Here is a 60,948-nt window from a genome sequence, read left to right as displayed (position 1 = left end):
CTGCAGGACAGCTGCCCTCCAGGACCGAGTGTGGAGACCCCTGTGCCTGTATGATGGGTCCCAATGAAGTAGTGTAGATGGAGAAGAGGAGAGGTCCAAGCACTGAGCCCTGAGGCACCCCAGTGGTCAGTTGATGTGCTTTGGATTCGTCTCCTCTCCAGGCAACCTTGAAAGACCTACCTGTGATATAGGACTCAAACCAGTGGAGTGGAGTCCCTGTGATTAAGCTTTATAAAGCTTGGATTAGCCAGGACATTTTTTCATACAACTCCGATTGCATTCGTCTGAAAGAAGAATGTCATATACACCTATGGCTTGAGGGTGAGTAAATCATGGGGTATTTTAATTTTTGGATGAATTATCCCTTTAACCTGTATGCTGTTTTTTTTTCTTCTTATGGGGAACATTAAAAGAGAACTTTGAAGAATTTTCCTCATGGCTCTTTTCTATACTACGACACTTCATAGTGAATTCAAAGTGAACTCTCAAAATTAAACAAAAAAATGATCCATAGTTATCCTGCCCTATATATTCCATGAAGCCGTTATTCAGAGGAAATCTTCCTCTCCAATGAGCCGTCAACCCGAGAACTGCTGAATCAGTGAACCCGAGATGTGATTGAATTTTTCTTTTCAATTCATTTGTTCATGGATCAACTCACTGACTTCATGACCCACTCCGAATAGAGCTAAAGTATCAGTGAATAACGGCTTCAATTTTGGTCTGTTCTTCACACAAAGGTATCGAACGACATTTATCTTCGAACAAGTCTTTTTATCACTTAAATCACAACATCAACTGCAAACTAAAATCTGCATTAAAAACTGCTTAAATATACACAGAATTTTCATTTTTGGGTCATCTGTTCCTTCTGTTGGTATATGCACCTTTGGAGTCTTAAAAAAGTTGGGTCACAATTCAATTTAAAACAAAATCAGAAGAAAATCAAACGCTCTTGGAAGGCACTGCAACTACAACAGACACCTAAGGCAAGTTAGGACCCAGTATTCAAGCATCATAGGCAAACCCAGGACCGATTAAGCTCCTTCTTCACCATCATATACCTCCACTGTGTTTCTCTAAAAACAGAGAACATGTAAGAGTGACAAAGCGCTCAAAATAAGCTCATCTATACAACTTAACAAGCAAAACTTTTTCTGTACAAACTTATCAACAGCATAGAATTACAACTGTGAGAAATCCACCGACTAGGTTCTCAATATGTGGCTTGAGAACTCTTAACAGTCTATGATTGCAAATAAAAAAATCTCCAGTTATTATTTCTTATATTATAATGTATTAAAATAGCTCTAGTTAAAAGCAGCTTTGTCCCGTCATTGAGCAAATGATCCTGGCAAGAATTATATAGCTTCATTTGATGGCAAGTCTTTGTGTAATAAAACAAGACCAAAAATTGGCACTTCTTTCCCAGCTATTCCATAATGTAACTCCCATTGTAAATGCTCGTATACATTTATAGTGTCTTCATCGATATAAAACTGCTACATGTACAAAGGTAAAATATAAGAAAACCTGCCATTCGGTTTGCATTGCACAGCAAAGACTCCACAAGCACTTCATTTTTGACATTTCCCCTGGGTACATTAATACAAATAAAGACGAGTTAATTTCTCGCTCTTTGAACAAGGCAAAGTAACAGCTTGTTCAGTGGGCTAACATCACTACAAACACTTGTCTCGACATTTTCTAGCAATGATCGCAAATATTACAGTCATATATAGTGATGCTAAAATACACATCTGCACCACAACCCCATTTTTTAGTGTTTTGGCAATTTCTAGGGTCAAATGTGCAGGATGGATGCAGCGCACAAAATGGCTCCGATAAATTTGGGGAAGCAGGTTCCCCTAACAAGAGAAAAAAATACTGAGACACGTTCGTCCACAAAACGTTTCAGGTACGGTGATATGATGCAAAGAAATAGTTTCAAGATTCTATATACGAACAAATGTGGGTTGATGGATGGTTGAATGTGGGTTGATAAAGCGATACGTCTGTTATCTGTGTGTAAACAATTTTGTATAAAGATATGTTCTAATTGATCTTATCAGATATATTTCATCCCAATGCCACTGAAGCTGTACACCTGTAACTTTGTAATAATATAGACACATTTTCAAAATGGTTCTCTGACACAGCAAGCGAGCATATTTCTGTAGTGATTTTTCTTTTTTGCATGTAACCAGCCGACGTTTCTGATTGAAAATCAATAACGCATTATGACTCTCTCAGCGAGCTTTTCTATCACTACTGCAACAGCTGATAGAAAAGAAATATTTCCGCTTTGTCCATTTTGTAGCGTACAGCAGCGAAAATCCATGTGCGGAATTCCCAAACAAAATGGAATATCCGTCCCGTGTTGTTCTTGCAACTTTGGTTTCCAGCAGTGAGAGGGTACAAAAAGACCATCAACTTTGCAAATTACATTTCCCTTTCATGGAGTCAAGTTTCCCAGAAGGTCTGGGGTGAGGTACCCCATTGGCATGGTTGGCAACGCAGGGAGGTGTTTGTTTGGGCTGTGTGAGCAGGCCGCGGGCTGCAAGGAAGGAGGATTTAGGAGAAGGCTGTGCTGGGCATCCACTTCCTGCACTACAGTATAGTCTGACACTGGCAGTATAGGGACTGGAGGAGCTTCAGGAAGCAGGTACGGTGTTTGGGAATCGCTGGCAGACACCAGGTACTCCCCATTCCAGAGGTTCCCCTCAACAGCCTGGGTTGGGAATGATTGGTACCCCTGCTCAGGGCCAGGGCTGGACGGCACGTCGGCGGAAAGCTGCCTGGCCGTGTTCTCTGAGGTGTAGGCTCCGTCAGAAAGCAGCTGGAAATGTATCTTCTTCTTCTCGTTCTCGTTCTCTTCCTCTTTCTTTTTCTCTGGAGAGCTGTTCAACTGCCCAGGTGAGAGCACCACTCCTCCCGCTGGTGTGAAATCACTTACTTGGGCATAAAAGTCCATGTTAGCCCAGCTGGGCACAGCAGGTTGTGTTTGAATGGGTGTCTCCGCCACTTCTGATGTCTGCTGGACGCCAAGGTCAGAGATGGACGAGCTGCTTCTGGAAACCAGAGCCTGTTGCTCTCCCCGTCCTGAATGGCCAGGCAGAAGGGAAGCCAAGTCCTCAGGATCTGGGATTTCTGGGTCGTAGCAGCTAGCGCGACCCGAATCGTCGTCGCTTTTGAAATTAAGGACGCGAGAGCCAGAGTGGGACAGGCCCAGCAGGTGTTGTGTATCAGAACCGTCGTTCTTCTCTGCGGGGTCATCAAGGTCCAGCTGGATGAACTCCACCCATGGGTCCTCATGATAGAAGTCCGGCTTGTACATATCTTGACTGCTTAGCAAAGAATTGAGCTGGTCAAGTTTTCCATTCTGTTGGGGAAGGAGAGAATGTAAAGTATTATTAGATAGGACCTACAAAAGTCCTATATGCAAAAAATAAATAAAATATTAGGGAAAAAAAGTAATCATTTGTATTTTTGGATGCATCAACAGTGTTTCCAAGTGGGCATACGTGTGTTTGTTCTGAATTGCTCTTAGGGTTTAATTGTTTAATGCTTACACAACACTCAAAAAATGAAGTATGAGGGTTGTTTAACTAACAAGTCCCAATGCTTTCAGGTGGTACAAAATTACAGGAGAATGGCCACAACATGTCAACAATTATGACCTTTTCAAAACAATCATGCTCTCCAGCGATTCCTGACATTTTGGCTAACTCATGCCAGATTCGTACACAGGCTCAATTCTATAATGCCGCAATTTGAATAATTCTAATGCAAGGCTCTGCGTAATGTACTTATTCATGTATCACCTCTCATCGTTTTGATGGCAATTGCTGTAATGCATTTTATAATGTGCAACACTCAAGGCTTAATGCCTTTGTCATTCACAAAAAACAAAAACAATAATACTTAAAGGGATAGTTCACCCAAAACTGAAAATTCTGTCATCATTTACTCATCAACTGACATTCTTCAAAATATCTTCTTTTGTGTTCAGCAGAAGAAAGAAAGGAATACAGGTTTGGAACAACTTAATAATGAGTAAATGATGACAGAATTTTCATTTTGGGGTGAACTATCCCTTTAAATCTTTCTTCCCATCATATTTATAAAGAGAAAAGCACTAGGCATTACATTTTCCATGCTATGCATACTGTATAACACATGATTATGATTAATTGCAGGTGCAATAACAAAACAAATCTAACTTGTATGAATAAGATGACAAAATGATGGACATACGTGTTGATGGACATACATGAAGTTTTATGCAAAATTACCTTTAACAGCTCAGGGTCGATGCCTTTAATTTTAGGTGCAGGAATAGGCGGTAAAAAGATTACCATCAACCTGTGGAAACAAATTAGCAAAATGTTGCAATTGGATTTGTAATAATGTATAGTTTCTGAGGTTCTGTAGTCAGAGCAACAGACAGCTTAACATGAAACAAATTACATTAATGTCATATTTCACCCCAAAATAAATGCTATAAAAATCTGATGAAAAACAAATAATATATATCTACTTTATTTAAAACAATAATGTATTATATTAAATAAATATTATACAAAACAATTAGCAAAAAAACGAAATTAAAGATGCAAAATTGTATATCACAGTGGTATTTGTTTTACTGAATTTAATTTATGCCGTTTTTGTTTTTTACCTTTTTGTAATATTTGTGTTAGATTTTTTGTTATTTTTCACATTGAGACTGTGGGGGTAAAAATGTGTTTAATTGTCATCTTAATGGTTTAAAAAAAAGAGGCTTCCTTTTTATTGTTGTAGAATCAAATGTTTAATTCAAAAAAAATATTTTGATTTTGGGATGAAATATAACTAATATGACTATATGAATATTTTTTTTGTGAGATTCACCTCTGCTGCTTGGAGAAGATGAGGAGGATAAGAAGAATCAGCACTCCAATCACTCCAAAAATCAACACCAACGTCGTCGGGAACATTGATTCTGCGTAAAGAAAAAATGGTCTTTCCTTACCCTGAAGCAATTTGCTTAACTGATTCATGATGGTTCAGCCGCACAGCTGGATTCACTTTGTGCAAAAAAAACAAGCTAAGCTCTTGTTGTTGACTAACCCTTGCTTGGTATCTGTGCCACATGCACAACGATGCTGTCACTGAATTCGCCAAAGTTGACAAAGGCTGACATCTTGCAGCGCACCTGGACTTCATACTCTTTGTCAGTGTGCAGACCGTAGATGGACTGCTGTGTGCCACTCTCCAGGTTCAGCTGCAAAAATAGAGGATGAAAAAGCAAATAAGAAAAGGACAAACCAAGGGATTGAGCAATAAACTTAACCGAAATCTAAACGCACCCTAGCGGCAGCGAATTTAATTTGCAGCCAGGGTCGTCTAGCAACTCTCCGTTGGCTTGCGAGCTTGAAAAACCGAACTCTAGTCAGGCCAATCACATCGTGTATAGAGTCGGTGGGCGGTCTTAACATATTGACAGCAGAGTTGCGACGGTTCCATGTGAATTCCCTGCCAAATAAGAATGGCACTGTTTTGCCGACCGGATACGGCAAAAGTTTAATCTATCAACAAGCTCCACTGGTGGGAAAACGCATGGGACTCCCACTTGTGATTTTTGTCTCGCTACTAATAGCGCTCTGGTTGTAGCGCTATCCTATTGCATGCAGAGTGAATTTAAAAGACAACCGTTGATCCCGCCCCTCGGATTGAGCCCTGCCAATGTTGTGTTCCCAGACCCAACATCTTGATGTGGGTCTTGGCTTGTAAGGCTACAATAAACTGGCAATTGTGAGCAATTAGATATGTGACAAATGGATATGTGAAAACAACGTTTTCTCCAGGGCTGTCAATTGAACGTCTGTCTGTCTATCTATCTAGCCTAGATTTGCAACATTACATTGTTGCACTAATCTAACTTTAGCACTGTGTTTTAACCCACAAAGAGAATAACCGTCAAGAACCTCACTAAAATACTCTAAGTTTATAACTGTGAAACTCCCTTGGGGACACCAAAATCGAATGTACCCGTGTGTGTGACCTCAGCAGAAGACCTACAGAAATAACTAAGAGTGAATCATTCTCCTCTGATCTATTCAGGCCTGCCAGCATACGGCAGTGATTTAACACATGGCTGAATGTGGTTTTTTCGTGCGTCTGCTCAGTCTGGGCAGGACCGCTGGGCAGGCTGGGGGAACGTGGCTGTCAGGGAGTGTAAACCGAGAGAACGCTCCTAAAGATCCTGCCAGACGCAAAAATCTCCCAGCACTATGCCTGAATTACAGAGCACATAGGACTGTTCTGGATGACCCTTTCTGGTGACCCTTTTAGAAATAGTAGATGAATACTGGCTTATAATGCGTCTTCAACACCAAATTGTATTTCTCAGAATACAATAAATAGGATGGTACAACCAATTACCTCCACCGCAATGCCTGAGAGTCCACCAAGAGAGAGGAAGATCCAAACAGCTACAGCAGAATGTTCTGTGATGGTCTGATGAACTCAACAGCCTTACTTTGCTAAATGGATTCTCTAGGTTTATATTATTTCATGCCACAGCACTGCTGAATGCTTGATTCTGACTGACTGAATAACTGCACTTACACAACCTGTGACAATACAAAGTCTTTTTTGCTGTTGTTTTAATAGAAAAAAACATTAAAGTAATGAGGAATTTCACTGTTTTAAATCTTTAGAGAAGTTTGCTTATTTTTCCATTAGGCCTATATGATAAATAGCCTATAATAAATAATTAAACTAGGCTGCGTTCACACAGCAGGCTGAAACGACCCAATTCCGATTTTTTTGCCCTTATGCGACCTGTATCTGATCTTTTCATGACAGTCTGAACGACACAGATCCGATCTTTTCAAATGCGACCCAGGCCACTTGGGTATGTGGTCCAAATCCGATACATATCCAATCTTTTCAAATGCGTCTTCAGTCTGAAATGCCAGGTCACATGTATCCGACCCGCACGTCGTTGATACGCGACAAACGTCATCATTGTAACTCCCGTTCCTTACTCCAGTCCAGTGGTGGCGGTAATGCACAAGAAAGAGTTGCTAACCGCCAATAAAAGAAGAAGTACGCACCTGTTGCTAGCCAATACACTCCAACTCCAACGAGTTTCTGCACTGTTATGGGCCGCCGCAGACGTGTCTCTTCCCGTGACAAAGTTAGTTGAAGGCGCTCGCAAACATAATTGAAGGTGGATCTGGTCATTCTGAAGTTACTGACGAATTCGGTATCAGTAAAGCCACTCACATCAGTATCCCACCACTCCTGGCGACTCCGCACACACACGTTTCTCTGTACCGACGTTGCTACCACTGCTCCACAAAACACCATGGCCAAAAACCTTGCTCTCCTCCTCTTTTTTAATTTTCTTCTTAACATGAGAAGGTTGTAATGGTGCTGGCTCTGTTGCGAAAATAACTTTAATAAAGCTAAACGAACTCCAATGCTGACACCCATATTTGGCTACTTCCGTAAACAACAAGTGACGTCGTTGACATTATTATTCATGACCCTTCCAAATAAGGTAATAACGGCCCATTTCATTCTAGGGACAAATCCTAGGGTTGTAAATGGACATGTAAAACCATATCTGGAGTATTTTTGCCCTTACCTAAGCCACATACCTTCTAAGTAGATATCAGAGAACAATTTAAAATATTGTACCAACGCATTCTATGGCACCTTTAAAATGTAATCATTACTCCAGTGTCACATGATCCTTCAGAAATCACTCTAATATGCTGATTTGGTGATGAATTATTATCAATTATTACTGGTATTCAATTATTAATAATGGTTATGTTTTTTTCTGCTTAACATTTTTGGAGGCACCATGATTTTCAGGATTCTTTGATGGATAAAAAGTTCAAAGTTTTGTAACATTAAAAATATCTTTACTGTCACTTTTGATCAATTTAACCCCTAGGAGTCTGAGCTGTTTTGGGGCCCTTTAGAAGTTTTGATATGCTCTGACATTTGTGTTTTTTTCAGTTGCTTATAAACACATTAATGGCAAAAGTGTAATTACACTGTATTCCGCACAAACTGGGCTACCATAATATGAGAGCAACATGTATGTACATGCTTGTATTTTTGAGAGAAAAATGTTAATGCATGGTTTTTAAGAAAACAAAAAAATTTGTTTTAAAATTAAGGCCAAAACACACAATAGATATGTTTCCACAAGACTTTTGACTCATGTGTGTATTTCCCAAGAGTTTTTGCTTCAAAATGATGAGAGAATTATTGAGCCTACTCATTTACATAAAACAATACACTGATTTAAAATTTGTAAGACAGTTTTTCTTCACAAAGCCCGTATGCGAGGAGGCATGATATCTAATGAATAATGATGGAGATCACCTGAGAGAACAAAATAACATAATAGCCCGCATAATGAGCTGCATAATGAATGAGCTTAATTCAGGTGTGACTGAGAGCAACAGGACATCTTTAAGAATGTTTAAATATTTAGACTAGAAACAAGACAAAAATTACTAAGAGCATTTTTTCTACATTTTTTGTACTGTTTTTTTGTTTTTGAAAGTAGTCTCATGCTAAAACTTTTTATAATAAATATTAAAAATTAAGATACAATTTATACAAAACGAAATCCATTTAAAAAAAAGCAATTCACTTTCAAAAAATAACTTTCTACAAAACAAAACTCCAGAATCATTTATTTAGAATGTAGTCAACAAAGGCCTATTATATTTTAAATTATCAAAAGATTTGACTACACTGAAAAAAATGCTCTTCTTATTTAGTTGAAAATTGTACTTATCTAGTAAATTCATCTTGATTTAAGAATGTTTAAATATTTAGACTAGAAACAAGACAAAAATTACTAAGAGCATTTTTTCTACATTTGTTTTTTATGTTTTTGAAAGTAGTCTCATGCTACATTTTTTTATAATAAATCATTAAAATTAAGATACAATTTATACAAAACGAAATTCACTTTAAAGAAAGCAATTCGCTTTCTACAAAACAAAAAAATTCACTTTCTACAAAACAAAACTCAATATTAACTCGATAAAAAAAACTTTTATATTAAATTAAAAAAATAACATTAGGCTATAATATTTAAACATCAATATGAAAAAAAATACATTTGACTGGTACTATATTTATAGCATCTGAGCAGACATTTGCGAATAAAAGCTTTATTGATGTGACACTAGGCTCTTTTACAAAAAACACGTTATAATCTGTCCAAAACAGGCCATATAAATCTTGTCTAAACAGTCTTGCGTGTATGACATGCAGCAGGATTCATATTGAAACGGTCTTTGTGCGTTTAATATTCACAGATGCTAACAGAATAAACTTAATAGAATAAAGCCTCCCTTACAATCAGCCCTGAAACCGTTGCTTTCAGAAATGAACAGCTTTTCATGAGGAGAATAAATCCATGATTACTGCTCAACGCGTCCCAAAACGATGTAGCTGAAGTTACGTTACAGCGCTTCACTAGATGTGTTTGTATGAGTTGATGTGTGGGCGTTGATGCGGGGATCGTCAGTATTTGAATCTGAAAGAGCGCGTGATCCGTGGTGAATGAAGTGGCTCGTGAAAGACTGACATCTATCACTTTTCAACCAGATTACATAAACACAGCATATTTGTTTTCGATTTGGTTTACAATGTTTAAAACCTGACATTTCAACATTTCTTTAGACATATGTCTCATGTTTGTGAGACAAGTATTCACTAAGCTAGAGTTCCTTTTCTGAAGACTATCTGAAGGAACGTCTTTGACAGAGAGGCTGCAGATCGCGCATCATCTTTATTTTCTTTATTTTGCAAAAAGCAAAACATTTTGTTTTTATTGTGACTGTACACAAAAAAAAAAATAGAAACTTAACATCTTATAATGATGTAAAACACTTGCCTGAATGATGATAAACAAGTTATTTGAGTCTCTTTGGCACTGATAAGAAAAAAAGAGAGCCGATCGCGACTCGAGAGGATTAATGTGGCATCACATATATATTATTATTTTTGTAAATCTTATTTATCCCAAAACTTTTTTGAAGCCAAAAAATGCTATTAAAATTTTACTTTTCTTTCTCATTAATAATTTTTAATATCTATGGAATGCATGGCAATTTCAGCATCTGGCTGTAAGCAGAAAATAAATAATGTATGTGACTATAAGTCGTGTTTATAGCTGAGAATCAAACAAGAGTCTCTCCCACACACAATATTGTTACTTCCTTAAGAAATAATTCCCTAGAAACTATTTTAGCAATGAAAATCTAACAAATACCTTAAACACATGTTCATGTGGTAAATAAGATGTGGTATAAGTAGAGTAATTGATTCATGACTGCTGAATTATTAACAATTAATGTACACCAGGGGTGTAACTCTGCTTCGTGATGTGGCTGCACTACTACAATTAACGGGTGCACAATCATCAATTATTCCTGACTTAAACATACACTGTTGATAATGAAGGATCATTGTAAACGGCAATCTTTAATTTTTCTGGTGCTAGACACATACCATCTCCCACTGGGAGGCGTTCCTGACCCGGTAGTGAACCTGGTACATCAGATTCATCCAGCCCATCTGCACATCTGCTGACGGAGGGGGAGCCCAGCGCACAAGGATGTCAAAGTGCAACCCTGAGTGACTCACGTTCAGTAGAGTCCAGTTCAGCCCAATTGGTGGGTCAGGGTGCACTAGCAAGTCACAAAACATTTAAATCAGGCCACCAACATAGATTTTCTGTTACTGTGTCTAAACCTTGATGAAGCACTTTCACAGATATTAACTTACCAATGTTCTCCACTGTAAAGCAATTCTCATCATAGGTTATGTTCTGAGGAACTGAGCGCAGCTGGACGCAGTAGGAGGTCCAGATGTGTGTGAAGGTCTTGTTGAAGTAGCACTCGTTTTCCACATTACGTGTGTAGTCTGGACACTCCTGCCACTCCTGGACACCAGAGAGGGCACTAAATGCCAAACAACAATGAAAACCATAATATTCGATGTATAAGAATATTAAGACACCTCAGTAAATTGCACTGCATGGATTTATCAGTTAATGTATAAGCAGTTGACTTGAAATGTTTACAAAGGACAATGAAAACAGCATTTGATGATTATTTTATAATTAATATGCATCTATTATAAGCTCATATTAATTCAAACATATTTTATTTGCACTTTTAATCATTCCTTTTTTAAAATGGAGCGTCTATTTACACTAAGTGCAAATAGCCCGCCTTGTTGGCAATTTTGGCAAATGCTATTTACATCAACTCCGCCCACTGAAAATTATGGAAGACATGGGATTGTTTACAGTAGCAATGGTGTAGGGGTAAGGGTTGTGGTATGACGTTTTGACGCAAATCGATCCGAGGTTGAATTCACCTTTAGCCGAACTCGCTCTACTCCATTTTCCTATCACATATCAGATCGGAAAGGCATTTTTTTTCAATAAAAATGAAGAAAATATTCAAAAACTGGATATAAAGTGTCTAACGTGTTTCGTAATAAAGTGTTTATTGGTTAGGGGTACGTTTAGGGAGGGCTTTATTGTCCCAATAAGGTGTCATCCATTTAATAATTTTAATAAATATAATAATTTAAACTCTAGGTTATTATTGCATACTGTTTAATGTACAACACTACTGAGGTGCAAATAGTATCTGCCACTATTTAGAAGTATACATATAATCTATTATTACACTTTAACACTTATTGCAAAGAAAATACTGCTCTTTTTACACAATTTAAATAGAATACATCACTATTTTCACAGTGTAAATAGCAGGTCGCTAAGAAATGCTGCTATTTTCACTTTCACTTATTTTCACAATGGAATCTATTGCTATTTAAACTTAGTGTAAATAGTATATTTTCTTAGCTATAGATGCTATTTTCACTTTGTGTAAATACAATCTATCGCCCTATGCCTTTTTAAAACTGCATGTCAAGTAAAAAAGGGTACTAAAAATTGTGAAAAACCAAAGCAACAGCACCTAAAATATTCACTTTTGGTTATACAGGGTTCCCACTCTTTTTCAGCAACCATTTTCCAGTACTTTTCCAGGAAATTTTCAATTTTACTACGGCGGGAATAAAAGACAAGGATCATGCCAAATATTGTTTTAAAAGCCGTCCAGTTTATTGCCATTACTTAACAATCCAGCATTTTTCAATATGAGCTCTTAATCATACATTATGACTATGGAAGCTTGTTTACACCACACAATAGAAAGAAAAGGTAATTGTGACTTTTTATCTCGCTATTCTGACTCTCTCGCAATTGCGAGTTTACATATTTGTGATATAAACGCGAAAATTGTCGCAATTCTTTTTTCCTCAGAATTGGACTTTATAACTTGCAATTGCAGTTTAGATCTCACAATTCTGAGAAAAGAAGTCAGAATTGCAAGATATAAACTCGCAACTGCGCAAAAAAGTCAATTGTGAAGAAAAGGTCAGAATTGCAATTCTGACTTTATAACACACAAATGTGACTTTATATCAAAATGATGTGATTAGTTAGCAGCTTACGAGTTAACATTCACTGCATACATTTGAGCAGTTATAGCATTAGCTATTAAACATCATTATTCAAAATACTACTCACACGTATCAAACTCTTTTTCCTGAACTTGTGCTTTCTGCAACTAGCGCTAATTGTTTGGGCCAGCGATAAAACTCTTTATACTCGGCTAAAGAAATAACTTTTTTTTAAAAGAATTTTCCCAGACAACAACAAGATTTTCCAGGACATTTTACTTTTTCTCTAATTTTCCATGTGTTTTCCAGGACTGGAAAATTTGTTATCAATTTTCCAGGTTTTCCAGGACGAGTGGGAACCCTGTTATAGTCATATAAATTTTAACCTAAAATGTTGATTGTCTGCCAAACAACACACAATGATATATATATATATATATACATACACACACACAAAATGGAAGATGTAGTACGCCCAAATTAAATTCAAACTACCCATATTCATGCTCAATTCCGGATTCCGGACGCAGGATTTTACATCAGGATCGTTTTTACATCATTATTTCTTGTTTCCTTTCTGTATTCTTGGTGGTCATGTTTTCATTTGTTGTCATAGTTACTCATTGTTGGAATGATTACATCCACCCGCTCCTTATTTAGATTGTTGGTTTTGCTGTGTCCGCTATTCTTTGTTTGGTGTTGCTTGTGTTTAGTTCACACTTTTATGTGTTCATTGTGCTCTACAGATTATTGACTGAAGAAAGAAACTCATACAGGTTTAAAACAACTTGGAGGTGAGTAAATGATGAGAACATTTTCATTTTTGCGTCAACTATCCCTTTAATGTTAAATTCAACCTTTACTAATACATTATTAAAATAAATAGTTTTTGTTATAATTATTTAATGGAGTGTGATCTCATGCTCTTTTCATCTCTCCTTTGATTCAGCTTTCATCTCTTCATTTGCATGACACCATAAGGTCTGCATCTTGGAAGGAGCAATGGCTTTTGTTCAAACCCAAAGGTAGTTGGTGTCTTTGGATTTTTGTCTCTTACTTGTTGGTCTGGTAGAAGACCCTGAGTGCTCCAGGCTCAGTGAGGTTCTGGAAGGTCCCACCGCTCCACCAGCAACGAAAGGTCTCCTGCTCTCTGGAGAGGCAGCCCGTAAGATGAGGACCTCTGTTGGGTTCTGATGCAGGAAGGGAAGAAAAAAATTGGTATAAAATGAAGGTATAAATTATTATTTTATTTAATACCAAAATGTTCTTCTTATTATATATATATATATGTACTGTATATGCATATTCTGGCACATTGTGAACTCTGTCCTCTGCAGTTGAGCTCTTCTGGTGCCAAGTTTACCAGCAGTCCTCTCCATCCTCTGCTTTTGCGCAGCCATAAATAAGACTTGGAGGATGCAATTGATTTTTCACCCTCTATTTGGCCCTCTAACTGCAGTATAAATCAGCAGAGCTAGCATATGGAACCAAATCCGCTAGGTATCAAGATTTTCTTTGACACCGTGTTTTTATTTGATCCCTTTCTAAATTGTACCTGTAAGAGTAAATCTATCTTAAATTCATAGTGGCATTGGGAATGGAGAGGGCCGTTAAAATATCTAATTTACTCTGAAGAAACGTTTCTGCTGAGGATCCCCAGTACACCCATTTTTCCCTTTCTCCTTTGTCCAGCCCACTTCTAGTGACAACAAGATATATTTCCCCCTTCCCACAGCTGCTGAGTGCAACAAAACAGCACCCACAGCGACGCTGGTTGGGACTGATCGTGTGGGGAAAGGATTTTCAGTGGCTTAAGTGAGTTCACAAACACGTATTCACATACACATAAATGTAAACCCACCCAAACCTTGCTTGTGACGGTTTGCTGAATTACTAAAATGAGATGGCAAAATGCTGGCAAAATTAGTCAGAATGCACAAGGACCAGTTACGAGCTACAGGCAAAACAAATGAAAAATTGGAGATTTTCACAAAAATGAGTTCATTAGGCCTTATCTAGCGATCTAAAACATCTAAAAGTACAAATCTTTATTTGTACATTTTGCTTGCTTCTCGACGACTGGATCTTCCCCTCAGCACAAGTTTGGAATCGTTTTAAAGCACAGCATTCCAACTTTGTGAATATTAGCATAGCGAATTCTTGATTGCATGAGTCTGAACCAATGACATTTCAAACTCATGCTGATGTAAACAAAACGATCTCACTCGTATGATATATACATATACACAAAATTACAGCATTTCAAAATATCTGTCTTGGCAAGTATTCACGCAAATATTTTCTGTTTTTTCATGGGATTTGGTGTGTGCCAAATGTGGTGTTATGACCAGGGTTTTTAAGGTATGGTTGCTAGGTGGTTTTGTTTTGGAACCTTCGGAAAACTTTAACTCGATTTCTCTCAAAATTGACTTTGCTGACTCAAAATTGACTTAACGACTTCAAAAAGGTGTAGCTCATTCATTATTTGTCTGATTCCATAAATCATTGGATTAAATTATACATTTGAAATTAATACCCGGCAACTGCGGGTAAAAATCAACTGTGGCGGGTATATGGAAGAAAAATAATGCCAAATGTTTTTGAAAAAAAAAAGCTTGTTGAAAAAAATATGCATTGCACTAACCATGATTGCATTTTAATGCATTGTATTTTTAGGGCTTGCATTTTTATGGGCTGAAATTCAACATTGTTTTATATTTAAGATGTGAAAATTTCAATTCAAAACATTTCACACACATTTTCATTATTAAAACTTCAATAATCCATATTCACCTCTCAGATTTCACTTCCAAAATATTCGTCCTGTTTAAAAATACAACCTATAATATTCGACAGGCATTTTTTGGTCCATTTTATTTCGCTTTACAAATTCGCTTCCACAAATTCAGTGGTTCAAATTCGACAGAAAATTCAACAGTTCACATCCGGGAACTGCAGGAATAACAGTAGATTACCGAGCATAATCTCAATCTGCTGTTAGTCGACCTCACCGGCAGGTGGTGCAAGCGGCTGTTGACGAAAGACCAAAGCAACGTGTAGAGAGAGTCATTCGTTCATTAAATGGATTTACAGGAATGGAGCGATACGTATTTGTGATGATTATCAGGGCCAATATATATATGGAAAAGCTGAAGTATTAGTAAATGTTGAAATTGACATTAACAAAGATAAATTAATGCTTTATAAGTGCAGTTCATGTTAACTAATGTTAACTAATGAACCTTGTAAAGTGTTACCAAGCTAATTTCAGAAAATGTGATAATTGTGACACATTTTGCCAGCACAGGTCACATATACTTATGTGATTTTACAGTAAAAACAGAGATATTTTAAAATCACTTTAGAATGCTGAATATGAATACAACAACTTGGGTATAATTTTTAAAACACATGGTCCAAAAGGTATAAAAACAGGGATGCATAATATATTGGTACCATTCTGGTTATCAATATTTGATATTGTAATTTAAAAAAAGAAAACCTCACAATGAAAACCCTTTATAATAATCCTTAAATGCACTTACAATTACTTAGTTTTTAGTGTTTTATTTTTTAATTTATTTAGATTTCATTTATAGTATAGAATAATATATGAATATCCATTTAGATGCATTGTGTGATGAGCAGACCGAAATTTAAATCATCATATATTAAAAATCTGGTAACACTTTACAATAAGGTTCATTAGTTAACACTAGTTAACTACATTAGATAACATGAACTAATAATGAACTGCACTTATAAAGCATTTATTTATCTTTGTTAAATGTTCATTTTAACATTTACTAATGCATTATTACAATCTTGGTAACATTAGTTAATGCACTGTGGACTTACATAAACAAACCATGAACAGCTGTATTTTTATTAACTAACGTTAACAAAGATTAACTAATGCTGAACAGAGGTCTTGTTCATGGTTAGTTCATGTTAACTAATACATCCTTATTGTAAAGTGTTACCAAAAAATCCTTATCTCCGTTCCTTTTCTAAAACTGTCATTGTATGGAAATAAAAATGTTTCATGTTCCTTTTGTGTACCACAGATAAAAAACAACAACGCTGCAGCGTAAATAATCATTAATTAAGACTAAAGCTTGGATCTTCTCAGTATGTAGAACCCACCATCTTCCCCTTTCTGACTCCCAAAACTCTGTTATTACTGCTCCCTCCCTATCGAAATTCCGGCATGTGCAATAAAAGAGCCTGCTATGGAGGCGATTAGGTCTGAGATGAACAGATGATTTGTGGGCCACTGCGGAAAGGATGGGGACAGAACAGATAGGGACATTATCACCACTAAATTGTTCCTGGTCAATATTTGGTTTGGTGCTGCAAAGGGGGCAAAAAAAAAAAAAAAAAAAAAAAAAAAGCCCCGCGGTCTTCGAGCGCACACACAATTTGCTCTCAGAAAAACATTGCAAAAGCAGGCCAAATTTTAACTTTGGGGCCAGTTTCAACTGTGTTAGATGTCAGTGTGTTAGACTTTTTTAATTCACTGACAAATCAGAAGTGGTACAAGAGGAGAGGACAAATAAAAAAAATGTGCTTTAGCTATACACTTTTGATGAGGTTAACTATATAAAGTATAAAATCAGCTGCTCGCATGCAAAAACAGAATATTTCAAATGAAAGTCATCTTGCTACAATACAATCTCTCATCATATTCACTATAAGCAGACAGCGCAAATGGTTTCTGGGACGTTTCACCACAATCTCTTTTCTGACAATTATACAAACAGTGAGTTACGCAGTTTTTGAGTATGCTGTTAGAACTGTGATCTCCAAGTCAGAGCTTTTGAGCCAAAGTACTTGCGCAAAAAGAGCTCATCTATCATTCTGATGTGTTGGCAGAGTTGTGGAATACTAATCTGTGTATGTGGTTGTGCAGGCGCGAATATTTCGTACTGACCAATAATTCCTCCACCAGAGACATTACAAATCATTAAATGACATGCAATACTGAACTATACACTTGTTCCAGTATGAAATGTACCAACTAAATAAAAAAATTGTTTTACAGTTAGAACTTTGATACTTATTTTGAAAGACACGAAGCCAAAATAATTTGTGCGTTAATTTTTTCCACTCCATTTCAGATTCTTGTGAATGATAAAATGAACGTGTTGCTTATGCACACACCTATTTGCTTGGAAACTTAAATAAAGCTACAGCTTGTGTGGGTGAAGATTCCCCACAAATGAAAAACATGATGTTTACTCAGCTCCCCGCAAAGACAGACCACCGGTAACTAGGATACCGGTTCAGACAGAAAGCCAGGGCAAATGTTTTCCACTTCGGCTAACTGCAAACTTCTGAATAAATATAGGCCGCATTTTGCCAATTAAACCGTCTTGATGGATTGCGATCACTTGAAAAAGCACCTTTATCACTGGCTGTCCAGCAAAAGTCTTGATTGGCTCAGGGTTATGAGCTGCTGAGCAGATGCTCCATCTTTTCCACCTCATTTACTGCAAAGACGACAGTTTAATGGCAGAATCAGAAAAAGGTGCGTACTTCAATGAAGCTAGTAGATAGAAGCTAATAGCATGCGTCCACTCACAGAGTGTCTGTGTTACACAGGTGTACTTATCACAGCACTTACATAACGTCCTGTGAGCTTCTGTGTGTGTGTGCGTACAGCTGTGCGTCATTCAGAAACCATGTAAAATCCATTTGAGGCAAGGCAAGGCAAGTTTATTTATATAGCACATTTCATACACTATGGTAATTCAAAGTGCTTTTCACTGAAAAGGGAATTACAATAATCACAAAATAAAAGTAAGGAAAATTAAAACAGTTATAAAAGGAATTAACCGAGATACAAAGATTACACAGTTATAAAAGGAATTAAAAGAGTAAAAAGATAATGCATAGATAGAATTTATGAGTAATTTATGTTTGTCTCTTATATTAAATTAATTTCCCCACTTGCTCTGGGATTTCCACATACTGGTTGTCTTTATTCTCGGTTTATTTCTTTCGGCGCTGAAATAATCTGTCAGACATCTCCAGCAGATCCGATCTTTTACCTAAAATCGGACAGGCAGAGCTAGGACTATTTCAGTCCACGCTCCGATTTATCGCCCTCGCAGGTTCAATTTAACTTTAACAGCTATATATATATATATATATATATATATATATATATATATATATATATATATATATATATATATATATATATATATATATATATATATATATATATATATATATATATATATATTAGAGGTGTAACGGTTCATAAAATTGACGGTTCGTTTTTTTGGCACAAATAAAGTCTATGCTTTGTCTATGTGTCTATGTGTGTGTGTGTGTGTGTGTGTGTGTGTCGCTTCGGCTGGGAAACCTTGGGTCCTACATACCGATCAGGCATACTATTATGACCACCTTCCTAATATTGTGTTGGTGCCCACCGTTGGTGCTTTCTGTGGTGGACTGGGGTCAGCATAGGCACCCTGACTGAACTGCAGCTATGCAGCTTCATGCGCAACAAACTGCGAAGCACTGTGTATTCTGACACCTTTCTATCAGAACCAGTGTTAACTTCTTGAGGAATTTGAGCTACAGTAGCTCGTCTGTTTGATAGGACCACACGGGCCAGCCTTCGCTCCGCCCCGTGCATCAACGAGCCTTGGCCGCCCATGACCCTGTCGCCGGTTCACCACTGTTCCTTCCTTGGACCACTTTTGATAGATACTGACCACTGCAGACTGGGAACACCCCACAAGAGCTGCAGTTTTAGAGATGCTCTGAACCAGACGTCAATCACAATTTGGCCCTTGTCAAACTCGCTCAAATCCTTACATATATATATATATATATATATATATATATAAAAAAGAATTCACAAATTACTACATAAAGACTATGTATGTATGTATGTGTGTGTAAAAAATATATAGTCTTATGGTTATATATTACGGTACATTACTGTATATACTATAGTGTATACTATATTAAACATGTTTTGGTGTTTTCCCAGAATAGAACTGTAAGACTGCTTGAACACACATACACACACAAACACACACACACACACACACACACACACACACACACACACACACACACACACACACACACACACACACACACACACACACACACACACACACACACACACACACACACACGTTTGAACAAACCGTACAAACCGTATTTTCTATCCCCTTACACTGCCCCAACCCCTAAACCTAACCCTCACAGGAGACTGTGCAGTTCACTTTCTGTGAAAAAAAAAACTTGTTCTGTGTGATTTATAAGCATTTTGAAAAGTGAGGACATGGGGAACGTCCTCATATTTCACACTCTTTTTGTAATAACTATGTCATACCCATGTCATTATACACATTTGTGTCCTGATATTTCACGAAAACATGCCCACACAAACACACACACACACACACACACACACACACACACACACACACACACACACACACACACACACACACACACACACACACACACACACACACACACACACACACACACACACACACACACACACACACACACACACACACACACACACACACACACACACACACATGTTGGGTTTTCATGTTTTATGGGGACTTTCCATAGGCGTAATGGTTTTTATACTGTACATACCGTATATTCTATCCCCCTACACTGCCCCTGCCCCTAAACCTAACCCTCACAGGAGACATTCTGCAATTTTACATTTTCAAAAAACATCACTTAGTCTGATTTATAAGATGTTTTCCTCATGGGGACCTAAAAATGTCCCCACAAGGATGAGGATTTCGGATATTGCTATCTTTGTGGGGACATTTTGTCCCCATAACGTGATGATTACCAGTCCACACACACACACACACACACACACACACGCACACACACACACACACACACACACTGACTAATGAGCACACATTTGAAAGGCCTGTGACCCACGGCATAACCACATCTGAAGTGGTTTAATATTTAAAATAAACACAATTAAAATAAATCAATTGCATTTCAAGAGAGCAAGAACAGCAGCAGCAACAACTCCAAGTAAATAACCTTTATGCAAATTTGCTAGCATTAAAAATGCAAAATGATAAGCCACCCAACATGTAGAAATTGGAATAAAAAGTGAGTTTATGTCCAGTCTTATATCTTGTAAGAGAGTCATGACTTCCCTGTGTCTGTACAATTCGATGGGGCCAGACTTTTCCTCGGAAACCATGCAAAGGAAGTGCTTTCCAAATTATGCCTGATTAAAGTCCCAAGGGAAGAAAGTCTCTCAGAAAGATCTATTATATCTAGTCAACTGGGTTGACCATTTCAATGCTTTAAATCTACAGACACATACAGTGTTTCTTTCAGGTCAATCATAATACACCAAATACATGTGAGACTTGAAAATCCATTCATCATGTTCATCTGTGGTGACTACTGAAAAGAAAGAAACTCACTTATTACTATACTTTTCTGTTCATAACAGACTGGAAAACTACAAGCATACATGTATTTTCAGTTTGTTTTGCGCTGGCAGATATATACAAATCAATTTAAAGGAGAATCAGATATTAGTTCATACCCTCAAATATCAATTAAAGGATCTCAGCTGTGGAACCCCTCAAATTCCACCTATATACATAAGAAAACAAGGGACAGTCAGACATTATGAAAACACATTTGTGTTCACAAGCCAAATGTGCAGTGGGTTCTTCCAGCACTGTGCTGAGCATAAGAATTTGTGTCAGCGGCTGGGTCAGACTGCCATCGGTCTTACAGACCAGAACATAAAAATACTCACTGACAGCCCAGCACGTGTTGCCCCTGCTGCTCTTTGTCCTTTAAAAAAGGCATTATACTGAATGGGGGGCAAGGAGGACAGGCAGCGGTGGTAAAGAAGAGAGATAGATAATCCTGTGTTAGAGACACACACTTCTGATAAAGCAATAGTTCACCCAAAATTCTATCCATCTATCGTTATTCTTCCTTTATTTAGCTATTGTTGTGTGGTCATGGTAAAGCATTCTTGAGGATGAACAAAAAGGTCAAAGGCAGCAGACTGCAACAGAACGTAAACTGGTGTTAAAAATAACTGCAAATAACACACACACACACACACACACACACACACACACACACACACACACACACACACACACACACACACACACACACACACACACACACACACACACACACACACACACACACACACACACACACACACACACACACACACACACACACACACACACACACACACACACACACACACACACACCATGTACAGAAAGGGGGATGAGAAACTCAATATGTTACAAGTGTTCACTTAAAGGGTTAGTTCACCCAAAAATGAAAATTCTGTCATTAATTACTCACCCTCATGTCGTTGGACACCCGTAAGACCTCCGTTCATATTCGGAACACAAATGAAGATATTTTAGTTGAAAGCTGATGGCTGAGAAAGGCTTCACACAGGCCTCCATTGGCATTCAGTACATTGACACTTCCAAGATCCATGAAAGGCACTTAAAACGTCGTTACAAAGTCTATCTCACCACAGTGGCTCTACAATAATCATACAATGCGACGACAATAGTTTTTGTGCGCAAAAAAAAATCAAAATAACACCTTTATCCAACTTGTTCTCGACTTCCGTGTATGCCTCCACGACGCATGCGCGAGAATATGACGCAGATCCGGCGTTCGGACATATGACCCAGAAGCGATTTGTTTACGAGCAGAGGAAGACGCGCGTGTCTAAGCTGTTGGATTCTACATTGATCGTGCTTTAGGTCTCGGCGTAGTGCTCAAAATGGAGCTTAAGTGTGTATTTCATCGATTCCCGAACACCGGCGCTACGTCATATTCTCGCGCATGCGTCGTGGAGGCGCACACGGAAGACAAGAACAAGTTGGATAAAGGTGTTATTTTGATTTTTTTTTGCGCACAAAAACTATTGTCGTCGCATTGTATGATTATTGTAGAGCCACTGTGGTGAGATAGACTTTGTAACGACGTTTTAAGTGCCTTTCATGGATCTTGGAAGTGTCAATGTACTGAATGCCAATGGAGGCCTGTGTGAAGCCTTTCTCAGCCATCAGCTTTCAACTAAAATATCTTCATTTGTGTTCCGAATATGAACGGAGGTCTTACGGGTGTCCAACGACATGAGGGTGAGTAATTAATGACAGAATTTTCATTTTTGGGTGAACTAACCCTTTAACACAAACTCCAGTGCCCAGATGTATAGTGGGAAGTACCAGTAGAAACCACATTATATAGAATATAATGGAGTATTTGGGGGATGAAATCCACCACGGACAAAGGCATCAATGTCCGATAATGACAGACAAGTCTTTTCGTCATCTGCTAATATGCAAATGATTTTTATTCCAAATGTAGTGCAAAGCTCCATAAACAAATGCCGGCCTCCAGTTGCCCTGTGCAAGTCCATCATTAGCACACGCTCTCTTTGATGATCGATGAACACAAATTCAGACCCGCAAGGTGAATTACAGCAGATTTATGTCAAGTGGATCCGTGACAATGACCGTAATCCTCCCTAATACTATAATAATGAGGACATTACTTGAGTTAATCTACTGAATCATTTCTTTATTGGGAATTTTGCTACTCTAATAAATAAATAAAGTACAGCATCACACAATAACATACTTTGACCGAAAAAGCTCTCGTTAAATTGAAATAGTCAAATTGCTTACTGTTTTTACTTACATTTGTTCTATCCCACAAATTATCTATCAACCAAACATTTAACATTTTTCTCTCAAATTTCTGCAAACCAATAAGCTGAATCTGCAGGCGAGTTTACCACAGGCTTAAATATGCCTTCAGATGAAGAGAAGTTGTTTTATGGCCACGCTCCTTGTGGAAAATGTTTCATGTGAACGGCCCTGTGGTCCTGCTGTCCATCTGCCAACTGGACTGTTTTCTGCCCAACAAGAGCCAACTACTGCCTTATGTAATGGCAAACTTTGCGTTCCTCTGCTGTTCTACTTTCTCCTCATGTCTCAAAGTGAGCAAACCCAGCTCTCTCCCTGACTTCACCCTGCTGCCTAGCGTAAATAAACTACAGCCCAAAAGGGGCTCCGCCTGCATCTGAAACTCCCTGAGTCACAGCAGTACACTCTCATGTTGCTCAGCGCTCACAGCGGACTCTGTGCCATGCAAGGGTTATGGCAGACATCACGGCGCAGGGAGAATTAAAGAATCATCACAGCAATATAATCACTAGGCCTTTAAACGCAAAACCGCATGCTCAACAGAAAACATTGCTTCAGTGGTACAGTGGCTTGCTTCCTTAGTGAACATATTGTTAGTGGAGGAAAAATAGACAGACTTCCAAGAATGTGCTTGTGCTTCTGGATGTTTCCTGTGTACGCACAGATCGCTCTGAAGTCTTCGGCACTTCTGGTTGTTTAATTATTTATTTATTTAGAGGACAATCCCCTGGTCTTGGTCAAGGACACAATGGTTATATATCAGGTTTGTGCTAAGATCCAAGTTTCTTGGGACTGCTGTTGCAGTAGTTTTACCATCATACCTCTGATGGGGTCATTAGTTCTTCAATATTAGGTCTACAGATAAATGGCATAAATAGATTATGGTTCTCAAATTTGTTTGGTTGTGCCGCTTTATAATGGCAGAGTGCCAACCGCTATTCACATACTTGAACGCCATTGCAACGGCTGTTTTCCGTTTTGTTTTTTCCTTGCAGCACCAGAATTACAGAATTAATATCAGTCAATTATTTAACAACCTTCATTATATACACTTTGAAACATTTTGGTGGGTACAGCCCTGATTGGGAGGTATCAATTCTACTGGCAGTTGTCTAATTATTCAAGTTATTATTCAATTAAACAAATATGCATGTTGTTAACAGTTGAAATTAGCAGTATATATAATTTCTGTATATGGAAATGAGTACTATCATGAACGCCCCCCTCCGCTTGGTGCAGAGCATTTGATCCAAGCACATCTGATTTATTAGAGACACATTAGCATACACGCATGACTTTGACAGCAGAGGCCTGCAGCGGTGCCAAATTCACTCTCTCCTCCAGAAGACATGCTCACGTCTTTGAATTTCCAGCCAAAACTCAAGAGTCATGCTTGCCAGACCTCCCTCACAAAAAAAAAAAATCCACAAATATGGCCCCTGTCCGAAGTTATAACTCAAGACGATTACTGCTGTTCTCAATCAAACCACAGCCTGTCCTCAGAACACCTCTGAAAAGACCTTAGTCAGGGCAGACAGCATGGAAATGGACACATGTACAGTGCATTTAATAGGTTTTCCAATTTTTTGTCCCCAGGATTGTTTTTGTTTTTTTGCAAAAGCATATTTTAAATGTTGTGTCATTTGAATGATCAACACCCAGATACACAATGGCACCACCAATTGAACAGACTCACTTGTGAAAAAAACCCTGGACAACAGATATAAGAAGTTTAACTAGAACGTTTGACATAATATGCAATGCTGTAGATTGACATAATATGCAATGCTGTAGATTGAGTAGTAGGCACATTATGATTTCATATGGTGTTAAAAACTCCAGTCATCAGCTCAGATAACACAGAGAAGACACAATTCCTAACTATTTTATGTTGTGGCGAACTGCTGCTGAATTCATATGAATTTATTCAATCTTATTTTTGTACAATTATTTTCATATAATCTGCGTATGCCCCACTGACGGTTAAGTTTAGGGGTGGACCTTCATGCTTGTTTTTTTCACTAAAAACCTTATGAATTCACAGAAAATATATATACTTTTAACGTTTTTGTCATGAGACCAGGTTGGCTCAGACTGGCCAGATTTCAGAAGGCAACATGATGGAAAAATGTATTTTTTTGTACATAGTCTGATGAAAATAGATGTATTTTATATCATAATTAGTTCTAGTACATCTTAGAAAATCTTGGCATTTGGAACCGGAATGACGCTAAATGCTAATGCTTTTCACAAGGTTGGAATAAATAAAAACAGTTATTTGCACATAGTCAAGATGAAAATAAATCATACTAATAAGTCATACTTATTTTATATACTTAACATCGTCTAATCCATTAATAGCCCTTTCATTAGAAAAAAATGAAATAAATGATACTTGGACTTGCTCCTCATCACACCTTCCCAATGAACACGCGCTCCAAAGCTCAGATGATAAGGCAATATTTTTGTACATAGTAGTTAAATTATAACTTAATAAACATTAAAAGTGAATATTCTCAAACATAAAAAACCACCGAACTTTAATCAAAGTGCTAAAGTCTGTGCTCCAACTTGTGTCCAGCTACTGGGTCATTAACCCAGTCATTCACTGCAAATGTGAAAGCCTATTACTCAAATATTATTCACCATAACATATCGCTGTCTCTGTCTCTGTCTCAATGATAAGCTACATGCAGTGTTGACATCCCAATTGGTTCATCATCCCATAAGCGCCACTGTATCCTGTCCCTGGACTTTGGATGACCACAGTCAATGTGTTTACTTTCAAACAAAACCTATTTATTGAAGGATTGTTTGACTAGACCAAAGTAAAATGTTCTGTGTGCTCAAAGGTGAATAATCTTGACACAAGCCCAATGATTTTCCAATAATGATCTGGCACAGACATCTACAGTTTAAAGGCCCACTGAAGTGCCTTGAAACTCACACAGTGTGACGTAATTTCCACTGAAACATGAAGACAGGGCGGGACATATCGAGCATTCTGTGTAGAATTCAAATGGGTCCGATATGCTTTGTGGTCTGCACCGACTCGTGCATATGATCCGCTCTGTGCTACTGTGTCTGTGGACCGGAGCAGACGTCATCCACCCCAATGGAAAACATATTTACACTGTCTGAATTGTTCCCTATGTGCTATTCACCATAGGGGTGGGCGATATAGCCTCAAAATTATATCACGACATTTCAAGAATATTTGCAATAACGATATTTATGACGATATAGAAAAAAATATATGGAATAAAGTTGAATTGGTTATTGCAGCTAAATTGCGTTTATATGGAGCACTGTAATCGGTTTAAAAGTCCAAAACGAATGAAAATGCTCCATATAAACACCTCAATCGGAATAAAAATATAATGTTATAATGTTGACTAGAGGAAAGTTAATTTTTCTGAAGTGTTAAACTTTTTATTTCGTAGCAAGTTATGGAGATAATGTTGGAATAATGACACAGACATCTCTTCTGACAGCGTTTGTCCCAGGCACTTTCTACTTCAACTGCGTAGAATTTATTTTTAGTTTCTTACAGCAACACCAGATCGGTTTAGATAACGTCTCATGTAAACTGTCCACAGAATCGTTCAATGTGAATGATTTGAATCAGAATGACATAAAAGTGTGCATGTATTGAAGCACACACGCACACACACGCAGGCGTCACTCGCATACAGAGAGAGAGCAGAGATTGCGCTGCTCATTCATGAGCACAGAAACTTGTTATTAACGCCCCGCGACTTTTAGCAATAAAATAGCCAAATTACTGGATCACTACATTATATTTCTCAGCAACGATGGGGTTACATCGCTATTTTTAAGTAATAAACACACATCTTCGCTGTTAAGAGAGACGCTGAACAGACGCAGTCAAGCAGGTACGAATCTCTCTTATTTGGATAATAATCAAAATAAATGCTATAATCCATTCATTCAAATAAATGTAATCTTACGCTCTACTTTATCTCTGTGTCTGATTCAAAGCAGGCAGAATACTAGATCTAACGAGCTGCAACTGACGAAAATAACCGCCAATGTTACCCTTCCGGTCAAATATTGCACTGCAAACATCAATAACAGCTTTAAGTTGTCAGTGTTTTGTCAGTTGTCAAGAGGGCTGACCTCTTGTAATCAAGTAGCTCCCTTTTTAGGTACTAAATCGTCATCGGAGGCTGACATGCTGCTCTTACTCTCAGACAGGTGTTGTTGTTGTGCGCGCTAGGGAACGTAAATGCGCCATACGTCATCGCACCGCTATATTATTGATATCGTGATATGACATTTTTTATCATGAAAAAATGTATACCGGTATTAACGTGGACGGTATGATATGGCACACCCCTAATTCACCTTATAGCAAAAAAATAGTAAAGATGTGAACAAGTGAACGATTTCAGCCACAGCTTCAGTGTCAATTTATAGTGTAGGGAACGGGACGCTTCAGATTCCAGGGAGCATTTGATTGGACAGAAAAATATAAAATTTTGATTTCATGGGGACTTTTAATTCTGTGATCGTGACATTTTAACATGTTACATGTACATTTACTACAATTATTTATAAATAAATAATATTAAATAAATAAATATTATATTATTAAAAAATGTTTTAGTATTTATTAATTTTAGTCATTTACTTTTTAAATTACTAAATAAATAATAAAATAATACATAATTATTATTATTAAGTATTATTAGTATTATTAATTAATATTAATTATTTGTTGTTAATTAGTATAATTTATAGACTTGGTCGGCGTTGTGTCATAGCTGGGGGGCGTGACGTGGGGGCGGAGTCAGCGTGGGGGAAAACAGTCCATTCCCCCACAATGTAAATGCATGGGTTAACCCAGTTTAGCCTGTGTAAAATCACTTTTGCCGCTCGACAGAGCAAGATATAAAGAAAAACTGAGCCATATTGGGTCAGATTGTCCGTACAGTATCCGTGACTGATAAACGACCCGACAGAATCAATGGCCAGAGGTGTCATTTTCTCATCAAAATACTCCGGGCTGCTCCGCCGACCCCATATAGGTATGACATGCCAACTTCATAACTCACCCATTCTTTTGATGAAGATGTTAATTCAGTGTTCCTGAATTTAATGGATTAAAAGTATGTATTACATACATTTAATGTCTTAAAATGATCATAAAACGTGTCTTGTGCTATGAAATTGATATTTGGAGTTGACAATTTTTTTGACAAAGTTTTTTTAATTAACTTTTTAATAGCAACCGTCTTCATCAAAAGACTGGGTGATTTATGAAGTAGCCTAGCTATTATGTTGTGTAATATTTGTGGGAGCAGCATGAATTTTGACAAGAAAATGTACAAGTGTCATACATATAATGTGACAATCAGCTTTAATAATTTCTTAAATTATTATTTTACAACAAAATAAAGCAAAAACCATGAAGTTTCACCTAAATGCAAAGCACATTTTTGCAAATGCTGCAGTGAGCAGTAAGCACAACTGACAAAGCAGCCAAAGACATCCATCTGATGCAAATTTACATAAGCCAACATTTTAAAAAATAGCGTAAACTGATGCATTCAAGAACTCATTGTTTGTGAATATCATTCTACCTTGTGTAGACTGACAAACTTGATTGCAAATCAGACTTCTGTGGTAAAGTGAAATGACACATGTTTTTGACTGTAGGTGCAGTACCTGGAGCGAACAGCTTGGATCCTCGTCCGGACACCAGTCCGTTTTCACACAGCAAGCCCAGGTAGAGCAGACTGAGAGAGAGAGAGTAAGCCATAGCTTCTGCTGTCTCCCTGTGCGGTAAAATAAGAAAAGAAAAATCATTATTAGTGGTGCTCCCGGATGACACCCCTCTGACAAATACTGAGCTCAAACCCCTAGAGAGCCCCAGGGACATCTCCTCAGCATCTCCAATTCATTTCCCTACTCCTTCACGCCACTGGCTGTTACTGCCATTAATTCTTAGCTGGTCTGTGTGAAACCCTATACGAGGAAACCAGACAATTAACAACCAGACACAACCTCTGCGACACTCAGCACTTCCAGCCATACGTGGGTTTGTCATTATCTGTGGGTTACCAGGGGTCTTTTAAGCATGCAGGCTGTGCGGGGGATGCATCACAATGTTTCCACATTTACCGTGTTAAACTAGAATTTCCATTATAAAATTATGCTAGGGCGACAGAAAACCTTTCAAAATGTCAACCGTTCATGCTATCTCAGCTAAAGGTCCTGGTGAAACATCATCTCTTATGGAATGAAGCATAAAGAAAACCGGCTTCGACTTATATTAGTGCTAGATGTGTGGCAGAAATACCGCTGACAAGTTGCCATTATTCATTTTGTGCTTTATGTATGTGTATGTGGATTTGCAGTTTGTGCTCAGTTGATTCTGTCAATGTTTCTTCGCCCTCACCACTTTTGGGCCTTTTTGCAATATTATTCCATAAAAGAGATAATGGTTTGTCTGAAATGGTGATGACAATGTGACATAGTGAGAAATTACTGACATAAGCATACAGACAGAACAGGTTCTATCCAGCTAGCCCATGGGTTAGGCTAAAAATAAGTACACTATATTTGTTTGGCCACCACCACAAATCATAGAGAGGTCAGTGGCACTTTGGCACTGATGAGTTTGATCTTAAAAGTCTAATAAAAAAAGAGACAAACAGAGATGGATTAAAAGAGTCAAATAAATTACATGAAATAAAATCAAGTGGCAATTAGTAAATACAATGGGCCAATAAATGTTGTTTAGACTTGCCGCATCCTGATGCGTTTCTGAATATGATTCGATTAATGATTTTAGGCCTTAAAAACTTGGCTTCAGAGCTATTTTTCTTCTGCACTTGGCAGTGGATGGTTAAAAACAGCACCAGGCTATAATTTCCAAATGTGGGAAAATACACAGTCAGCAAATAACTGGCTTTGTTGCATTTGACCTGTAGCTTCACCCCATCTCAACATCTAACAATGCTAGAATAACAACATGCAGGTTTCAGAACCCTGTCTCATTTTATTTTGATACTTAAATTGAGTACTTCTGTATTTTGTATTCACATTCACAAAGCTGACTCAAATAGAAGCTAGTTAAACTCCTTGAAAAGGCATATGATGATTATATTTAAGCCAAATATTATACAAAATGATGTGATTTTGTCTCATGTCTTGAGCATACAGAGTCAACAAACTCGCCTGAAAACCACTTGATCCTCTCTATCCTTCTTACAGAGACGGCCCTTCTCCGTCAGGTAGTAAAGAGGCCCCATTCCTCACAGGAATGCTGCTATCACACAGTGAAATTGTGTAAAATGCCCTATACACCCAGACTGACAGCCAGTCCGATGCTTATTAGCTGGTCTATGTGACTATATTGCATTTAGCAAACTATTATTATGTACCATTATTGATAGACTAAAATAGAGTAAATTAATCCAACAATCCAACGCTCTCCATTTACTTTGCATTGCGGGAGGCTGCCTCCTTGTCATTTCGGACTTATACCAAAAAACAGAACAATGTCTAAAAGCTGCTATGTGACAAGCTGTACAGCAAACAAGCTAAAAAAAAACACAGAAATATGTTTTTATAAGCTGTCGACCAAAAAAAACGAGCGTTTAAGGAGATAAAAGTGGATAGGCAATAAGACGTGAAGCTTCAGCAGGAAGAATGGGTACATTTTGGGATCCTGACACTCAGTATACCTCAATATGCCTATGTGTGCAGTAAACATTTTGTCGTTAAGTCAAATATCTGGCATCCAGGGTATCAAATATCCAAATGTCAGTTTTATATATTATATTTCCTGTCTCTGATTACGTTCCCCTCCAGTGGGTGTAGTTCTCAGTGTAATATAGCAATGTCTCAATGGCTTGAATCCACTTTTTTGTCCTTAAACGCTCGTTTTTTGGGTCAACACAACAGCTTATAAAAACTTCTGGGTTTTGTTTAGCTTGTTTGCTGTACACCTTGTCACATATCAGCTTTTATACATTGTTCTGTTTTTTTTATTATAAGTCCGAAATGACAAGGAGGCAGCCTCACGCAATACAAAGTCAATGGATACGGTTTGATTGTTTTCGCCCCCGGTGGGCATGGTCTTCAGATTATGACGCGTGTCGCTCTGTCTCTATGCTGCATGTATTTGATCAAAAATTCCGTTTAACAAGTAATATTGTGTTACTAAATATTATTACAATTTAAAATGACATGTAAAATAATAATGTGATGGAAAAGCTGAATTTTCAGCATAATTACTCCAAGTCTTCAGTGTCACATGATCCTTCTGAAATCATTCTAATATGATGATTTGGTGCTCAAGAAACATTTCTTATTATTATGAATGTTGCAAACAGTTGTGCTACTTAATATTTATGAGGAAACAGTGATACGTTTTTTTTTCAGGAATCTTTCAGGAAGGTCAAAAGAACAGCATTTTTAAAATCTTTAATAACATCATAAATGTCTTTATTATTGTCAATGTACACTCTAAAAATGCTGGGTTAAAAACAACCCAAGTTGGGTTGAAAATGGACTAACCCAGCAAATGGGTTGTTTTAACCCAGTGAATGGGTCGTTTTAACCCAGCAGCTGGGTTAAATGTTTGCTTAAAGCAACCGAATCGCTGGGTTAAAACAACCCAATTGCTGGGTTAGTCCATTTTCACCCCAACTTGGGTTGTTTTTAACCTAGCATTTTTTAGAGTGTAATCTAACAGTATTAGGGCCAGATTTACTAAACAGGGCAAATTAGCATGAGAGCGCAATTCCAAAAAAGAGCGATGGTACTGGAAATTTCTACGTGTGATCTACTGAATACGAGCAAACACAGACACAGCCGGATCATTTCCATAATGACCAACACAATCTATCAGTTAGAGTCTGGTTTAAGACATGCTTTTTTGGGTGGTAAATAATGGCGCAAACACCAGTAAACTGACGAGCGTAAACCTTAGTAAATCACCTTGCATGATTCATTTAAATACTCTCATCCCATACATTTTGCGTCTGACAGGGAATCTTCTACAAATGCATATGCAATAAGGTCTAAGGCAAAAATAACCCTGTCCACGCCTTTTCAAAGCTATTTTTTCACTGCGTGTATTTAGTAAATATTGACAGTAGTTTTTTTTTAATGCAAAAAAAAGGTTTTGCGCTGGCGCAAGCTGTTAGTAAATCTAGCCTTTAGTTTCTTAAAAATTCTTACTGAACCCTATATATTATAATAATGGCAATTATATGAGGCATATCCAAACACTCTCTGTTTGAGTTTGCAGTCGCATTTCCGCCATGTGGAGTGTTTGGATATACTGGGAGGGCCATTAGGGTCCGACCCCATGAGGGAGTTAAAGGGGCATGGCAGTATGCACAGAGGGCCTGATTGTCCAGATAGCCCCGAGAGGGAGGAGGGTGGAACCTCCCTTAAATCGGATTGGCTGAAAGAATTTCCCGCTTCTTGAGTGCTTCACAGATTGCTCCAGCACTGCATGCATATTAGGCAATGCTTCTCACCCTTTAACCTCCAAAATATGTCTGCTGTTGATAACACGGCCCATCTTGGACACCATTTACATTTTTGTCATTTGAGGACCATGTCTTTGAAACAAATGTTACTGTAATGTTTCTCTTTTAAATCCCTCATAGTCAGCCGTAGTGCAGACAAACAAACCCATATATATCTGAGCAGCGCTGCAGTGGGTTGTGCAAGTAAACAGGTCTGATTTGCGTCAGTCGCAATGTGCGCTTTAGTGAATGACAACCCAGTTTTTTTCCCGATTTATTTGCAGCTTGAAGTATTCAGAGCAAAACTTGATGTAAAGAAATTATTGCTATCACTGTGGGTTTCAACCAGTCCTTAACATTCCACACACAAACCACAAAGATGCACCATTACCACTCTCTAGATGTCAATGCAAGACACATAACTCAAATAAATATAATGCCCAAATAATGTAGTAAAAAAAAGTATATTATGTAATATAATTGTCTTTTAAAAATGTATTCAAAATTACACTTCCGTCGATCCCTGATCTGCACCTTAAGAAATTCCATATTATGGTTTGTAAAGTAGGTTTACACTATATATTTAAATAATATAATATAATATAATGACAGTTCACCGTCTGTCAGAATTGTAATGATTACAACCCTAATAAATGGATCTGGTGCTGGGTTGAATTTCTGCTTAAATGGATGACCTTTTGAGTGGAATAAAGGTCAGAAATCACCATTTTCACATCTTCACAATTCTGGGCGCATTTGCAAACACAAAACTTCTGAACACTGACTGTTATAGGCAAGGCTTAACTAAATGAACTACTACACTGAAAAACAGTTGGTGCAGAAATAATTTCCACTCAGAAATTGCTAGTACATTTTAAAACAATTAAAAAAGAAACAGCAAGTGACACACTGAATTATACATTTTGAAAATGTGATACCAAAAAAATCCTTTTTTACAGTGTAAGGTAACAAGTCTAGAGCTCAGTTTAACAAGCAATAGAGTATCATTACTGTTTGGCCAAAATCCAAGACTGAATTAATAACCTCCAAAATTAGCAGTGACTATAAATACATGTAATGTTAACCGTTTCAAACCTGTTGATCTCTGTACTATATAATAAAATGTCACTGAGTCATACATTAAGTAATACTAAATCTGTGAGCGGTGATGTGCTCGGTCGTTAAACTGCGCTAAATGGCACCTATTTAGCAACTTTATAACAGCACTCAGACAATCAATCAGAGATTAATTCTGAATGACTGAATCTATGTGCATTGAGACCTATTTCCAGTTCTTCTGAGCTCATGATGTTAAGCAAACATGTGGACATCACCTTTAGCAAACTGTGCTGAAACTACAGATGAATCAATCCATTACTATGAGTGATGGGGTAACATGTTACACAATCATATGTATTTTTATCAAATAACATTATGCGCCCTATTTTAACGATCTGAAACGCAAGTGTCAAAGCGCGAAGCGCAAGTAACTTTGTGGGCGGGTCTCGGCGCTGTTGCTATTTTCCCGGCGGGATAAATATGGAGTCAAAATAGGGCCACATATATCTGCAAAATAACACCATGTTTTGCAAAAAAAAAAAAAATTTTTGCAAAAAAAATAGAATATTGAGAAAAAAATGCTTTTTTGCAAGTAAAAAAATAGTAATTGCAAAAGAAAAGTTACCACTGAGAGAAAAAATCAAGTTTAGCAAAGTAAAACTTGCAGCATTGACTTTGCAACACCTTTGCGCCGCTCCTTTAAATCCGCGTTTCCGTCATCCGTGCCTCTGCGGCGCAAGCTTTCCTTTGCGCTTCATTTTTCTTTGCGCCTCGCTTTGTGTGCCTGATTTGACGTGGGGGAAGGGTCAAGAGGTTGGGGTGTGTACATGGGTGTGTACAAGGGACGAAGGCGCGTCCTTTTAAATGGCTAAATGGCTCTTGCGCCCGGCGCAAATCGAAAATGGGTTGGTCTGAAGTAGCTTCATTATTCATAGGTGTGGTTTGGGCGTAACGTGAATAAACCAATCAGAGCGTCATCCAACATTCCCTGTAAAAGCAGGTGCGCAAGTTCCATTATGGATTGCTGTTATTATGGCGTATTTACCAGGCGCACGCCAGGAGCGGTTCACAGCCGAGGAGACTGATGTGCTTGTAAGAGCAGTGAAAGACAGAGAAGTTGTGTTGTATGGGGATGGGAGAAACCCACCCAAAATAGCGTCGGTTAAACAGGCGTGGCAGGAAATAGCCACAATTGTTTCATCAGCTGGCATCCCCAGGACGTCGCACCAGTGCCGCAAACGCTACAATGACATCAGAAGACGGGGAAAGTCCAAGCTTGCCAGCATCAATCGGGCACGCCGTGTAACGGGAGGTGGATCTGCCTCTACTCAGGACCTGACGCCAGCAGAGGACATCGCTGCGTCCACCCTCACCGATTTTTTTTCCTGGTTCTTGACGGACAAACCAATTTGTTAGATGTCCTTATATACATATATGTCTTGCCAGAAGTTGCCACTATTGGGCAAACAGGTCTCCTTAATTATTAGACTACAATTAGCCTGAATAATTTGTAAGCTAGATTTATGCCTATTTTTTCACATCTTCGTGGCACACCACAATGATTTCCGTCATCTCATGTGTTAATATTTTTTTAGTGTAACAATTTATGATTTGCAAAAATAACTGTTGCATCTGTGTAGATTACATGAGCAAAGTGTATGCGCGTTGTGCACGCTATACATTATGGTCAAGCATGCGCCCTTAAAATAGCATAATGAACAACGCGCAACGCGCCACTGACTTTAGACTAGGTTTTTTTCTGGTCAGTGGCGCAATTGTTTAATGGAACAGCAAAATAGCACCAGGGATTGTTTGCGCCGGAACACGCCTCCTTTTTTGCGCTGAACCGCCCAGGTAGCGCAAGTTCATTCACTAGTTTAGCGACGTGCTTCTGTGGAGGGAAAAGCGCGCTTTGCGCGGGTGCAAAATAGGAATGACACATGCGTCGGTGTACAAAGTCAATTGCGCTGGGTGCAAGATAGGGCCCTATATGTTACATAATATTATAGTTGTCAAATTTACACCATATTATCCAAGTCAGTTTTTCAAATAAAAACTGCACACATTACTTTTCCATTTATGTACTTTATTTAATGCCAAATAAAACTAGGAAAAACTCTTCGTTCCAATGTTGGGAGAAATCTGGTCTGTTCATAAAAACAAACAAACAAAAATATCTCCTTCTCAAGCACTTAACTGTATCCTGCTTGGGGGAAAACATTTATTCTTCATCTATGCTTTCACTATTTCTTTGTCTATGCTTTCAATATTCCTTAATCCCTCCCTGTTCTAGCTTGTACTATTCTAACTGATGTCTGAAACTTTGTATTACTAGCACAGCCTCTTTAAGATGAATAGCTTGTTATATTCCTCATTGGCAAGTCGTTTTGGATAAAAGAGTCTGTTAAATGAATGAAAACATTTAAATTGAAATGCAAATGACATTTCTAATGTCAAATCAAAACCCCAAAATGCTTCCGCTCCAGAAGAGTCTCAATCAGCTGATAATGTAAAATTATTAATTACTGTTTATGAGTAATGCAATATTGTAATGTATTTCTGTCTCCTACAACAGGTTTACATGCATCAAAGGTCAAAAAAACAGTTATTTTTTTTCATAATATACATTGCACATCAACACATTTTTCAATGATTCTCAAACGACTTATTGGATGAATTAGTCTCTCTAAATCCTTCCTTTTCCTGAGCCCACTCTGCTCTGATTGGCCAGATGGCCCAGTCTGTTGTGATTGGTCTACCGCTTACAGCACGGTCAGAAGCTAAACGGCCATTACCATAACTGAACTTCAGCTCTGGAGGCTTCCTCAGTCCTCAGCGATTGTACACAATGTAAAGACAGTAATGATACCAATATCAATCCGAGCGCGAGTCCGATGATGAAACATTGGAAGAACTAGTAAGGACGGCTTGAGCAGGACGTTTCTCAGTGATAAGCTACTCAGTTTGAGGTACATATGAGATGTTGCAACTGTAATTCCTCACCATCAGCATTAACAAGAGTATGACCATCAACAAACCCATGTGTATATTTCTAATTTATTACATGCGGGAACTGTATCAATAACAGCGCATATGTAAGCCGAGCACTAACGTGAATGACTTATGTAACATTAAAGCTTGTAAAACAAATCTTGCTCCATCTTTTATGTTTGAATGACGCACAATCTGCATTAATAGACACAGTTTTAGGTAATAGTGGCCCACAGCTGATTAGCAGAAGGATTTTAGTAAGACATTAATAACGTGAGTTAGCCGAAAACTTTGTTAAACACAAAACAACATATTTTGAACACTCGTTCAATATATAATATATAAATCAATAATTATTCATACATACAGGTTGTGATTCTGAGGAGCAAGCTGGTCCAAATAAACTGGGTACTGACCCCTCTTTCAAGAGCAAGCGTTTTGTGGTCGTCAGTAAAATGACGTTTGAGGGCTGGTCAAGTTGTTCGGCTCAATAAGTGACATCGCTAGACTGGGTAAACCTCAAGAGCAAGCGTTTTGTGGTCGTCAGTAAAATGACGTTTGAGGGCTGGTCAAGTTGTTCGGCTCAATAAGTGACATCGCTAGACTGGGTAAACCTCAAGAGCAAGCGTTTTGTGGTCGTCAGTAAAATGACGTTTGAGGGCTGGTCAAGTTGTTCGGCTCAATAAGTGACATCGCTAGACTGGGTAAACCCAGCCTGATCTGCCGGCGATTTCATTTCGCCCTGCAACTCAATCTGGAAACCTGTACATTCATTTCTACTGCTTCTGTTACACTTTTGTGGGAAACAATCACAGACTGGCTTATCCACCTGGTGCGCTATTGGCGGGTTTAACACAATGACGGATAGAGAAGCGATGGCTCTAGAGCTGCAACTAACGATTATTTTTTCTGTCGACTAATCTAACGATTATTTTTTCGATTAGTCGACTAATCTAACGATTATTTTTTCGATTAGTCGACTAATCTAACGATTATTTTTCCAGATTAGTCTTATTATTCTTTTTTTACTGATTATTGTATTTCAATAGGGTAGTGAATTTGTATATTATTTTAACATGAAATCAATGAATGATGACAATATTAATTATAATGAAATATATGAACACAAGAAGCTTTTTAAACATAATATATAATGATACTATTCATCATAAAATGTATACAGAGTAGGCCTAATTAGGAAAAGTTGTTTACTATAGTAGTTGAGTATGATTTACTTATTGATTTGTGTCAATAGTAAACGAAAATGCACTTGTATTTATCTGCAAAAGGTTCACATACAGGAGCTTTCAGCATAGTTTTAATGTATAACTAGTCATCTATTTTGAAGATACATGTGCATAAAAAACGACTAAAGCTGCCAGAAGTTTTTGCCCAAACTTCAAAGACATATTTAAATGATTAAAGCTAGAGGCATATCTTAACTTTAATGTTACTTTAATCATGCAAACTACCTATATACAGCATGTTATTATGCATATGTGTTTGGGACAGAGCGGAACCGGGTCGCATTAACAGGAGATATATGCAGCCCATAATAAATAAAAGCACGAGACGTACAGGGGTCGGAGAAGAACCCCGGAAAATGTGACCGTCTGTTGCAATACACGCGTGGCGCGTTCAGCTGCGCGAGAGAACCATGGAGAGAACACTGGCAGCAGGGTTGCCAGGTTTACACAACAAAACCCAACCATTCGTTACTCAAAACTAGCCCAAAACAAGCCCAATCGCGTTTCGGGGAGGTTCTCTGGTAAACATCGCGTTCGGGGGGTTAAATATTTGTGTTTTTTTGCTTCAACCCGCGGACATGAGACACAGCCCGCGGCAACAGTGTAGAAGTAGCCCAATTCCGTGGGAAAAAAAGCGGACTTGGCAACACTGACTGGCAGTGTGAAAGCTCCCGCTCTCCACGCGCACAGCTTCTGCTCTGCTCAGTGTGAAACCGGCGTTACAGAGCGAACAAAGCACAGTTTTATTCGGCTTCTGTTTAAAGTACTCCCACACTTTTGAATGTCGCGGTCTGGCTTTATATGATAAATGATCATTTTCACTATGCCCAGGAGCAGAAGCTGTCATTATTCTAGTTCTGTTCCATTCTAGAATGTAAATAATGTGCCGCCGACGCGTCGACGCATTTCACGCACGTCGACGTATTTTCGTAGTCGACGTCATCGACGACGTCGACGCGTCGTTGCAGCCCTAGATGGCTCGTTGCCCATTGTGGTCTGATTAGTTGAAGGACTATCCAACTGTGTACAGAGTCATTTAATTTATGCTTGTTTATCACGCCTCTTGTGCAGTAGAAAATACATAGCAGACTCCCCTGACCAATGTTCAATCTTAAATTGAGCTTGGTCTGGTGATAGCCAGACAATGACATCACCTGAAAATAAGCTAACTTCCGTCAACATAACCAACATGACAACCTGCTTGCACAGAGAGCGTGCTGGGGACTATTTTCAGGCGCTGCGTAATATCATTGCGCCGCTGCACCCATGGTACGGCTCAAAGTTCCATGATTATTACGCAGGAATGAGAGAATAGTTCTCTCAACAGAATCGCAACTTTTAATTTTCCGCCGGTCTTAGTACACAATGTAACTATACACATCACAACATGTAAATAGGAAAATGTTGCTATTATTGTGTCACTTATTGAGCAGTAGGCTAGCTGGAGCCATTTACTTCCAGTCTTTGTGCTAAGCTAGGCTAGCGGTGGGTGCGCCAGACAGAGTTATGACACGCACGGAGATGAGAATGGTATGTGTGGACTTCTCTAACTCTGGGGGATACGGTGAATAAGCTAAAGTCCCAAAAAGTCGGCGTGTTCCTTTAACAATTGCTATCTCAATAGCGTTCCGTCCATATGTAACTTTGCAACATCGCAAGCATCTCTGAATTTACAGTTGTAATCTGATTCTAGCTTTATCTTTAAATGCGATTACTGCAATTGCTGTAGCACAGGTCTCAGTCTACAGAGCGTTTGGCTACTGCAAATCAGAGAGGATTCAACCTTTCCTATAGCGATTTAGGACCGTTCAAAAGTTTGAGATCAGTAGGACTTTTTTTAAATGATTACTTTTATTCAGTAAGGCAGTATTGTTACAAAATATTTCAGTGCTATTTTATTTAGTACTGTAGCAATACTGTAGCACAGGTCTCAGTCTACAGAGTGTTTGCTACTGCAGAAAAAGGATATCAGAGAGAGGATTCAACTTTTCCAGTTCTGATTGACTTAGTCAAACGACGATATGCAAGGTTCAAAGGTGACATTTCAGTCACCCCAGTTGCACAAGCAAGCAAATAGTGTGCTATGGTGAAACAAGCACAAAACCTTGTGTAAACCATTATAGATAGATCTGCATGTGCACAGACAAAAATCCATGAAAAGTGCATGTGCTGCGGTTATGCTGGTGGAAAGGGGATTTTAACTAGGTTAGACGGGGGTTTAACACTTCATTGGACTGTTCAAACAGAGATTAAAGTGGGCTTCTGCCAGCAATGGCATATGAGAATCTTTTCGCTTTGTGATGGTATTCAGTTCTGGCTGGTGAGACTTGATCGTCTCTGCCGCTCCTATTTCACAAGGGCAGTGGAAAAGTTTGGGTCAGCAGAGCAGGCTGCTGGAGGGGGACGGAGCTAGATTCTGCCAAACGGAGCGTGTGCGCGTATGGCAAGAGCTGAGTTTTACGATGCTGACTCTAAACAAGAAAGAGAGAGAGATATCATGCTTCCAACACATGTGGTAAACTGAGGTCAATCAAGTTCGTGCAGAGTGTGCTTGCAAACCTGTTTGTGTTGCAAAGGTCTTCAATCGTCTAGACGTTTTTCATTGAGAGCCAGAAGCTGGCGCATTGTAACGCTTGGCCCTTCATACTCTGCTCTGATATAGAGTCTGACACATAAGCTACATTTAAAAATGTATGAATGTCTTTGCATTATACAATTATTGTACTATTCAAAAGTTTGAGGTCAGTAGGATTTTTTTTTAAATGATTAATTTATTCAGTATAGGCTATATATATATCATATAAACCTCTTCATTTGAACTTTCTGTTAATCAAAGAATCCTGAAAACATTCACCATGGTTTCCACCTAAATATTAAGCACAGCAACTGTTTTTAACATTGATAATAATAAGAAATGTTTCTTGAAAGATTTCTGACACTTTCTGGTTTGCCATCACAGGAATAAATTGCATTTTAAAATATTTTAAAACAGAAAAAGTCCTTTTAAATCATATTAAATAATATAACAATAGTAATATAAGGGACTTCTTTCAAAAAGATTTTAAAAATCTTACCGACCCCAAACTTTTCAAAGGCATTTATTTCGATGAAATGTAGCACAAACACTTTTTTAGAAAACAAATTCATACAAAGAGGTTTATTAATAACACAATACAGATTATGTTCATTGGTAATGTGATGAATTACAGATGTGGTTATTCTGTTTGAACAGATTAATACTAACACTTACAAAACTTGCAACATGTACAGTCCTGGGACATATTATGGCCCTATTGTTTGTTTGATTGCTTCTATTGTTCTCCTCATTTGTAAAGTCGGGTGCACAATGCATGATTTATAATAGTCCATTATGACTGCTGCTTGTAAGACTGTATGAACTTGATCCCCGCTGTAAGCATTGTCACACTGTAGCATCTCAGTTGTCATTAATGTCAGACTGTACGGCGGACAAGACGCATTAAAAACAGCCGCAAGAAAACACATCCAGATTTTCACATCATCAATCAGTGACACGCCTTGGATCAGAGGAATCTTTTAGGATTTGTAAAATTTGTTACAGACGACCAAATCGTGGTCAAAATCATACAGTGTGCACTCAGCTTAAAAGGCACAATATGTACGATTTTTGGATTAAAATATCCAAAAAAACACTAGACCAATATATTTTGTTGACTTGTGTACTTACATTATCCCAAATGTTTCCAAGAATGTTTAAATAAAGAGAAATAAGCATTTTTAACCAGAACACGGACTGTGTCTGTGCATCGTCTATTACTCTCGATTTCCGTTTGGATACATTCATCGACAGAAAACGAATCATTGTTATAGCTTAACAAAGTTAGTCTTATTGTTTAAATCTCGTTTTCTTGATTTACTGCGAGTACCATGATTTACCATGCCTAATATCGATCTATCTTACTGCAGTGTGAACAAGTGTCTCATAGTAGCCGCCAAGCGAAAGCACGGAGTAGCATTATAACAACTTTCAACACACTCAAATAATGTATCTAATATGATAAAAAAAAAGCGGAGGCGGTCGTCTGCGGCATAATAAAAGCTCCGCAAAATCCAGACATCATCAAGCTACGCCTTAGTTTTGAATAAGCGATCTCTAGCGGCGAAAAATTACATAATTGTGGCTTTAAGTTGCTATGAATAGAAGCCTCAGCTAAGTGATTAAATGTAAATGTAACACCTGTGTCAACTCGAGGAGAACAAACTTCCACTAAATATGACTTTGGAAGGGGATAGTTAAAAATAATTACAAAATTGATAAGAGAAGTGAAATATTCCTGAGAAAGTGCATCAATTGTTTTTAAGAGTGTCTTATTCACACGTGTAGTTTAGTTCTTTTGGTCTGGACCAAAAATTGAAAATGATACATTTATTCCAGGTTCGCTTAGCTTTCACACTGTAATTTTTAACACAGAACCTAAAGATACAAAACAACATTTTTTATGACGTTCGCTGTATGTGCGTACATATGAAATTACAAAATTGCTAAGAGAAGTGAAATTATTCCTGAGAAAGTGCATCAATTGTTTTTAAGAGTGTCTTATTCACACGTGTAGTTCGGTTCTTTTGGTCTGGACAAAAAATTGAAAATGATACATTTATTCCAGGTTCGCTTAGCTTTCACACTGTTAACACCGAACCTAAAGATGCAAAAAAACGTTTTTTATGACGTTCGTTGTATGTGCGTACATATGATGGTAGAGCTTATGTAAAGGAGTCAAAACAGCAGCAGGAATCCCTCCGTCGCACACACAAATGAAGATCTGCTGCGAGGAGACGTGGTTCTGATGCCTGTACCGAACTGTGATGGGCAACATCGCAACTTGAATTACCCTTCAAATTGTGCAAATTGAAATTGTGAATTGAAAATGCGCCCAATGGAAGCACGTCATTTTCGCAAAACTGCAATGGGAACAGTTTTTTCGCATTTACAGGTCACTTGGCGTAGATGGCGTGGTATGTTTTGACAGAAGATGAGACAGAGTTCTTTATTAAACTATTAAAGAATTGCGGGAATACTGGATTCTAAAGAACCAAGAAATGTCACAATTTATCAAGACCTGCCGATATGAGAGAGAAACAGGTATGCCTGAGCATTCTGTCCTTTTTAGGGTTGTATCATGTGACATCACATCCTGTTTTTGGTTCGTTTACATGTTTTTGGTCCATGTTGCGTTCATATTTCAGTCGAACCACACCAGAGTTTGTTTGAAAGCGGACTGAGACCAGGGCAGCATTCACACTTATTCAAATGAACCGCATTTGAATTTTATCATTTGTTTTTATCGAACCAAACCAGCCAAGTGTGAACATACTAGGGCTGCACGATAAATCACAATAAAACCGCACACGATTTGGCAAAGGCTGCGATTATTGCATGCGCAGCTTCTCAGTGCAGAAAGGCTGTGGTCAGAAGTAAATGCTGCTCTGAAAGCCAGAGGTTGCTCTTGCGCAGAGTACTCCAAATATGTGACGCAGAAGAACGATAGCACACGTCATTCAGAGAAATCTCTATGAACATCATACTATCGGTGAGCTGAAAAAACAGATTGAAACGCTTTGATTGATTAAACAGGAATAAATGCTTCTCGTGTTTGGAAAGATGTTTGACACGTGTTGCTTTTTCAAATACACGTTATAAGCGACTCAAACTCACAGTGCCTTCATGGAGCAGCATTTACTACTGATCCTGCACTGACAAACTGTGCATAAAAGATAATCGCAGCCTTAACCCTAACCCTAACCCAATCGCTGCCTAACCTAAATGGTAACACTTTTCTGATTACCAGCACTTTGAGTGTGCATAGTGTATTCAGTCTACACAAAATGTCCCTGCAAGCCTGCTACACAAAAACCAATTACAATCGACACAGGACATTTAAACATTTAATTACAGACAAGCATTAAGCTGAAACAAGTAATTCAATTTACTGATTGATGGCGACAATTTGATAATGAGTTTAAATTAATAATAATGAATTTCAGGGTCAATAACATTTTGCAATTATCATGTGAGAATCTTCCTAAGGGAAGCACTTTGTGAACAGAAAATCAGCTTAAAAAACTTAAACATAAGCTGGTCTGTACATGTCATGTCTTGAGCGGGAAACTTGTACAACCTGTAACCTTTTTTTACAACAATGAAATAAGCCAGAAAGAGTAAACTGGGAAATCGTTCAATATATTTAAAGGGATTACAAGTTTTCAACAATTACTCACCCTCATGTCATTCCAAACCCTTAAGACTTTCGTTCATCTCCAGAACACAAGTGAAGATATTTTTCATGAAATCTAAGAGAAGTTCACCCAATTATTCACCCAAAAACTTTCTTTAAAATATGGATTTATTTACAATCTGTTTATGAACGTTTTGCAGCGCCAGAGTTTTGGGTGAATACTTTCAAATTGAGGAACATAAATCTCTTTTAGATTTCATTAAAGATCTCTTCAGTTGTGTTTCAAAGATGAACCAAAGTCATTGGAACGACATGAGACGAGAGTGAGCAATTGATGAACGATTTTTCATTTTTGGGTGAAACTATCAAGTGTTTTAGGAATATGCACAAATCTACTGCACTCTTCTCACACTTAAGACCTCTCTCTTCATAACAAGTTGCTTGAAACTTGTGTGAATGAAGCATTCAGACTCGTTTAAAGCAGGAATTCATGACCGTTCTGTTTTGAAGAAATTAGGAAATTTTGATGGCATCGCTTTTACCTGTAGAATTGCACAGTAATGTCATATCTGCTTAGAAATATAAAATGCAGTCTAATTTCAATGGCATTTCTGTCTGAATAAGTGCTAGAGGTTCTCAGAATAATTTCTGATTTCTCTTGTTTTGAGTTTTTAGTCTTTCAAGCTTCACCTTATTCATCAGTATTACAATTCAAAATGATCAAAAATGTTATCACTGCAGGATTTTACTTGAGCACCACATTGATTTGACAATTTAAGGCAACAATTAAAATGTAACATTTTGTGGCTTGAGTTTTTTTTAAAGTGACATTTAATAATATACAAATACTGTAAAAGCATTTCTAACTACATGAACATAGGATGAAATGTGAGCTATAATTATTCTTGAAAATATTCTAGTGTTATCAAAGTGCTCCAAATTCTCCACTTCATTATATATTAAAGAAACAAAGCACAAATGTGACCATGGACCACAAAACTAGTCATAAGTCACACGGGTATATTTGTGGCAACAAAATTGTATGGGTCAAAATGATACATTCTTCTTTTATGCCAAAAATCATTAGGATATTAAGTAAAGATCATGTTCCATGAAGATATTTTGTACATTTCCTACCGTAAATATATAAATAAATGTATTATTAGTAGTAATATGCATGCTAATTTCTCAATATTTAGATTTTTTTTGCAGCCTCAGATTGCAGATTTGTATCTCGGCCAAATGTTGTCCAAATCTAACAAACCATACATCAATGGAAAGCTTATTTATTCAGCATTTATAACAAATTGACCCTTATGACTGGTTTTGTGGCCCAGGTTCACAAATAATAATAATGATGATGATGATGATTATCCAAAACTATATACACAATTCATTCTATAAACATCAAAAAATGCAGCTGTATTACATTCTAATAGCCTACCCCAAGTGTACTTGACTACACTGTGTCAAACACCTGCATGACAGCCGCCATATGCATAAATCCAGCTGTCACAAAAATTCAAAACAGGGGTAAACAGCAAATGTGTCCCACTCTTGTTTAACTCGTAACTCTGGCCTTGGTTTAACAAGGGTAATAAATATTTTCAAACACTTTTCGCAGCCGATAAGCCATCTGAGGCCCCTTATAAACACACTGAGACGTGCGTAAACTACATTTCTGCCGTATTTCCACTTTGCCTGAGCGCGGAGCAAAGTTTAGACGACAGAACAACATCAAATGAGCAAGAAAAATATCACACATTATCGAAATACTTTTTAACTGCACACGAAGCACGCAAAAGGAGCTTGATTTCGCAAACTGTTTACCGCCTTGTGCTCCACGAGCTCTGCACACCCCTTTAAACCAACGTGTAGCCCAACTAAAACACTTCAAATCGAGATTTGTAAATGCATAACATGCAATCTTGAGCACTTGATAAGAAGAGAGCGAAACTCACTCAGCCCCAGAGAAGTTGTCCGCGAGCAAAGTCTGTTGCGAGTTTTTACTTTTTCACCAGTTCGTTCATCCGGATCAACAGACTTGAGTGTTGTGGGTCTCTCGATATTCACTCCCCTTCTAAAACGATGCAAAAACGTGATCAAATGACACCGAACATCTTCTCGGGAACAATACGTTGCAGGGTAGGCTATTCAGGTATAACGCGCTGAAAAGTGTTGACAGGGATATGCTAGGAGGGAGTGGGGGACACAGCGCGGATCCTGAAGGGTCTCACGTTGAATGCGTAGTACTTCAAGTCTCCACTCTCCAGATTTACAGTTACTGCTCTGAGTCTGCTCTCGGGCAATATCACTGGCTCGCGCCCCCTGCCGACAAATATTCGAGTCCTAGCGCGAGCTGCGAAATACAGAGGTCTCCCACGCGCCGAACGCGCGCAACATCAAAAACACGCATGCTGCATAGAATCGAGTGAGTTCAGTCACAATTTAATGACAGATTATTCGCGAAAAGTTTAGTTTTGTTGTTTTGAAAGTCAGCACTGGATCACCCTTTTTGTTTTACGTATTTGGCCAGTTTTCTGAGAGACTCTTTTGGTGAACTATTTGGGAGATACCGCTTTTCAGCCAACTCAGGTCATTCTTTTTGGTCACTTAATAGGGAGAAAGGACTCTAATGCTAATGGTCATTCAATTTGGCACTTATGAGAGAGACAGAACTGGCCACTCTATTTGGTCACTTTTGTTCAGTTTTGTTTGAGGACTTGGGAGAGAGAGTACATTCATTGGACACACTTTTCTGTTAGACTAGGCCTACTTTGTTACTTTTGGCCCAAAAAGTATCTACATATTAAGCTAAGTATTGAAGAACCTGCATTAAAGGCACAAAATGTAAAAAAATAAAAATAATTTGTATTAGAATATCCAAAAACCACTAGAACAATGTTAAATACAATGTTATATACTTGTGTACACATTATCCAAAATGTTTCCAATAATGTTTCAATCCAGAGAAACAAGCTATTTTAACCACCTATCAATGACATCATACCCAAGTTACCCTCTGTTTTTTTTTGTAGAAACCATGGAAACACCAAAGACACTTTAATATATTATGTGTTTTATTGGACAGATAAGCAACTGTTTGGATAGCCTACATTCATCGCCAGAAAACGAATGATTGTTATATAGCTCAACACAGTTAGTCTTATTGTTTAAATATCGTTTTCTTGATTTACCGCGAGTACCATGATTTACCATGCCTAATATCGATCTATATTACTGCAGTGTGAACAATTGTCTCATAGTATACTGTAAAAAAAAAAAAGTCAGTAAAAATAGGGCACAATGTACTGTATAAATATGAAGGAATTTTCCGTATTGGTTTTGTACAGTTTTGACTGTATTTTGAATTACATGCATTAGTTTGTATTTTAAGGGTTAACGGTAATTTCCGCTTTTATTTTTTACAGTGTAGCCGCCGAGCGAACGCACAGAGTATTACAACATAACTTTTAACACGCTCAAATAATGTATCTAATATGATAAAACAGCGCTGTGTTACCCCACATAAGCATGACCAGAAAAAGCGAAAGCGGTCGTCTGCGGCATAATAAAAGCTCAGTGAAATCCAGGCGTCATCAAGCTACGCCTTTGTTTTGAATAGACGACCTCTAGCGGCGAAAAAGTACATATTATGGCTTTAAAATCACTGAATCCATACATGCGTTGATGTGTCACATAAAAATATTGAAAATAGCCTACTGGATGCCTTTGAGCATACTCAGATCATTCAGATTTCAATGAAAGTAATGTGACAAATGTAAGTTTATGAGTAGGTTATCCCTGTGTCAATGAATTGCAAATAAATGGTGTGGACAAATGTCTTATTCTAGATTATCAGGACAACAATACAACTGCCAACAAGAGAGTAATGACAGTAATTGTAGAGCAGTGGAAAGAGCGTATAGTGTAATATTTGTGTAGGGCTGAGAATATGTTCCTTTATCTTTTCTACTTTGCGTGGGAGAACAGAATCCAAACCACCATAAATATTTTTCAGATGAAATTACCTCTGTGTTGATATGCAGTGGATCAACTGTAATACCTCACCCTAACCCTAAACTCGAATAACACAACCTCATTTTTACATTAGATCATAGTCCAAGATGTGTGCTTGCCTTTTAATTATTTACTGGATTTGTCGCTAATGGTGTAGCTTGACATCCACTTGGACATGTCTTTTAGATACTGAGAAACCTTACATGCTCGAATCCAATTAGACATCCTCAGTAATGTTTCCTCGTCCACCGTAATTATGTTTCATCATGCATGATCTCATGAAAAGGAATGCTATACAATTCGAGAACTGCATCTTTATGCTTAATCTTGTCTGTCTGCATAATATGATGCACTGAATCAGTGCTAAGATTGTGCTTTATATCAGTTCTCATACGGTGTCTTAAAAATATATCATTTTTTATATCAGTAAGAAACCATAACATGTGAGGTGTGATAGTCCTGTAGTGAATTTTGATCAGATTTGGTCCATTGAAAGGGGCCCATTCTTAGCTCCCTATAGTGCCTCAGTGAATGAGAGTGGAAAAAAACAGCAACTTCACTTTAAACGAATGTGGCATGTGAACAAAGCTCTTGGACAAGTTGCTGAGTGTCCAACTTCACTCCTATAGAAAACTTTAAACATTCCCTGCCCTTATAGTTAATCTCAGGGATGTGCATCACATGTTTGACCAACATATTTGCTGGCGTTAATCAATTTCAGGTCAGGATCGAGATCACATTCTCAAACTTCTGAATACAATAATATACAGCACTGGAAAATGTTCTCAATGTTTAGTTGTCTCTTGATTTTTTCCAGAGCTGTACATGTACATATTCCAATCAGGCATAACATTATGACCTAATATTGTGTTGGTCACACTTCTGATGCCAAAACAGCCCTGACCCGTTGAGGCATGGACTCCTGAAGGTGTGCTGTGGTATCTGGCACCAAGATGTTAGCAGCAGATCCTTTAAGTCCTGTAAATTGCGAGGTGGGGCCTCCATGGATCGGACTTGTTTGTTCAGCACATCCCACAGATGCTCGATTAGATTGAGATCTGGGGAATTTGGAGGCCAAGTAAACACCTCAAACTCGTTGTTGTGCTCCTCAAACCATTTTTTGCTTTGGATAAACACATTATCCTGCTGAAAGAGGCCACAGCCACCAGGGAATACCGTTTCCATGAAAGTGGTACGATAGGTGGTACATGTCAAAGTAACATCCATGGATGGCAGGACCCAAGGTTTCCCAGGAGCATAACATTGCCCAAAGTATCACACCGCCTCCTCCGGCTTGCCTTCTTCCCATAGTGCCTTCTGGTGCCATGTGTTTCCCAGGTAAGCGACGCACATTCACCCATCCACATGATATAAAAGAAAACGTGATTCATCAGACCAGGCCACCTTCTTCCATTGCTCCATGGTCCAGTTCTGATGCTCATGTGCCCACTGTTGGCGCTTTCGACAGTGGACAGGGGTCAGCATGGGCACCCTGACTGTTCTGCGGCTATGTAGCCCCATATGCAACAAACTTTGATGCACTGTCTATTCTGACACCTTTCTATCAGAACCAGCATTAACTTCTTAAAGGTCCCATGGCATGGCATTTTTCTATTATTTTATAGTGTTTTCTGAGGTGTACTTATATTATTAGTATGATTTTTACATCATAAAATGTCATAATTTAGAAATAAAAGGCATTTTTTCTATACTGCTGTTTGCCCTGTGGCTGAATGCCCTGCTTCAAGAGGCGTGTCTGCTGTGAGACTTCAGTAAAAACGCCCACTGTTGTGATTGGCTGACATCTTTGCATTTTAAATGAGCGGAGGGGGCGTGGTTTAACGAGGCACGAGCAGGCACGAGTCTGCCAGAGTGATTGATGGACCTGTGTTCACTTCTCATCAGTTCTCTCAGCATGTCTCAGTTCAGGGTGAACTGTTGTAGTTACTAGCATATACTTCAGGTTATTAGTTTATTTCTAGTCGGAGGGGCTGTCACTCATGTCAGAAAGTTAGTAACTTTAGTAAATTATGGATCAGCGCTGACTCGAGACGCGAACCGTTTAGAACGATTCAGTCCGATTTGGTGAACTGGTTCGGTTCACTAAAAAGAACCGATTCAAAAGAATGATTCGTTCTCGAACCGGACATCACGGAGACGAAGCGATTGCTAACAAAGTTATTTATAGTAACTACTGAGTTATGAGAGCGCTGTCAGTCAGCGCGAGTTTATTGTGTTTGTATCTGAGAGTTCTGAATAAACACGAGTCCCAGTCACACCGAGTCCTCTTCATCATTATTCTACCAACTTTGTAACACATGCAATGTACCATTACAGCGAGATGAACGAGTTAGTAAGTGTTGAGTATAGCATTATTTCTAGATATGTTCCAATCATATGAATAGCGTCATTGACGCGCATTGAGTAACGTTACACAGCGCAAACAAAGACACAACAGCTGTAATCGAATGTAATCCAGTTTATTGTGGGGAAAGCTGGCTAGCCTAGCCGGATACCCTCACGCTTACCCTCCTTCTGCTTAATCTCACGCCGGGTTTGGTGCCTCCGCTGTGGGCCAGATGCAGTACTGGGGGTCGGGGATGTTGGAGGCCGAGCTTCGGCGTGCGTGAAGTTTATCTCTAAAGATGTGACTGCTGATGTTAAACAGAAAAGACTGTATGCACATTTTAGAACAGATAGACGCGACAAGGACGTACAAAAACACTGACTCACAAGATAGAAAACACGAAAACACCATTCTGTCGGGAGAGAGAGAAGCCGCTGCGTGTCCACAAATAATAAATAATAAGCTACACATAAGAAATCAATGATCACAGATCAGAAGGAACTGAAGAAAGACTTCTGTTTTCATTTGTACATCCAAACACTGAGAAACTGCCAGTGTTCACTCGTTCACAACGTTAATGATCTGGAGTGTTTGCATGGGCGTGCCAGATTCTCTGGGCGGGGGAAAGGGAGGTAACCGTTCCTGCTTGGACGTCAAACCAGGAGACTTCAGGATTGGCTCATCTGGCCTGTCATTTTCTCAAAGGCAGAGAGAGACAGCCAGAACTCGGGTTTACATTGATCAACATTTCTATCCACTTGGGGACAATATTCAGGCTAGGGGAACTCATATTAATGTTGAAATACCTCATAAAATGAAAATTTCATGCCATGGGACCTTTAAGCAATTTGAGCTAGCTCGTCTGTTTGATCGGACCACACAGGCCAGCCTTGTTATGTTCTGTCTTCCAGTTTGTATTTCCACAGCATGAAGGTAAGATCTTACAGATTTATGAAACAACCGCTTGTTTTAAAGGGGTCCTATTATGCTGTTTACACATTATGCACATTTTACAGAAAACAGCATCCAGAAACTAAGAGAGTACAATGCAGGCTACGCATAAAAGCTTCTCCTGAAATGGAGCAGTTCTCACCCTGTCGGGACAATCTGTTGTTTGTGGATCACAACTTGTAATTATGTCTTATTAAGGTTTATGTCGTTGCTATGATGTAAACTAAGGGCAAAGCTTTCCCTTTGCTAGCCTGCTAGCCAACATTAGTGTTGCTATAGTGTTTTCTGTAGCTTTTGTATAAGCTCTCGCTTTTGCAAGACTGTTCACCGCCCCTTAGGAAAATTAACCACGTATTTGAGATCAATTACTGTTTGTATTAGTTTTCCGACAAGTACCATGATTAAATGGTGTAAAACTTTGTATCCAAAACGTATAAGAAAATGACAAAAAGCGTGCTCTGAAATCCGTGCTTGCAAAGTCCGTGCATGAAATCTGTTCTAGACGATCCTCTTGTTTGTTAATATCGTTAACAAGTCTGAATCAGGCTTGAATTGGTTTGAAATTGACGCCATCCTTAATATTTACATCTAGAGCTTGCTCGCTTAGTGTTGCCAATCACAGCACATTTTGTATTTCGGAAGGAGGGGCATCAACGAAATGGAGGTGCTCTAATAAAGTAAAATATGTGAAAAAAATAATGTGTTTTTTGGACAATCGAGCATGAACGCATATTCTAGTACACACAAAAAACAAAATCAATAGTTTGTAAAAGGGCATAATAGGGAAATATTCCCTTTAAAATATTACCAGTCTACTGACATTTGTTATGACATCCACTTCAAACATTTCAACGCTCATATAACTTGTTAACTCTACAGTAACTAAATCAACTTCACCAGACTCTTCGCCAGTGATGCCATAGAAATATACAGAGCTACTGCTAAATCAGACGTTCAAACACAAAATTCTAAAGATGGCTGCAGGCTTGTTTCTCGCGTAAGATAGCTTTATTTGTGAAAAGTTGCAAACTGAACAGCTGGAAGGAGAATGCCCCTCGGGTGGAACTTTAAAAGTGGTATAAAACAGAAATACTTGTAAAAGCCTTCCTTTTCTCACAAAACGTGGCCTTTTCTGGCTCCAAATGAAGCGTAATTCACTTTGTTGGTGTGACACCAAGCTAATGTGTGTTTACCTCAGTGTCACTATCTAAAGCTCAATTGGATTAGAAGGGCTGTTGTGCAGCCTGTTGGCTGGTTGGACACAGCAGTGGTTTTAAATTCCCTGAGGCATTAAGATAACAACAAAAGGAAAAGGGAAATATCAGATTATTGGACAGGAATAGAGACACAAAGCGACCTCCATCCACATTCAGCAGATCAGCTGTTTCCTTCTTTTTTAGGTATCTGACAAATGCCCCAAATGCACTTTTTTGGATGTAAACATCTCTTCTTAGAAATTTTGGACGGGTATTTACACTTGACAGGCCAATCAACAGTTAAAATGCTGAAATCTAAATCATTTTCTTGAATGTGATTTGATGAGCAGTGTTTTCAAGAGTGATTTTTCAGTGACTGACACTAACCAGTACACAATTCAACCACAATTCATGAACGATTCAAGTCATTTCAACAATAATGCCACCACTGTGTTTCAGTAACTCTCAGAGAACTTAATAACATCAGATCTGAACAATTCAATTCAATTCACATTTATTTGTGTAGCGCTTTTGAAAATACATATCGTTTCGAAACAGCTTCACAGAAAATGCATGCGTCTACATTGCAATTTAAAGTGATTTGTCCACGTTATGTATTTTAGAAATGCAACTCACACAGATTAGCTAACAATGCATTATTAATCAATATAATAATTAAGGCACAGAAATAAGTGAAACAATGAACGAGGACAATTTAATGAGCACTTGTGCAAATGTTTATCAGCAAGAGGCCATGAACTCAAAAGAGATGTTTTTACCCACTGACAGTCTCTGTGGGGGAGTAAAAACAAAGCAGTCAGCATCCCAGTCCTTGCCATTATAGTATGCAAATGAAACGTTGTCCTCATATTTTCTAGCGCATGGATGATCCTAATAGAGGTTAACGTTGAGGAATACAAATAAGACATTTAATCTTAATTGGCAGTGAATAAATGGTGTGTGTGTGAGAGGATGGGAGGTAACATGGAGCCATGTGTGAAATACAGCCAATAATCCAACAAAAAAGAACATAATACACTGAATAAAGACCTAAAAAGTGGACGAGTTTTCGTACAAAAATACCCTAATATGGCCAGACCTGCAGATAAAATTCAGGCCTGTTGTTTATCTTGTGTGAGGGGAATGGTAGCCGCAACAGCTCTGGTGGATATGTCACAGGTATCACCCGAAGAGGAAATAGGATGAATTATTTTAACAGACAGGAACCAACAGCATTATATGCTTTTACACAAAAATAGCTATTTGAGTTTACAAGTCCAAAAAATGATACATTATCAAAAAATAGATGCAATGAAAAATCAACAACAACAACATGTCTGACCCACTGTGTCATCATCAAGGAAAAATCTGAGTAAACAACTCTTATACTAACATAAGAATTGATATGTTAGTCATGTTGTCCATGACCCACCTCTTATCTCTGTTTCCGAAATGAGTCGGGTCTATGGCACAGGTATTCATGCAGCTGTGTTTGGCAGAGCTGAATCACTTTAAAGCGACCTATATATGGAATTCAGCCCATAAATGTAATGCCAACACCCACCTCTCAGTGTGTTCCTGAATTTCACTTTCTGATAAGTCCAAAACATATTATATAAAATGCTTTCATTACTATTACTTTGCTATTTGCAACATGTTCAAATGAGATTTTGTTTGATTGAACATATTTGATTATTTTTCCTGCATAAATTGGACGGAATATATTGGTGAAACAGGCGGTCTATTTCTGATCCAAGAGATGAGGACATAATGTTGAAACAAACTGTTTTTGCAGAAGTAAATAATTTAAAGCCTGTTGTCTGGTCATGAATAAAAACAAATTGCCTCAAATGACATTCAAAATGCAGTCATATTCTGGTGTAATAATAGAAAATTACTTTTAAAAGTAATGTATTACAATATAGTTTTACTTCCTAAAAAAAGTAAGTAATTGCATACTTTTTGTGTAATGTAATGTGTTACGTTACTTTTGTAAAAAAAAGTTAACCAATAAAATTTGAGCCTTTTTTATTATTATTCTTTTTTATATATAAATGTAACGGCCCTTTTAACACTGAAATGAATAAGCCTCATGCTGAAGGGAATGCACATTCACACCTGCACAGTAGAGGGCGCAGCTCAAACAAAACATAATGTATTGCAAAATAATATGCAGGAAAAGAAAATCCAACACTCTTACTTCAGGAATAAAAAATGAAACAAATGTGAAGTTTATCTAAAGTCATTTTCTCTTATTAGTATATTGTTGAGAACCGAGAGAAGAGCAAACTCTGCCCCGCGCAGAGGATCTCTTATCTCGGTATGGAGCTGGATTCGGTCAGCCGGACAGCGCGCCTCACTCCAGAGCGCGTCCGGTCAGTGTTGAACTGCTTGAATACGTTCAAAGGCAGGACAGCGGTCCCACTGAAATTATTTCAGAGGCTCCTGGGGCATATGGCATCTGCAGCAGCGGTAACGCCGCTCGGATTGCTTCATATGAGACCGCTTCAACGCTGGTTGCACGACCGAGTCCCGAGATGGGCGTGGCAGAGCGGTCAGTACCGGGTCCTAGTTACTTCTTACTGTCGCCAAACCTTCAGTCCGTGGTCAGACCCCTCGTTTCTCCGGGCCGGAGTGTCCCTAGAACAGGTGTCGAGGCATGCTGTGGTCTTCACGGATGCCTCATCCACGGGCTGGGGGGCCACGTACAACGGGCACGCAGTTTCGGGTCTGTGGACGGGGCCCCAACTGCGTTGGCAAATCAATTGCCTAGAGTTACTGGCGGTACGTCTTGCCCTGGCCCGGTTCAAGAAACCGCTTCGGGGCAAACACGTACTGGTCCGTTCGGACAGCACTGCGGCCGTTGCGTACATCAACCGTCAGGGTGGTCTACGCTCCCGTTGCATGCTCCGGCTCATCCGCCATCTCCTCCTGTGGAGTCAGAAGTTTGTGAGGTCACTTCGTGCCATTCACATCCCAGGTGCGCTGAACCAGACAGCCGACGAGCTCTCTCGCCAGTCGACACCTCTGAGCGAATGGCGACTCCACCCCCGGAGCGTCCAGCTGATATGGGACCACTTCGGAGTTGCACAGGTAGACCTGTTCGCTTCTCCGGACTTGACCCATTGCCAGTGGTACTACTCCCTGACCGGAGGTACCTTAGGCATAGATGCACTGGCGCACACCTGGCCCCGGGACCTACGCAAGTATGCGTTCCCCCCAGTGAGCCTTCTCGCACAGACACTGTGCAAGGTCAGGGAGGACGAGGAGCAGGTCTTGTTAGTTGCGCCCTACTGGCCCAAACGGACCTGGTTCCCAGAACTCCCACTCCTCGCGACAGCCCCTCCCTGGCCGATCCCCCTGAGGAAGGACCTGCTTTCTCAGGGGCGGGGCACTCTATGGCACCCGCGTCCAGACCTCTGGAATCTGCATGTCTGGTCCCTGGACGGGACGCGGAGGTTCTAGGTGGCCTACCACAAGCAGTGGTAGACACCATCGACCCCCTCTACGAGGCGCCTCTACTCTCTGAAGTGGAACCTGTTCGTCGAGTGGTGCTCTTCCCGCCGGGAAGACCCCCGAAAGTGTTCGATTAACGTTGTGCTTTCCTTCCTGCAGGATGGGTTGGATCGAAGGCTGTCTCCCTCCACCCTCAAAGTGTACGTCGCAGCAATAGCGGCGTATCACGATGCAGTAGATGGTAAATCCTTAAAAAAAAAAAAAAAGAAAAGAAAGAAGAAAAAAAAAAGAAAAAAAAAGAAAACAAAAAAAGAAAAAGAAAAGAGGTAAGCACGACTTAATCGTCAGGTTCCTCAGAGGTGCGAGGAGACTAAATCCTCCTCGTTCTACCTCGATACCCTCTTGGGACTTAGCCCTGGTGCTCAGAGCACTTCAGGGTCCCCCATTTGAGCCTTTGCAGTCTGTTGAGCTAAAAATCCTGTCCATGAAGACAGTTCTCCTGATTGCATTGGCTTCAATCAAGAGGGTAGGGGACCTGCATGCACTCTCGGTCGACGAATCGTGCCTAGAATTCGGGCCGGCCAACTCTCACGTTGTCCTGAGACCCCGGCCTAGATACGTGCCCAAGGTTCCTACCACTCCCTTTCGGGACCAGGTGGTGAACCTGCAAGCGCTGCCTTCGGAGGAGGCAGACCCAGCCCTAGCTTTGTTATGTCCCGTCCGCGCTCTACGCGCTTACGTTGACCGGACTCAGAGCTTCAGATCCTCACAGCAGCTCTTCATCTGTTACGGAGGCCAGCAGAAGGGAAATGCTGTCTCCAAGCAGAGGTTGGCCCACTGGATAGTGGATGCCATTGTCTTGGCTTACCAGTCCCAAGACGTACCTTGCCCGTTCGGGTTGCGAGCACACTCAACAAGGAGTGTTGCTTCTTCCTGGGGGTTGGCTCAAGGCGCCTCGCTGACAGATATATGTAGAGCTGCGGGCTGGGCGACACCTAACACGTTCGCTAGATTTTATAGCCTCTGTGTAAAGCCGGTATCTTCCCGCATTCTCGCCCCCAGTGGCCAGCAGCGCTAAGTGCCCGTTCTAGTGTCGGCTTGCATACGCCACTCCCGCCCTCTGGGCCGGATACGTGCGTCTATTCTGCTCCAGTTGTGTTCCCCGGAATCGGCTAACCCTGTGAGTTCCTCCGTCACCCCTTCGGTGTCAGACGTGGCGGCCGTCTGATGCCAGGCCTGAACCCGTATGCTTGTGGAACGTGTGTGTAGGCTGGGTTCCATATGTTGCGGTCCCCTCACGGCTACCCCATATGTGTATTCTCCACGGTACCAGCTACCCTACTCGGCAAGCCCCGTGTCTTTCCCTCGACAGAGCTTCCTCTGTCGTCTCTGGGTGTGTTCTTCCCCCACTGGAACCAGGTTGGGTCCACTCCAGAGACTGCCATTTGTTGCACTACCCTGTTAGGTTAGTCCTTATGTGTATTCCACCTCTCCTTCCATTGAAGGATGTGGTCCGCACCGTACCATCTCCCGAGACGGGCACGCTTTCCCAGCGTTATCCAATAGTCACGCTGAGTGGGTCTTGCAGGAACAGCAGTGACTGTCCTTCCCTGCCCGGAGCCCTGACTCCCACTCTAACATAGGAGTGGTCCAGGGAGCTCAGGCAGGACCTCCTGGCGTGTTGGTAGGGATCCCAATTCGTTGGTCAGTTCCGACGTACGTCGAACGTGACCGACTGAAAGGGAACGTCTCGGTTACGTATGTAACCCTCGTTCCCTGAAGGAGGGAACGGAGACGTACGTCCCGTCGCCAGGTGCTGTGCTTCAGCTGAAGGCCCGAGCCACTTATCTCGGCTCCTCAGTTGAAAACGGTATGCGGCACTTCCACTTCCTTATTTATACCCGCAACGCGGGGTGGTGCGTGGAATGCGTGATCGCATGCCAATGTTTATTGGCTCGTTTTTAATTACTCGAAGTAGGTCGGTCTCTGAAAACAGATCCCAATTCGCCGGTCAGTTCCGACGTACGTCTCCGTTCCCTCCTTCAGGGAACGAGGGTTACATACGTGACCGAGACGTTTTCAGGTACAGAAATTGATCAAATGTAAAATAACATTGCATATTTGACTGTATAAATTAAAGATTAATCCTATCAAACTTACAAAAGCTATTCAATCAAGAGCAGTGAGTAATGTCCTTGTCTTTTGTTGTTTGACATTAAACAGACAGCAGTAAAGGCTATTACCCCTTTAAGACCTAATGCTCGGCTATGCGTTGTCTTTCTCGACTGTCTAAAGTTTACTTAAGACATATACAGACTATGTCTGCTAGAATACTCATAAAGATGGACATGTTGACATACTTTTTGTCTGAATTTGTCTGTTCAAGAGCAAGACTTGAAAGAGAACTCAATTTGCGCGCTTTCGGATGAGTGCACAGAGACACATTTTCTCACAGCGTGCGCGACTTCTCATTCGCGTCTTCTGGCACTACACCCGGGTGATGACGGCGAAAATGTCTGGTCATATTCGAACATACGGCAGCATTCGCATGCATTGAACAAAGTTTACAAAGAGAGAATTATTTGAAAAATGTGAAGAAAAAAAAATGTATTTGAAGGACTTTTACACGGCACCCCTGCTCTCGTCAGACGGCACCCTAGCACCCCGGTTGGGAAACACTGATCTATCTATCTATCTATCTATCTATCTATCTATCTATCTATCTATCTATCTATCTATCTATCTATCTATCTATCTATCTATCTATCTATCTATCTATCTATCTATCTATCTATCTATCTATCTATCTATCTATCTATCTATCTATCTATCTATCTATCTATCTATGTTTGTTATATCTTGAGTGGACAAAGTTTAAGGGGGTCATGAACTTAAAAAAAAAAAAAGTATACTGTTGTCTGAGGTCAACTTATGACGTTTGTGTGGTTTTTACATTCAAAAACATCATAATGAATAAGTAATAGGCTATTTTCTGCCTTGGTTTTGAGGCTCTCTGAAAAACACTCAGATTTGATGGCCGTGCGGCACTGAACACTTGGAAGTAAATGCCCACGGCTAGGATTGGATAAGATTTGCATATTTAATGAGCTTCAGCTACTGTCTGTCCCAGGAATTGTCTGGGGAAATGCTCAGAGAACTCGCATATCAAACAAATACAATGATTAAATCACACACTCACTCACATACTCACTCGCTCACTCACTCGCGCGGACACACACACGCACACTCATGCGGACACAGACACACTCACTCACTCGCGCAGACACACACACTCACTCACTCACTCGCGTGGACGCAAACACACACACACTCACTCACTCACTCGCGTTGCGCGGACACACACACTCGCGCGGACGTGGAGACACACACACAATCGCTGGCCCATAACGTTACAAGTCCGATCACGAGTGAACCTATAACACCTTCTCCACCCTGTGACAGCGTGCTAAGGTATGTAATCAATAGATTTCAAACTATCTGTAATGTTATGCAAAACTAACACATATAAAAAAAACTACTTTTAGCCTACTCACATAAGTGTGTGTTCAGAAGGAAGCTTATGCAGGGACTGCAACGCCATGTTTATAGCTTGGTAGCGCAATCCTTAGCTCACAAATCGGTGGGCGGGGCTACAGAAGCATATTTATCTGTAGAGGCGTCTAGGTCCTGTTATGGTCGGCATATTCTGAGAGCTGTCGTTTTCTGGGCCTGGTGTCAATAAAAGCTTTTCTTTGACTAACAAGGAAGTTGAAACTTACAGGATATTCTTATATTACCATGACCTTTTATATATCAAAAGCTCAAGGGAAAGTTGATTCCTCAGTTCATCACCCCTTTAAAGAGAAAACAAACATGATTAGGAAATATATCTTTGAGTTGCAAATAAAATAGGCAGCAATTGTGATGCATGCAATTTCAAAATAATCCATGGAAATCAGCAAACAATTACTTCCAAAAAAGATTTCAGACCTGTCTTTTATGGCTGTGAACAATGCACAGTCTGTCTTGCTACATGAAATCATGGCATGAATGAGTTGGAGAGGGGCACGTGGAGGAAAACTGTTTGCAAAAGATTCTGGGGAGATGAATGATAATTTTTTTTAATGCGGAAAGGTCAACACTTTCTCTATTATGTCAAATTTCATTACAGAGACAGCCATCTCTACCATTCAGGTTAGACTTAATGCATCCAAATTGCAGCAATTACAACTTCATTTTAAAACAGCCTTTTTTTCCAGACAATGATTATTGCTACATAATCATTTTATGAGAGATTGCAAGGGAAACAATTCTGTTCTTCCTCTAGGAAAATACAAAAGGACTAAATGTATATTTAAATACATTTTCTTCCTTTCGAAATGGATTTTAGAAAAAAATATCAGTACATGCACTTAGAAATGAGTCACCTGTCATTTAAAACCTACCTGTCTAATCCATCAAGCACTCAACCTTTAAAATATGCTGGAAATATAAAAAAGACAATGACTGCAGCCTCATTTCTTCAAGGCACTTCAAGCAACCTTTATCCTCCTATTGAGTCCCATTTTTCACTACTTCAAGTGACTCAGTTTGACAGTTTAAGCACGCTCAACGGCAGTGTGGCCTTTAGTAAGGCTGAACTTTCGGATTAGTCTTAATTACTCACTTTATCATATTACCTCTGCAAAATGCCGAAAGCATAGGC

General features: G+C 39.1%; 1 protein-coding gene across 1 annotated transcript; it reads right to left on the bottom strand.

The window, feature by feature from the left end:
* Positions 1-357: 357 nt before the first annotated feature.
* ghra (growth hormone receptor a) lies at positions 358-46,564 on the bottom strand. Its single transcript, XM_079826544.1, has 9 exons — positions 46,235-46,564; positions 28,944-29,053; positions 13,568-13,700; positions 10,816-10,991; positions 10,540-10,718; positions 5,113-5,266; positions 4,894-4,984; positions 4,296-4,365; positions 358-3,382 (listed from the first exon to the last, which is right to left on the bottom strand). Exons 2-9 carry the CDS (start codon positions 29,035-29,037, stop codon positions 2,456-2,458), a joined length of 1,824 nt encoding a protein of 607 aa, XP_079682670.1. The 5' UTR covers positions 29,038-29,053; positions 46,235-46,564; the 3' UTR covers positions 358-2,455.
* Between the last annotated feature and the right edge of the window lie 14,384 nt (positions 46,565-60,948).

This window comes from Gobio gobio (genome assembly GCF_949357685.1).
Source record: "Gobio gobio genome assembly, chromosome: 10".
Lineage (NCBI taxonomy): Eukaryota > Metazoa > Chordata > Actinopteri > Cypriniformes > Gobionidae > Gobio > Gobio gobio.
The sequence above is the reverse complement of the archived record's forward strand: the minus strand, read 5'-3'. Positions and strand labels throughout refer to the sequence as shown.

What these genes read in the sequence shown, in the direction of transcription:
- ghra (XM_079826544.1), bottom strand. Translation starts at nt 29,037, where the DNA reads ATGGCTTACTCTCTCTCTCTCAGTCTGCTCTACCTGGGCTTGCTGTGT. An exon ending in GTCTTCTACCAGACCAACAA is followed by an intron (nt 10,992 to 13,567) that starts GTAAGAGACAAA and finishes TTTGGCATTTAG; the next exon opens with TGCCCTCTCTGGTGTCCAGG. An exon ending in CTTTACAGTGGAGAACATTG is followed by an intron (nt 10,719 to 10,815) that starts GTAAGTTAATAT and finishes GTGACTTGCTAG; the next exon opens with TGCACCCTGACCCACCAATT.